This window comes from Arachis ipaensis, chromosome B8, assembly GCF_059453495.1.
Source record: "Arachis ipaensis isolate K30076 ecotype BB chromosome B8, ASM5945349v1, whole genome shotgun sequence".
NCBI lineage: Eukaryota > Viridiplantae > Streptophyta > Magnoliopsida > Fabales > Fabaceae > Arachis > Arachis ipaensis.
Genome location: NC_142443.1, coordinates 27,818,775 through 27,890,863, shown reverse-complemented (window position 1 = coordinate 27,890,863; position 72,089 = coordinate 27,818,775). Strand labels below are relative to the sequence as shown.

General features: G+C 37.2%; 2 non-coding genes across 2 annotated transcripts; both read left to right on the top strand.

The window, feature by feature from the left end:
• Positions 1-50,580: 50,580 nt before the first annotated feature.
• LOC148547525 (small nucleolar RNA R71) lies at positions 50,581-50,688 on the top strand. The gene has a single exon (XR_015898363.1). It is a non-coding gene; the product is annotated as a small nucleolar RNA R71 (small nucleolar RNA).
• An 8,273-nt stretch (positions 50,689-58,961) lies between these two features.
• Positions 58,962-59,070, top strand: LOC148547524 (small nucleolar RNA R71). The gene has a single exon (XR_015898761.1). It is a non-coding gene; the product is annotated as a small nucleolar RNA R71 (small nucleolar RNA).
• The last annotated feature ends 13,019 nt before the right edge of the window (positions 59,071-72,089 follow it).

Genomic DNA, 72,089 nt, shown 5'->3' with positions numbered 1-72,089 from the left:
CAGTTGTTCAAACTCGAACAATCCCCGGCAACGGCGCCAAAAACTTGGTGCACGAATTGTGAATCACACTTTTCACAACTCGTACCACTAACCAGCAAGTGCACTGGGTCGTCCAAGTAATACCTTACGTGAGTAATGGTCGATCCCACGGAGATTGTTGGTTTGAAGCAATCTATGGTTATCTTGTAAATCTTAGTCAGGAAATCAATTATAATTATCAGTATGAATTGCGAAGAATAAAAGAGCATGGATTAAATACTTGTTCTGCAGTAATGGAGAATATGTTGGAGTTTTGGAGATGCTTTGTCTTCTAAATCTCTGCTTTCTCCCTGTCTTCTTCTTCATGCACGCAAGGTTCCTCCTATGGCAAGCTGTGTGTTGGTGGATCACCGTTGTCAATTGCTACCATCTGTCCTCTCAGTGAAAAAGGTCCAGGTGCGCTGTCACTGCACGGCTAATCATCTGTCGGTTTCCACTCATGCTGGAATAGGATCCATTGATCCTTTTGCGTCTGTCACTACGCCCAGCCCTTGTGAGTTTGAAGCTCGTCACAGTCATTCAATCCCTGAATCCTACTCGGAATACCACAGACAAGGTTTAGACTTTCCGGATTCTCAAGAATGCTGCCAATGGATTCTAGCTTATACCACGAAGATTCTAATTAAGGAATCCAAGAGATATTCATTCAATCGAAGGTAGAACAGAGGTGGTTGTCAGGCACGCATTCATAGATTGAGGATGATGATGAGTGTCACGGATCATCACATCCATCATATTGAAATCCGAATAAACATCTTAGATAGAAACAAGCGTGTTTGAATAGAAAACAGAAATAGTTGCATTAATTCATCAAAATACAGCAGAGCTCCTCAACCCCAACAATGGAGTTCAGAGACTCATGCCATCAAAGAGTACAAAGTTCAGATCTAAAAATGTCATGAGGTGCAAAAATAGACCTCTAAAAGTTGTTTAAATACTAAACTAGTAACCTAGGTTTACAGAAAATGAATAAACTATGATAGATGGTGTAGAAATCCACTTCTGGGGCCCACTTGGTGTGTGCTGGGGCTGAGACCTAAGCTTCTCACGTGCCTAGGCTGTTTCTGGAGTTAAACGCCAGGTTGTAACCTGTTTCTAGCGTTCAACTCCCATTTGTAACCTGTTTCTGGCGTTTGACGCCAGACTGCAACATGGAACTGGCGTTGAACGCCAGTTTACGTCGTCTATCCTTGAGCAAAGTATAAACTATTATATATTGCTGGAAAGCCCTGGATGTCTACTTTCCAACGCAATTGAGAGCGCACCATTTGGAGTTCTGTAGCTCCATAAAATCCACTTTGAGTGCAGGGAGGTCAGAATCCAACAGCATCAGCAGTCCTTTTCCAGCCTGAATCAGATTTTTGCTCAGTTCCCTCAATTTCAGCCAGAAAATACCTGAAATTATAGAAAAACATACAAACTCATAGTAAAGTCCAGAATTATGATTTTTATTTAAAAACTAATAGAAATATAACAAAAACTAACTAAATTACACTGAAAACATACTAAAAACAATGCCATAAAGCGTATAAATTATCCGCTCATCAATCGCGCATGTCACGCATACGCGTCGTTGGTCGTCTTGGCGTGTCACGTGTACGCGTCATCTAGTAGAACTTCAATCCATGCGTACGCATCAGGCACGCACACACGTCGCTGCAAATTTCTCCATATCGCGCGCTCGCGTGAGCCATGCGTGCGCGTCGATACTCGCTGGTTATCTCCTTAGTTTCTTGTGTTCCTTCCATTTTTGCAAGCTTCCTTTCCATTATCTAAGCCGTTCCTGCCCTATAAAGCCTGAAACACTTATCACATGGATCACGGCATCGAATGGTATAAAGGAGAATTAAAATACACAAATTAAAGATTCTAGGAAGCAAGTTTTCAACCATAGACTAACACTAGGAAGGAATTGTAAAATCATGCAAATCATATGACTAAGTGGGTAAGGACTTGATAAAAACCACTCAATTGAGCACAAGATAAACCATAAAATGGTGGTTTATCAACCTCCCCATACTTAAACATTAGCATGTCCTCATGCTTAGCTCAAGGAGATAAAATAAATGAGTAGGGAAAAGTAAGACTCATGCAATGCAATGCAACCTATGTATGAATGCAACTACATGCTAAGATGATTCTGTCTACTTGGTTAAAAGTAAATAAGTTCTTCAAGACAGACATAAATCAAATTCCACTAATTCAAATCATATAGTAAAGACAAGTAAACTTGTGAGAAGATAGCTCATAAAAACAAGGAACATAGAATCAAGCATTGAACCCTCACTGATAGTATATGTGCACTCTAATCACTCAAGTGTATAGGGTAATCACTCTTCTCTTCTCTAGTCATGCTTTTTAAACTTTGTTCTTCGCCTAACCAATCAACAAGTATTTAATGTACCAATGCAAACATCATGAGGTCTTTCCAAGGTTGTAATGGGGCTAAGGTAAAGGTGAGGGTATATATATGGTTAAGTGAGCTATAAATTGAATCCTTGATTAACCTAAGCTTTCACCTATACACACACTCTATATACTTTTTAAATTCATGCCTAACTACCCAAAATTCCCATTTTTGTATTTTTCACATACTTATGTATCAACTTTTCTTTAGTTTTACCACATATGTATTGATCTTTTATTGAACTTAGCATTGGGATAATTTTATCCCCTTATTTATTTATTTAATTTATTTATTTATATTGTATGTGTATATATATATATATATTGTATTTATTTTTTTTCTATTGATTAAAAATATAAAAGTAAACATAACATATCAATGCACATGGATTTTTAATTTTTTCTGGTCTCACATGAGTAGGTACCCAAATTCCCAATATTTTATCAAAGTAAAAATATAATATATTTTCTTATTAACCCATGTTCCCACAGTTTTTCCACACTTGATTGACACATAATCTCTATCTTAAGGCTAGTGATTTGGTAAATTATAGAACAAATGGGATTTAAAAGACTCAAAGTGGCTAACAAGGATAATTTTAAAAGGGTAGGCTTATTTGAGATAAGTGAGCAAAAACAATTAATGGCCTCAATCATATGCATGCATATAACACATTAAACATTGGACATATAGGATGGAACAAAATAAAAATTATAATTATAGAGAAGAAAACACACAAGAATAAAATATTATGGTTAAATAATGTAACTATGTAATTAAGCTCAAGTCTCACAGGTTGTGTGTTCTAGCTTTAAAATCATGTTCCAAATTACAATCTTCAAACAAGTTTTAACACAAAAGTTTTGATCTAAATTAGTGAAATTTTTCAAAAATAGGGTCTTAAAAAGAAACTTATTATTTTTCAACCAATTAGAACATGCATGCAAATACCTAGTACTATGCAATTTATCCTATCCTAACGAAAGAAAAATAAATATCCTATTGGTGTTAAGAAAGAGAAATTACCTCCGGAAGTCAGGTACTGACCGACCTCCCCACACTTAAAGTTTGGCACCGTCCTCGGTGCCATCAGTCAGGAACAAAGGTGGGTTGGTAGCAGCATCTCCACAGTCGGGATTGTCATGGCTCCCTGTGCTAGTAGATGAAATGGAGTCCTGAGTGTCTGGTTCTTCTTCAGGTGGATGATTACCAACAATCAGCTCCTTGAGGTATGTAAATTGGCGCTTGTTACGGTGCTCTATTCGCTTTGCATGTCGGTCAAGCCGGTCTAACCTCTGAAGTATTTGAAGGAGCAGCTGATTTGTTGAAGGTGCTTGTGATGTGGAAGGAGAAGGAGTATATCCGGCCGGGTCTGCGGTCCGGATGATAGTGGCTACTGGAGGTCTGATGTACTTCCCATTGGGGACAATCTGATCATCCCGCGAAAGTATGGTCTTGGTGTCCCCAGCTCTGTAGGAGACTCCGGCTGCTGAGACTAGATTTGAAACCAAGGTGGAAAAGGGTAGGTTGCCCGCAATTTGTACGTATCCCATGGCATCCCGGAGGTGTCTTGGTAGGTTGAGAGGCTGACCTGTAAGGACACACCAGAGAAGAACAGCCATATCTGCAGTGAAGGAGGATTCGTGAGTGCTCAGAAAGATGTAGTGAGACATAATATGTGCCCACACTCGAGCCTCCAAGGTGAGTACTAAAGCCAATATTCCCTTAGGTCGGGATCGATAGTATCCATAGATCCATCTGCTGCCAGGTTGTGCTATAACTCTGAGAACGGCGTCCCAGTCAAATTGGTATGTCTGGCGCTTAAAAGAGGCTTCTTGGAACGCGTCCAATCCTTCTGGAGCAGGGGGAAGATTTAAAGCTCATTGAATAGCCTTTTCTATTATGGGGACTTGCTTCTGACGGACATAGACAGACTGCAGGGTTGGCATGTGAAAATTAGAGTAGAATTCAACTACCCATGAAAGATTAACCTGCCGTGGCTGTTTCCGTAAGAATCCCCATTGTCTGCTCTCAATGCGGGGCTCAACAAATTCAATAATGTGGGTCAGGAGGATGAGTAGGTGCTCATTGTTATAGTTCCGCTCAGCCAGGATGGGGAACATCTGCTCACAGTAGCGGTTAGTGAACCGCGTAGTGTCCTTTGCTGGAAAGGCTTTCTCTTTTTCATCGACCTTGATGATCCTCTTGACTCGCTTTGTTGAGGGCTTTACTGATATTGACGATGGTTCCGCCGCTAGTGCTCTTTTTGTTTCTTTCCTTGCCGGTGGTTTGGGAGTAGCTTTTTCTTTACCCTTCTTGGTGGCCATCCTGAAAAGGGAAAAGGAAAGTAACATGTAAAGTTAAGGGTTAAAGCAAAGAAGAGCACAGTACAAGTGATAATTAATGCCAAGGTAAAGAAGGATGACTTTTATCACATGGTCGCGACTACATGTGATCAGTTCATCCATGGAAATATAGCAAGTGCATATTACGGCAAGATGCAAGATGTTTATTGGCATGCCGGCAAAGGCATGAGTAGCATAGATCAAGCATTAATTGTCCAATTTGATTATCAAATATTTCAAACTAACAATCTATTTGTATTGACAATTATATTCAATCAATAAAATATTGAAAGGGATTTTGTGAAAAACAGGCATTAGAGTAGAAGGATAGAGTAATTATAAATGCATAATGCTATACGGGCTTTTTCACAAACACTTAGTATGCATGGTAGATATGTTATTGAAATTATTAAATTTGAACATGAAAACAACCCAAAAATAATTATTAATAATTGTCAAACAACTCCTTAATAATCCACAAGCAATTATGGAAGAAAATAATCACCCAATTAAATCTCTAACACCAATCAAAAGAATGTAAAAAGAAAAAGAAAGACAAAGAAAACATAGATAATGAAATTAAAAAGAAAAAGAAGAAAAATATAAATTAAAATAATAATGGAAAAGTAAAAAGGGAAGAAGAAAAGAACCTTGATGAAGAAGATGAAGAAGGAGGAAGAAAGTAGTAGAACGTAAGAAAGAATAAAGAAGAAAGAGGAAAGAAGAAAGAAGAAAGAATGATAAGAGAAAGATAAGTAGGATTGGGGAAGAAAAGATAAGAATTCTGGCGCTGACCTAGGTAAACTGTGCGTCGCAAACGATGCGTTCGCGTGGGGCACGCGGTCTCGTGGATCACGCTAATTTCAACCGAAGCGTGCGCGTCAGGGATGCGTACGCGTGACATGGGTTGTGCGTTTGGCGCGGAGGCAGCCTCGCGCATGCACAACTCTCTGTTTCAATATGCACATTGCCAAAATTTTGGGCGACGCGTGCGCGTCAGGGACGCGCACGCGTGAGTGGTCTGAATTGAAAAAAATTACGCGTACGCGTGAGGGATGCGTACGCGTGATGGGGTTTGTGCTTCTAGCACAACTCCAACCCCACACCATCATAACTCTCTGGCCATACACTCATTTACGCCGATTTGCAGGGCCACGCGTACGCGTGGGTGACGCGCACGCGTGGAAGGATGATTTTGTAAGTGACGCATATGCGTCAGGGACGCGTACGCGTGGGCGTGTTTGTGCCTAAAGCATGCCTCCAGCCATGCTCCCGCGTAACTTTCTGTTTCATTCTTCTTTGCTTCGCATGCACATATGACGCATACGCGTCAGCGATGCTTGCGCGTCGTGTGCCTTTTTTTTTATGCAGAATGCAAATGCAGACTATATGCAGATGAATAGGCAAAAATTATGAGAAGAGTTACTAAGAAAAAAATTAAGTAGAATAAAATAAAATAAAACTAAGACTGAAACGGAACGATCATACCATGGTGGGTTGTCTCCCATCTAGCACTTTGCTTTTACGTCCTTAAGTTGGACGGTCTTCAAGATCATTCTGCTTCTGTTGGTGGGTCCTCCAAGAAGAAGACCTCTAGCTCTTTGTGTTCCTCCATCTTCTCACCATGATAAAGCTTTAGGCGATGTCTATTGACCTTGATGCAATTAGAACTTGAAGGATGACGTAGGTGGAAGACTCCTTATGGCTCTGCTTTCTCCACCCTGTAGAGACCTTCCCATCTAGATCTCAGCTTGCCTGGCATGAGTCTCAGCTTGGGGTTGTAAAGGAGAACCAGATCTCCCGGTCTGAACTCTCTTCTTTTGATATGCTTGTCATGCATGACCTTCACTTTTTCTTTGTATAATCTGGAGTTATCATAAGCTTCAAGTCGAAGAGTCTCCAGTTCTGCCAGTTGCAGCTTCCTTTCAGCACCAGCTTGCTCGAATCCCATGTTGCACTCCCGCACATCCCAGAAAGCCTTGTGTTCCACCTCTACTGGAAGGTGGCAAGCCTTTCCGTAGACTAAGCAGAAGGGGCTCATCCCAATGGGTGTCTTGTACGCTGTCCGATATGCCCAAAGCGCATTTTGTAGCCTGGCACTCTAGTCCTTCCTATGAGGCTTGATGATCTTCTCCAGGATACGCTTTATCTCTCTGTTAGATACCTCTACTTGTCCATTAGTTTGGGGATGGTAAGCTGTTGCCACTTTGTGAACTATCCCATGTTTCTTCAGTAATCCTGCTAACCTCCTGTTACAGAAGTGAGTGCCTTGATCATTCACGATTTCTCGTGGTGATCCAAAGCGACATATAATATGGTTTCTAACAAAGAAAACAACAGTGTTAGCATCATCAGTACGGGTAGGAATTGCTTCCACCCATTTAGAAACATAATCCACAGCTAACAGTATATAAAGATAACCACTAGAGTTTGGAAATGGACCCATGAAGTCAATACCCCAAACATAAAAAATTTCATAGAAAAGCATAATCTGTTGGGGCATCTCATCCCTTTTGGATATATTCCCAAACCTTTGGCATGGGGGACATGATTTACAAAAGGTAGCAGCATCCTTAAAAATAGTAGGCCACCAGAATCCACAGTCTAAAATTTTTCTAGCTGTTCTTTGAGGGCCAAAATGTCCTCCACTCTTAGAAGAGTGGCAGGCCTCTAAAATGGACTGGAATTCTGATTGAGGCATACACCTTCTAATTACCTGGTCAGTACCGTACCTCCATAAATATGGGTCATCTCATATATAATATTTGGACTCGCTTTTCATCTTGTCTCTCTGATGCTTAGTAAAATTAGGAGGAAAAGTATGGCTAACTAGATAATTAGCTACAGGTGTGTACCAAGGAACTACTTCAGATACTGCATGCAAGCTATCAAATGGAAAAGCATCATCAATAGGAGTGGGGTCATCCTTAATGTGCTCAAGGCGACTCAAGTGGTCTGCCACTAAATTCTGGTTACCACTCCTGACCTTAATTTCTAAATCAAATTCTTGCAGTAATAGTATCCAACGTATCAACCTTGGTTTGGACTCTTTTTTAGCTAATAAATATTTTAGAGCTGCATGGTCTGAGTACACTACCACCTTAGTACCAAGTAAATAGGCTCGGAATTTATCCAGAGCAAAAACAGTAGCCAGAAGCTCTTTTTCAGTGGTGGTGTAATTAGACTGAGCAACGTATAAGGTCTTAGAAGCATAAGCAATTACGAAAGGATCCTTACCTTCGCGTTGAGCCAGCGCCACTCCTACTGCATGCTTAGAGGCATCACACATAATCTCAAAAGGCTGGCTCCAGTCTGGTCCTCTCATAATTGGAGCTTGAGTCAAGGCGATTTTCAGCTTATCAAATGCTTGCATGCAATCCTCACTGAACTCAAACTCAACATCTTTCTGCAGCAGTCTAGATAAAGGCAATGCTACCTTACTGAAGTCCTTAATAAATCTCCTGTAAAAACCTGCATGGCCAAGGAACGAACGGACTTCCCTCACGGAGGAGGGGTAAGGTAAACTAGAAATGACATCTACCTTTGTTGGATCTACAGAAATACCAGTATTAGAGACAACATGTCCTAGAACAATCCCTTGTTTTACCATAAAGTGACATTTTTCAAAATTCAATACAAGATTTGAACTAACACACCTGTCTAATACTCTAGCTAAACTATCCAAGCAAAGGTTAAACGAATAACCATATACGCTGAAATCATCCATAAAAACTTCCATACAGCTCTCAATAAGATCTGAAAAAATACTCATTATGCATCTTTGGAAAGTAGCCGGTGCATTACATAAGCCAAAAGGCATCCTCTTATATGCATACGTTCCAAAGGGACATGTAAAAGTAGTCTTTTCCTGATCTTCAGGAGCTATATGAATTTGAAAGTAGCCTGTATAACCATCTAAAAAGCAGTAATGGGATTTACCTGACAGGCGATCAAGCATCTGATCAATAAATGGCAAGGAATAGTGATCCTTGCGAGTAGCTTGGTTGAGAAGCCTGTAATCAATGCAAACTCTCCATAAATTCTGTACTCTAGTTGTCAGGAGCTCTCCATGCTCATTCTTTACTGTTGTGACTCCAGACTTCTTGGGCACCACTTGTACTGGACTGACCCATTCACTGTCTGAGATGGGATAGATGATATCTGCTTCAAGTAGCCTGGTCACTTCTTTCTTGACAACTTCTAAGATGGTGAGATTCAATCTTCTTTGGGGTTGACGGACAGGTTTTGCTCCCCCTTCTAAGAATATTCTGTGCTCACAAACTTGAGGGATAATGCCTATTATATCCGCCAAGCTCCACCCAATTGCCTTCTTGTGTCTTCTCAGCACACTGAGCAACTGCTCCTCTTATTGGGGAGTGAGTTCCCTTGCAATGATAACTGGGAGCTTCTGATTACCCTCAAGGTAAGCATACTTGAGGTGGGGTGGAAGGGGCTTTAATTCCACTATCTGCTCATGGCTGGGCTTTGGATCATCTGGAGCTAGTGATAATGGCAAAGTGTCCTCATTGTGTTCAGAGGGTGTCCCCACACTTGGACCTTGCTCCATGTGCCTCTCTTCTGCTTCTTCTTGGTGAACTTCAGCTATAGTTTCATCAATGATGTCGCACTAGAAGATAGAATGATCTTCCGGAGGGTGCTTCATAGCTTCATTTAAACTGAAACTCACTACTCTGCCATCTATCTCAAAGGAGTAAGTTCCTGAGAAGGCATCCAGCTTGAACTTTGAAGTCTTCAGGAATGGTCTTCCAAGCAGGATTGATGATGGTTTTCCTGAGTCATTAGGGGGCATTTCCAAAATATAGAAGTCAATGGGAAATGTGAGCTCCTTAATGCTCACCAGCACGTCTTCAGCGATTCCAACCACTGTAATAATGCTTTTATCTGCTAACACAAAACGAGCTGCCGACCTTTTTAAGGGAGGGAGCCTCAAAGCATCATATATAAACAATGGCATTATACTAACACATGCTCCTAAATCACACATGCAGTCAGAAAATATTACACCCCTAATGGTATAGTTAACCATGCATGGACCTAGATCATTACATTTTTCAGGTATACCTCCCATTAAAGCAGATATAGAACTGCCTAAAGGAATAGTTTCTAATTCATTAATTTTATCTTTATGTATGCATAAATCTTTCAGAAACTTTGCATATTTAGGCACTTGTTGAATAACATCAAAAAGGGAAACAGTTACCTCAACCTTTTTGAAAATTTCTACCATTTTGGGATCAAGTTCCATATGCTTTCTAGACTTCCGTGCAAGGTGTGGAAATGGAACAGGAATGGCGCCACTTATAGCTTCTGCATCCTTTGGTGCTTCATTCCTTGGCTGTGCTTCTTCTTCTACCATGTCTTGTACTTCCTCTTCCTCTTCAGCATCTTTCACTTCAACTATGTCTTCAACTGGGGCGTGTTCTTGTGGGCTTGGCTCCTCCTGATTCCTCTCTTGCAGTGTGGTTCCAGACCTCAAAGTGATGGCATTGATGCCACCCTTGGGGTTGGGTAAGGGCTGAGAAGGAATTTCATTGGAGCTTGAAGGTTGATTATTGGAACTATTCATTGATCCAATCTGTAAGGCAAGAGCTTGTACAGCTGAGGTCAGGCTGTTTAAGGTGGAACTAAGTGTGTTCTCCATGGCCTTTTGTCTTTTCTCAATAGACAGAAGTATTTCATCATGATAAGAAGAAGAAGGGTAAGTGATCTGAGGGGCCTGCTGTTGGTTGTTCTGAGGTGCTTGGGACCGTCTTAAGTGAGGTGCTTTGTATGGCTGGTTCTGGTTCTGCTGTCTGTTGTTGTTATTCCACCTCTAATTTTTATTGTTGTCTCTTCCTTCTCTGTTGTAATTGTCCCTCCAACCTTGGTTAGAATTATCCCTCCATCCCTGGTTGGAATAGTCTCTCCATCCCTGGTTGGAGTTGTCTTGCCAACCTTGGTTGTAATTGCCGCCTTGTTGATTGTACCCTTGATTTGGGCGGTCATAGAAATTATGAGTGGCTGCTACGGTGTTGTCCTCTTGTTGGAGCTGCGGACACTCATCAGTGTAATGACTATAATCATCACGTATTCCGCATACTCTCTGAGGGACTAACTGTTGACTTTGTTGTGGTGGGGGAGGCTGAGGTTGTTGTTGATTTAGCTGTATTTACTTCAGTAGGTTGGTCATCTCACATATACTCTATGTAAGAGCAGAAGTCTCAATGCTAGAGAAAACCTCTGCAACAGCCTTTGAGTGGCTGTTCCTGTGCCTGTGATTCTGAGTGGACTCAGCTAGGTCGCTGATCAGTTGCCACGCTTCATCTGCGGTCTTGTACTTTTTCAGAGAACCATTACTAGCACCATCTAATATAGTCTTATCCCGAGGGTTCATGCCTTGAGTGAAGTAGCTGATCAACACTAATTTATCAATCATGTGATGGGGGCATGCGTCCAGAAGATTCTTGAAGCACTCCCAGTACTCATAAAGAGTCTCTGATTCACCTTGAATAATGCAAGAGATCTTCTTTCTCAGTCTATCTGTAACTTCAGCTGGAAAGTATTTTTCCAGGAATTCTCTCCTGAGCGTATCCCAGTTAGTGACGGTCGCTTCAAGTTGAGTGTAGTACCACTCCCTCACCTTTCCCTCAAGAGAAAACGGGAAGGCAGTTAGCAAAATAGAAGTTTCATCTACACCATGACGCCTTACAGTAGAATAGGCTGTTTGAAAATCCCTTCGGTTCTTGATAGGCTCCTGAGCAGGTAAGCCATGAAACTTGGGCATCAATTTGATTAGTGCGGCCTTCAGTTCAAAATCTGTAGCCAGATTTGGGTAACGCACTTGATACAGTTGCAGAGTAAAGTTTGAGGCTCCTACCTCCTGGAGAGTGATCCTCCTGGGTGCCGCCATGTTACCTGCACGTAAATCAACTGAATTAGTAGAAAAGGAGCTTGTTTCTTCCTCAGATGGCGCTTCAGATTCGTCCTCAGATGAGACTGGTGAATTGATAATAATCACTTCACCACCCTCAGAGGCTAACCTGCGCCGAGCTCGCCTAATATATGAAAGAGCTCTTTCAATTTCAGGATCAAATGTGACTAAGCTCGGATCAGACAATGAACGCGTCATTCAATTTAAGAAACATACAGCTCATGGTAATAAAATAAAATAAAATATGCAAAAATTAAAAAAATGTACACTAATTAATAATTTAGCACACAATTGCAACTCTCCGGCAATGGCTCCAAAAATTGATGGGTGCAAAAATTTGACCAATTAAGAATTCAATATAGAAATATCGTTGTGAGTATAGTTTTTAACCAGCTAAAATCCTCTCATCAATTTAGAAAGGTTATCACAAAAATTAGAATAAAAATACTGGGAGTATGTATCCTAGATCATCTCCCAACGAGTTGACAAAAATGGTGCTATCTTATTAATCAGGGGTTTTCTGAGAAAATTGAGAGTTGAATGATAGAGAATAAATAATTACAAATTAAAAAGGAATTATATATCTTAATTAAAAAACCTTGACTGGGGGAATGATTAATTGGAAGTTCTATCCTTGTTGGAATTTTCTCAAGTGTAGTATAAAGAGGTTGTTATTTTCACTTAGTTAACCCTTACTAAATAAAGAAAAGTCAAGTGATTGAGCTAACTCTTATTCGCAAATCCTTGTCCTCTCCCTTGGGAAGGTCTAGCGTTAGTAAATACAGAATTAGCCAACAACTTCCAATTTAACTAACCACTTGAACATTCCAACTCAAGTGTCTCCTCTTAATCAACCCCCATGTCAAGTTGGGAGTCTACTCCATCAACATGGATACCATCTTCGTTGTTGAGAGTAGGGAATAGAAAAGAGACATGATAGACAATAACTACAAATTAATTAAAAATAAAAATAACCCTTTGCATTAATAAATTCTAAAAACAATCCAATTGTAACTCTAAACAAGAATTAAGAATATGGAATAATAAAGGAGTAAGAAAACAAACTAGAATAGTAACTTCAACGGAGGTGATGACTCTTCAATATCCAAAGCGAAAGCATAAAACTATAAAACTATGAATGTAAAGAAAACCTAGAGGAAGAGTAGTTTTTCTCTCTAGATTCAGATTTAAAAACTAAAACTATGCTAATGAGAATGTGTATTGAGTCTTTGCACGTTCCCTGGCTCTAGTTTGTGTTTCTAGGCCGGAAACTGGGTCAAAACTCGGCCCAAAATCACTCCCAGTGTTTTTTGTTATTTCTGCAGATCGCGCATGTCACGCGTACGCGTCAGTCACGCGTACGCGTCGCTGGTCATCTTGGCATGTCACGCGTACGCGTCAAGCACGCGTACGCGTCATCTAACAGAACTTCAATCCATGCGTACGCGTCAGGCACGCGCACGCGTCGCTGCAAATTTCTCCATATCGTGCGCTCGCGTGAGCCATGCGTGTGCGTTGATGCTCGCTGGTTATCTCCTTAGTTTCTTGTGTTCCTTCCATTTTTGCAAGCTTTCTCTCCATTCTCTAAGCCATTCCTGCCCTATAAAGCCTGAAACACTTAACACATGGATCACGGCATCGAATGGTATAAAGGAGAATTAAAATACACAAATTAAAGATTCTAGGAAGCAAGTTTTCAACCATAGACTAACACTAGGAAAGAATTGTAAAATAATGCAAATCATATGAATAAGTGGGTAAGGACTTGATAAAAACCACTCAAATGAGCACAAGATAAACCATAAAATGGTGGTTTATCAGTAGGTCTAGGAATACTAGAGTTTGTTTGTAATCCGGTTAGGTTGATTTCAGAATTGGTTGTTCTAATTTGTCGACTAGGAAGAGAGGAATGAGACCTTATAGAGAAAGATCTCCTTGCTTTGGCAAAGTCAGACCTATAAGTAGATGCTGCTTCAGACCTCGAAGAAAATGAATTTCATCTGTCAAAGAAGATTTCAACTTTTCCAGTTTTCTCTTGTTTAATTTCTTGTAATTCGGGGGTCTGTATGGGTAGAGTAGGTGTGGCTTTGTCTATTGCCTAAGATTCAGGAAGATAAATTTCATCTCATTTGATAAGGCGAGATAGAGTGACGTTTGCCTTTGTCATATCTGTGACAAACAAAGTTGTTTCACAGTCAGTTGTTTTTAGAAGGACTCGAGAATTACAAGTATTCATGACCTTGTATTGAATCTTATATATTAAAGCTGCATGAATGGATCCTTCATTCATGTCCAAGCCATGAAGTCGGATATTGAGAAAAAAGTGAGCCTAAGATATTTTTATCCAACAAACTCACTGTTGGAAAAACAATTGAAATAGATTGGGTCGTGCCCTAGATTGGATTCAACTATTCCTATGAGGGAATAATGGAAGTTATTATGCCTAATATCTCTCAGACATATGAGAATGGATGCATTTAAACCTTCTCTAATAAGTAGTTTAACTGCTACTTGAATACATCCTATATGAAGATATTTATATTTTCGGATATGTTCTTGGATAGATTATTTGTTTAGAAGGTGCGTAGAATTCCTCACCAGACTCGTGCCCTAGAGGAATATTGTTTTCAGCAGTTTTGATAATGTAATCAGATTTTCCATCACGTTTGGTTTCTTCAGGAACATATAGTTCATCCTGGAAAATGTTTGGTATTTCCCAGTTGTCTATAGCTTGATTAATATCTTCGAAGCAAACTTCTTCTTCAAAGATATTATGTTTGGGAGAGAGTTCCTCAATTTGAGACACTTTCTCAGAAAGGATGTTGGATCTTGTGTGGGAGTTTGAGAGATTGTTATAAATTTGTTCTTTGAAGCGTCCTGTGAGGGAGCGAATGAAAGACATTTTCTTTCTCGCAATCCAATTATAAGGGTTGGTAGCAAAATAAGCCTTCCACTTTTTTTGCCTTTTTATACAAAGATGTCTAAAGGGTGCTCTTATAAAAAAATTACTGATATCATTGCCCTCCTTTGGTTCGATAAAAATATGCCTATTAACATTAAACTATCACTCATCCACTGAAACTGGATTTTAACTCTTTTTTTTTTGAAAACAGACTTTTCGAATCTATAGCCACCAGGGACTCTTAGTGTTTTTTTTTATTATTTACAACAACATAATCTAGTTCGCCTTACTACCCTATCAACGGGTCTTACTGCTACTGCCTTGTAAATGATGAGAAGAAATAGCATGTACTTCTATATATGAAAATTAGCTTTATCATATGTACACAAAACAGGAAAACAGAGATAAATTCAGTTATATACAAGAGAAAAAAAATTCATAAATTATACCAGTTTTATGTGGATTAGAGTTAGTCTAATTTTAATAGGAACATTCCTACTTTTCCATCAGGCTTTGATACCAGATGTGCCGGAAATGGATCTAGGAGGGATAAGGAGAAAGAATGAAGATATGTTTAATAATTATGTGATATTATAAATGTAGATGCTAAGGTAGAAATTAAATATAAAGTTAGATGCGGCGGTAGTCTGCACGTATATACAAGTTAGGTTAGATGAAGTTAGATGTGGCGGTAGTACACACACATATACAGATGCAGATGCTTGAAAGATATATAGAAAAATATGAAAATAGAAGATTGTTTATTGAAAAAAGTTTGAAGAACAAAGAAAGAAAAGCTTACAGAGAATTTCAGAGCCTTTCTCTCTAATTTCTCTCTCTAGTTGTATATATCTTAAAAACTCTGCTTTAGAATGTTGCTGAAGCATGCTTTTATAGATCTAGAGATTTACTATTTCTATAGTATAGGTAATGTTGACCTATACTATAGCTACAGTTTCGGTTAGATTTACTATTTATACAGTACAGGTAATATTAACCTATACTATAGCCACAGTTTCGGTTGTTCCGGTTGATAAGTTACAGATTATCTTATTACAATTTTTATTTTTATTTTTACAAAGAATGACAATGATGCCTAATCTTCTTCCAGGTTGATTCTGAAGCAGTTATCTTCATTTTGATTATAGTCACTTGATGATGTTGTGGAAGAACTAAAATTCCCTTCTTGATCTTTTTGTGCTTGGAGCAGTTGAAGGATTTGTGATAAACCCCAATTTTAGGGTTTATCTTGTGTTGAATTTAGTGAATTTTATCAACTTATCTCATATTTATTCAATGAAATAGCATGGTTTTGTGAATTTCTCCTAAATTGTGCTTAAGAGTAAAAACATGCTTTTTAGACTCTTAAATGGCTAAATTTAATTTTCTTTAATCCCATTCGATGCCTTGATGTGTTTGATGAAGTGATTTCAAGTTTAGAAGGCAAAGATTGGATTGAAGGAATTAAGAAAAAGCATGTAAAAGTGGAGAATTCATGAAGAAATGAAGTTTGAAAATCTGCCCAGTTCCACGTACGCGTGACAAGAGATTTCGTCAAGCGATGTGTACGCGTGACCTACGCGTACGCATGACACTTGTCACGTGACCAACTTAAAGAAAATGTGGCTAGCGATTTCTAAGCTCATCCAAGCCCCAACTTATTTCTGAAGTATTTGAGGCCAAATTCAAGAAGGAACAAGGGGGGAGCAATTAGTGTAGCTTAGGAACCATGCTTTATGTCATTTTCTAGAGAGAAAAGCTCTCTTTTTTCTCTAGAATTAGGGTAGAATTAGGTTAATCTCTCTTAGATTTAGGTTTTATTTCTTGTATGTCTTGATTTAGTTTTCATTACAATTTCTTGTTACTACATCCTTGCTTTCTTAGTTTTACTTGGTATTTCTTGTATTTGGTTACTTTGATGTTATTGAACTCTTGTTGATTTTCATTTTCTTTAATGCAATTGATGCCTTTTTATGTTTCTTATTGTTTAATTGAGTTGTTATTATTGTTATCTTGTATTTGGTAGCTTTAGATTTTATATTTCTTGTAATTTTACCATGCTTTTTCTTTTAGGCACATCAAGTGTTTGATAAAATGCTTGGCTTAGTTTTAGAGTAGATTTTTTAGCATTCTTGGTTTGGAAAGAGAAGCTTGGTAATCTTGAGTCATTAATACCCAACATATGTTGGTGATCTAGAGTTGTTAGTTAATCTTGTTTCCATTGATGCTACTTATGGATAAGGATTAACTAGGCCTACTTGATCTTCTCCTGATGTTGGAGATAACGTAATAGGCTTAACTCTTGGTAATTATTGTGTTATAATTAATGACTAGGATAGAAGACCTTAATTCTCAATCCTTGCCATGAATGCCTCTTTAGTAATTGTTATGTTTAGTTGTTCAATTTACTTTATTGTCATTTAAATTTCTTGTCATTTAATTTCTTGCCTTTTTATCAACCCATCCTCGTGAATCTCATAACTAATAATTAAGCATTCGATTGCAATTTCTAGGAAGAATGACCCAGGAGAAATATCCTCAATTATTTTTATTGGGTTGAACTTGTGACAACCAAAACTAAACTTTGATGGAAAATCCATTGTTAGTCTAGACTATGCTTGTAACAAAGAGATTCTTTTTATTGATAAATTCTAGACTGACATAAATTCTATCATCAAGTTTTTGGCGATGTTGTCGGGGAATTGCAATGTGTGTTTGTTATTGATTATTGTTCATATGTAAATATTGTGAATAGTTTGCTTTTTATTTGCTTGCTAGTTTTGGTTTAGGAGTTTGTTTTCTTTATCTCTTATTAGCTTTTGTTTTTGTTTTCCCTTTTCACTATGAATTCTTATCCCTTTGGCTATGAGTTTGGTTACAATTATGTTATAGGGAATGAAAGCTTCAACGAGGGATCACATTATTATGGAAATGGAAATCAAGTTAGGGAGGAGCCACATGCTTATATTCAACCTTCATTGCAATAACTCCCTCCGGTCTATTATGGTTACAATCCACCCCATAATGTACACAATTATGAACTAACTCCTCAACATTGTTGTCAACCTTACCCACAAGCCCTATACCACCAAACACCTCCATGTGATCCTAACATATACCCACCATACCAACAACCATATGAGCCATATGAACCACACTTAGAGTCATCACCATTCCAACACCAATACTCCCAAGAACCACAAATTTCACATACACCACCTCAACACCCTCACCACGAGGAACCAGACTATGAAACCTCTCTCCAAAACAATGAACCTTCTCTTCCACCACTGCCTTCATTGGATGAAGTTTTCCAACCTTTAATGCAAGAACAAAGAGAGCTTCTTTCCATTTTCCAAAGACGAAAAGAAGATCTCCAAAAGATGGCTACAATAGCCAAAGCGGTAAAGCACTTAATCTTATTGCGCTCATGCAATTAAGACACTCCCATTGATAAATGTGGAGAACTATCTGAGGAGTGTAATGAGAAAGAGAACTTGGAGTTTCAAGGTGAAGAAGAGGAGTTGAAGCAAGAATCACAACAAGAGGAGGAAGTTAAGATAATTGAACCAGAAGAAGTGGTTGAATGCAAAGAGGAATCTAAAGTTGTAGAGCCTTTTTTCGTGGAGTTTGAAAGTGATTTTGAGGAGGATAGTGCATAACCTCCAAATCATATTGTGAATGAAGAATTGGAAGAAATGGGACAAGCAACAAGTCCTCCTATTGAAGATGATTCCACATCAACATATGATCCCTTTGAGCTTGATGAATCCTCCCCCATTAAATTTGAATTTGAATTTGATGTTGAGGTAGACTTTACTCAACCTCCAATTTATGACTTGAGTAATGGGGAAGAGCTAGAAGAAGTTGGCAAGGAAGAATTTGAATTTGAGGAAGCTTGGAAAGAGGTGGAGATTGAAGAAGCTTATCAAGTGGTTGAAATCCCTCAAAAAGGACAGACGTGAGTGGAAATTGCCTTATCAATACTGTTGGAAGCATCTCCTCCTAAGTTACCATCATCCTTTACATTTGAGTGGGTAAAATGCTTGTGTTTAAACTTTATTATTCCACTTGAGTATGGTTCGCTTTAGACGGATGGTCAACTTAGGGCTCTTTGGGTCTAGGAAGATGTTTGTGTGCTCGAGTGAGAATTCAGATTACTTGTCACCCAATTGGAATTGTAATGATCAACTTGAAGATCGGTGTGAAAATAAGGTATGGGATCCCGGATTAAAAGATGAGGATCAATTTTGGGAGCTCTTCACTTGTGCGGAACTTCATTATAGTTTGGTGCACTTGATTGGAAATTCTAGCAATCAATGGAAGTCCAAGCATTGGTGAAAATTCAAGGATGAATTCAAGCACAAGCCTCCTTGATTAGAGCTCTCCAAAATGTCTAACTTAAGGACAGTAAACAAAAGTGTTAGGTGGGAAACACCCCACCATGGTAACATCTTTTCACTTTTCTCTTTTGTATATATTGGTAAATAAGTTTAAATTCCATGTTTTTTTAGTTTTGTTAAGTTTGTTTAGTAGTTAGCATGTGTTAAATAAGGATTGGTGATGTTTTGGTAACTTTTAAGGTGTTTAGATTGCTATTTTAGATGCTCTTCTTTTATGTTAAAAAAACTCATGCGTATGCGTGCGCTACGCGTACGCGTGACCCCCAAAATTTGACCATGCATTAATGGTGCGTGGACTGTGCCACCGCATGGCCTGGACAGAGAGTTGTGCCAGGACCATGCAGGTATTGTGTAATGAGCACGAGCACCAATCACGCGCATGCGTGACCCCCTGTCTCATATACTTGTCTTTTCCTCTCTTCTCTCTAGCTCTTTTCTTCTTTTCTCTTCTCCTCTCTTCTTCCCCCCTCCAACCACCATTCACCACTATCATTCCCCATCTACCATCATCTCCTTTAGTTAATTAGTTAGTTAGTTTAATTTTCTATTTTAGTGGATGCGTGCTAGATTATTGATTTGATTTTATGATTGTGTTGAGATATTGCTGCTAATTACTGACATGTTGCTATTGTAGCATCATTGTTATTGATATTCATTGTTGGATTGTAATTGAGGTTGTAATTTGTTGCTTGGTATTAAGTTTTGCTTGTTTGATAATAGTGTATACCAAGTACTTTATAAAAATACCTTCAAGAATATTTTTGGATTTCTAAATTACATGTTTTGACCACTGTGTGATTTGACATCATTATCTATCATTAGACAATTACTTTTGTTTGATGCGTTTGTTGTTGGGTGATACTTGCTTATTGTGGTTTTCATTCATATCATCAATTTGATGCATTTAGATTGTGAAATTGTGAATTTGGATCGTAAACTTACCTAGTGACATCCTTTTGTGCTTTTCAAGCTATGTGGACCATGCTTGCTATGTGATCGATTTTACCTTATATCTCTCTTTTTCTAAGTTGCATAGCACCTATGTTTCCTATTTTATGTCAATTAGGTATTGTGAATTTCAAAGTGTGTCATTGATTGATTTGTGATTTCTATAGTTTCTTTTATTCATTAAGTTTCATTGTACATCAACCAATTTCCATTCATTATCCATTACACAATTACTTGATTCTTGCTTGAGTACTTTCATGCTTCTTTATTACTTGTTTGTTTGTCTTAACCTACAAGTTTTCTTTGAAGTATTTCAAGCACACTAGAATGAGTGAAGTGTATACTTCTTTTTGTGTAATTGTGACATAGTTTTCAATGCTAGTGTGTGTGTTCTAAATCGCATGCAACTTCGAACTAACACATTATTTTTCTTAATGTCACAAACTGATTCACTGACTTCATTTTAGTGATCATCACCTTATTCCAACAATCTATGCTTCCTTACTTTTTCATTTACTCGTCTTACTATGTTGTTTTCTATCTTGCAGGATGATTCACTATAAGTAAAAAGGGAAGCAGGAGAAAGAACATGCAGCAGCCGGTTGATCCACTAGCTGAAGGTGGCAATCCCGTTTAGTCGCCGTATCCCCTTGCTCATCTCTGAATGCACCGAGGACGGTGCAAACTTTTAAGTGTGGGGAGGTCGTCCGACCGATCGGCCAATCTTGGGTGAAAATTTCTAATCCCAACACTTTAACATTTCATTTATTTTTCTTCTATTACCATGTCTTTTAGAATTTTTAGTTGTATTTTCTTGGTTTGCATATATATAATAAGCTTAGTCAAAATAATGAAATTTTCCAAGAAATTTATCTATAGGGCACCCCAATTGATTTGAGTAAAAAAATTCATTGAACTTGCTTGAATTATATATTATGGAACATGTTTTTGAGCTAAGAACACATAAGCTTGTGAGTTCTTGAGCCTAATTGTGTGGTTGTATCATATAACCACTATTTTTCTTCTTGTGTATTATTCTCTCTCTATGGTTGTAATCTTTGATTTGTTTGATTCTTTATGTCCATTATTTGGTGTATGAATGCATTTATATGATTGAGGCATTTATTTTATTTGAGCTCACTTACCCAAATGGCTTTACCCTTTTATCTACCATTGTTAACTAATTTTGAGCCTATTTTAATCCTCTTTTGTTCTTAATTTTAGCACATCACTACCCCTAAGTAAAAAATAATAAATTTTCCTTGTTTGGATCTTTGATTAGCATAGACTAGTGAGAGTGTGTATTATTCGAGTGTGAAAAAGTTTGGGAACATTGATTAAAACAAAAGTGCATTTTTTGTAATTTGTTGAAGATCTTGGAAGTTGGGTACATACTGATGCATTGAATGTTGAACCATATGCATTAAATTTTTGTATATATTATGTTATTAAAAAAAAGAAAAAAGAAAAAGAAAAAAAGAGAAAAATAAAGCAATAAAAAGGGGACAAATAGTCCAAAGAAAAGTAATAATAACAATGCATATGTGTTATGATTAAAAAGAGAATGCATGAGTGTGTAAAAAAAGTAAATAATGGGTAGTTAGATTTGTATTTGAATTGTATAGGTTGTTATATTGTTAGGTGAGAGTTTAAGCTAATCAAAAATTCAAATTTTAGTCCACTTGATCTTATACATCCTTACCTTTACCTTAACTCCATTACAACCTTTGAAAAGTTCTCATGATATTTGTATGCATGCATTGAATAATTGTTGATTGTTAGATGAAAAACAAATCTTAGAAAGCATGATTAGAGGAGAATTAATTGAATCAACCCTATACACTTGAGCGATTAGAGTGTATACACATCCGGTGAGGGTTCGATTGCTCGATTCTATGTCTTCACATGCGATTATCTCTTATCTTGCAAGTTTGTAAACTCTTTTCAATAACTCAATTCAATTGTGGATTTGATTTGATTGTGATTGTTTTAGCCCTTATGTTTATACATACTTTCTTGGGAATTGATTTATTTTGACCAAGTAGTTGCATGCATGCAGATAGGTTGCATTTAGATAGTTTACATTGAATAAATGTTGATACCCCTTTCTTGTCTTTCTTGAGTTTAGCCTGAGGATATGCTATTGTTTAAGTGTGGAGAGGTTGATAAACCCCAATTTTAAGGTTTATCTTATGTTGAATTTAGTGAATTTTATCAATTTATCTCACATTTATAAAATGAAATAGCATGGTTTTGTGAATTTTTCCTAAATTGTGCTTAAGAGAAAAACATGCTTTTTTAGGCTCTTAAATTACTAAATTTAATTTTTTTTAATTCCATTTGATGCCTTGATGTGTTTGATGAAGTGATTTCAGGTTTAGAAGGCAAAGATTGGATTGAAGGATTGAAGAAAAAGCATGAAAAAGTAGAGAATTCATGAAGAAATGAAGTTTGGAAATCTGCCCAGTTCTGCGTACGCGTGACCAGAGATTTTGTCAAGCAACGCATATGCGTGACCCACGCGTACGCGTGACACTTGTCATGTGACCAACTTAAAGAAAATGTGGCTGGCAATTTTTGAGCTCATCCAAGCCCAAATCTAACTCATTTCTGAAGTATTTGAGGCCAAATTCAAGAAGGAACAAGGGGGGAGTAATTAGTGTAGCTTAGGAACCATGCTTTAGGTCATTTTCTAGAGAGGAAGCTCCCTCTTCTCTCTAGAATTAGGGTAGAATTAGGTTAGTCTCTGTTAAATTTAGGTTTTATTTCTTGTCTTGATTTAGTTTTCATTGCAATTTCTTGTTACTACATCCTTGCTTTCGTAGTTTTACTTGGTATTTCTTGTATTTGGTTACTTTTATGTTATTGAACTCTTGTTAATTTTCATTTTCTTTAATGCAATTGATGCCTTTTTGTTTTTTATTGTTTAATTGAGTTGTTATTATTGTTATATTGCATTTGGTAGTTTAGATTTTATATTTCTTGCAATTTTACCATGCTTTTCCTTTTATGCACACCAAGTGTTTGATAAAATACTTGGCTTAGTTTTAGAGTAGATTTTTTAGCATTCTTGGCTTGGAAAGAGAAGTTTGGTAATTTTGAGTCATTAATACCCAACATATGTTGGTGATTTAGAGTTGTTAGTTAATCTTGTTTCCATTGATGCTACTTATGGATTGGGATTAACTAGGCCTACTTGATCTTCTCCTGATGTTGGAGATAACATAATAGGCTTAACTATTGGTAATTATTGTGTTATAATTAATGACTAGGATAGAAGACCTTGATTCTCAATCCTTGCTATGAATGCCTCTTTAGTAATTGTTATCTTTAGTTGTTCAATTTACTTTATTATCATTTAAATTCCTTGTCATTTAAATTTTTTAAGAATGTTTGGGTTTTTACCAAAGTGGGTTGGGGTAAGAACTTTTAAAATTTGGATTGTTGAATGGGTTATGTTATGTTTGTGGGATCTTTGGGGTCTTTGTAGTGTTTGACAGAGACTGAATCTGAGTCCACAAGTATGAATTCGTAGAATTGTCTGGTTTTGTTTAGGCTTGTTGCTTTGAAGTGAATCTTAGTGAAAAAAAATCTAAGGGATGACTTTGTATGGTGATTTTTTCAAGAATTCTGGTTCCATTAAAATGAAGGATGAAAATTTGTCTTTTAAAATATTTGTGGTTTAGGATTTTGATTGGTTTTGAGTACTTGTGAATTATGTTTGAGTAAGGGTTTGGAGTAATTTGGTTTGGGCAATTGTTTTGCCTTTGGTTCATGGCAGATGGTTGCCTGAGCTACGACTTGAGTTATTAGGTTTGAAAGGTCTATTTTTTCATCGAAGCTGTCACAAATGTCAATCCAAGATTTTTTAGGTAATTTTGTGAGGCCAGCATCTTGTAAGGCCAGTAAAGTCTGGATTGGAAAAGCATAGTCTGCCTTTGTCTGTTTGGCTATTTGGTTGCTATGTTGTTGGGTAGGGGACTCAATTATTTATTTGAGCTGGATAGATGACCCAGTTGGCTGTTGGGTTGGTGTAGGTTGTTTGGTAGATGACCCAATTGGGATACTTGACCCCGAATGCTTAATTGGCCCTGGTAGGGCTAGGTGAACACCTTTGCCTCTTGCAGAGGCTATGGTTGTCTTTTTAGGCATTTAAAGTTTGTCCCTGCAAGTATTCACGTGTAAGATAATCAGGGAGAGAGTTTGAAATTTCTTGAATGTATTCAATTTCAAAATAAAAAAATTCTAAGATTGCATGCCATTGGGCAAAAATATGTTTTGATGCAATATTTTTAACATTCTTTTGTAAAACATCTTTTGCGGATTTACAATCCACTCTAACTAAAAAAATTTTATTTAATAAATTGGATTGAAATTTGGTGATGCATAATACTATGGCTAAATTTTTTTTTATTGTAGAATAATTTTATTGAGAATTATTCCAATGTTTGGATGTAAATGCAGTGATGCATTCTTTGTTATTTAGTTTTTGTTTTAATATGCCTCCATATCCTAAGTCAGAGGTGTCAGTTTTCATGATTTTAAAAGCTTGTGGAACTAGAAGGTACAGACAAAGAAGTTCTTTGACACAAAGTTTGAGTTGTTTAATAATTTTGGTATGGCTGTCTGTCTAAGGAGGGGTTTTTTTCCCTAATCAGTCATGGAGAGGTTTGATAAGAGTACTGAGATTTGGAATGAAATCAGCTACATAGTTTAGGCAGCCTAGAAACCTTTGAAGTTGTGATTTTTCTATGATTTGGTCTGGAAATCGATATACAAATTGTATTGCCCTTTCTATGGGAGTGATTGTTCCTTGGTAGATCATATGGCCAACAAAACGAACCTTAGTTTGGAATAAAGTAATTTTTGGTTTGGATACTACTAGACCATTATGTTTAATGGTATTTGTAAAGGTTTTTACATGCTTAAAATGATCATACAGAGATTGTGAAAATATAAGAACATCATCTATATAGACGATAACAAAATTAGAGAACGGATTGAATATATCATTCATAATTTTTTGAAATTATGAAGGGAAAATTTTTGGGCAAAAAGGCATTACATTCCATTCGTATTGTTCGAATGGGATTGTGAATGCTGTTTTGTACCTATGCGCCTTGTTAATATGGATTTTCCAATATCCAGATTTCATATCGAATTTTGAAAAGATGTTTGCAGAGTTTAATCTATTAAGTAAATCTTTTTTGTTTGGAATAGGATATCTTATCCATTAGAGAACTTTGTTTAAAGGCTTATAGTTAATTACTAACCTCGGAGTACCTCTTTCAAGTTCAGCGACCAAGGACTCTTACTTGGTCTAATAAGTTTTTTGTTTAGGAGATATGTGATCTCCTTTTGGTAAGACTGAAGGAGTTTCTCATTCATTTGAATGGGTCTAGCTTTTGTAGGGATTTGACTTTCGTTGAAATCTTTTTCGTAAGGAAGTTCCACAATATGTTGTTCTCTATTCCATAAAGCATGTGGCAAGTCAAAACATATGGTTATTTCAATTTAGTTGAGTAAAGCTTTAATCTTTTGTTGGGTACTTGATTGCTGTAATTAGGCTTCTAAAGTCTTAAAAGATGCTTTCTCTTTTAAGAAATTGATCTGGTTGGTTTTGCATTATAAGAGATTGAGGTTCTGTGGATTGGATTTGTAATTATTAAAAAGTTATCAGGGCACCTCCTAAATATGTGGTGATACCATCATAGGACATCATTAAAGGAAATAGTGTTCTAATGAAAGGTGTTCCTAGGATGATTTAATTTTTTAAATCTTTGACAAGGAGGAACGGGATTTTAACCAGAAGAAAACCATTTTCGATAACACCTTTAGATAATTTATAATTAATTTTTAATCATTTAACATTAGCTATGCTAAGACGTGATGAGAGGATTTTTGACGGTTTAGAAATTCACTAATAAAATCTCGTTGTAAAGTATAGTTTCTAAACCAAGCACTAATCCTTTCATACAAAAAGTTGTTTGTCACTAAAACAAACCCCTAAAATTAATAACCGAGGTATTCAAACCTCGGGTCGTTCTCCCTAGGAATTACAATAAAGTGTCTTGTTATTGGTTATGAGTTATTTTGGGGTTTTGGATAAGAAGCATGAAAAGTAAATGGCAATGAAAATAAACTAACAACTATAAAAGGCTCTTGGTTTGGTATGAAAATTAGAAGTCCTATCCTAGTTATCCTTCTCAATTGTGATGAGAATTGTTCATTGCTACCACTTAGTTAACCCTTACTAATTAAAGGAAAGTCAAGTGGATGAATTGACTTGAGCCACAAGTCCTAGCCAACTCCCAAGGAAAGACTAGCTTTATTGCACTCCAAACCAATTAGCAATCTCTCCAATTATCAATCAACAAAGGGATTAGATAACTCAAGTGTCACTAATTACTCTACCTAGGCCAAGAGGAACAAAATCTACACTATATCTAGAAGAGGCATTTCAACAAACACATAGAATGCAATAGAAGTAAACATTATTAATTGCAAGAATTAAAGGAATCTACAACTACAAAGGCAAGAGATCAACAATAGAAAAGCAAAGAAGAACAATTATTATGAATTACCTCTTATTGAATTGGAAGAATGTAGAAGGAACAATACTAGATCTACAACAAAATATAAGAACAACATAAAGGAAATTATAACAAAAGAATAGAAGAAGATGAATGTAGCAACAAAGAATTTAGAGATAGAAGTGGAAGAAAGCAAAGATTAAAACCTAGATCTAAGAACTAAACCTAATCCTAATCCTAATTCTAGAGAGAAGAGAGAGCTTCTCTCTCTAGAAACTAACTCTAAACTAATCCTAATGAGTGTGTATGATCGGAATCCCCCTTTGCTCTTCAATCCTTGGCTTTAAATAGCAGTTTAGGCGCCAAAGTTGGTTGAGATTGGGCCCCACAACCCTTCAGAATTTGTTGGCCACGTTTTCATTAAAAATCATAAACCAGCACCGACGCGTACGCGCACAGCACGCGTACGCGTCCATGGGGTGATTCCCAGGTGCGCGCAAGCGCCAGGTGCGCTCGCGCGTCCATGGGCGAGTTCAACTTCTTTGACTTTTCATGATTTCTCCACTTTGCATGCTTTCCTCTTCACTCCTTTGATCCATTCCTAGCCTTTTCAATCTAAAATCACTAACAAATATATCAAGGCATCTAGTGGAATCAAAGGGAGATTAAAACCATCAAATTAAGGGTCTAAAAGCATGTTTTCACATCTAAGCACAAATAAGGAGACAATCACAAAACCATGCTATTTCATTGAATAAATGTGGGTAAAAGGTTATAAAATCTCTTAAAATCAATACAGGATAAACCGTCAAACCGGGGTTTATCAAGACGTTCGGATGTTTTTTCGAAATACTTTATTAAGATCAAACCTTCTAAAATACAGTTTGAATAAACTCCTGTATTGAACAGTGCTATTATTTCAAGAAGAAAATTATGGATGACAATCTGAATATTGATATATAATTTCTAGATAGTTAATTGACTTACTAACCGTAGAATTTCAGCTATCTCATCATTTTGGTCATCTTTTGAGATTTGGACTATTTGATCATTGGTTGAAAATTAAATGTTTTGATCACCCTGAGGTTCTTCCTTAGTATTATCAAATTCATCTTTCAAAATGTGAGATAAACAATTCTGGTGGTGTTGCTGTTGTTTAATCTGATGGATTTCTTTTTTGAGTGTATTAATCTCATTTTGGAGATCTTGAACAGTTACTAGCTTAGTAATCTGTTTTTCAAGTTTTTAAAAAATTAGTTTGATATCATACTTATTCTTAATGATCAAATCTTTAGATTTGTTTTTCTTTTCTAAAGTTTGTTTGAGTTTAAAAAGAAAACTTTTTCTTTCCTCCGGGTTTGAAATAGCATTAATAGCATCAAAGAGGAGATTTTGTTCTTGTGTAAGGATGTTAATATCATGGTATTCTTCAAATGATAAAGTATCATCATCCTATTGGATATTGTTTAATTAGGTCCTCAGAGAACTCATGATCCGACTCTTCGTCAAAACTTTCTATCAGAAGGTTATTAATTTGTTCTTCAATTTGAGGATCAAGATTTAGATTATTGATCTTTTGTTTGAGCCTACAGTATTTACTGATATGGCTTAGTTTTTTGCAATTAAAACAGATTATTTGGATTTTGTGAGGTTCCTTTTCTTTGTCCTTTCTTTGTCTAGGAGGAGGCCTATAATGTTTTCATTGCTTCCATCGGTTTGGGTTTGGGTTGGACCATTATTTTTTATGGTGAGTTTGTGTAGTCTTTCGGTTGTTACAAGATGGTAAACTAAACTGTTCACAGAAAGATCCTAAGTCTTTCTTGTTCTGGGCCTTTTCGTGGGCTAGTTGCCTTTGAATTTTGTCATCTTGACAAAATTTAAAGCCACTTTTTAGACATAGGAGATTAATTGTCCGTAGTTTAAGGAGTCATACGGAATGATCCCATCCGGAGTTAAGCTCCTAATTTTATCCCTTACTTTAAGAGTCATATGGAATGATCCCATCTGGAGTTAAGCTCCTAATTTTATCCCTTACTTTATCTCCTAGGGATTTTGGGAGATTAGCTAAGATTTTTTCTCCAAAAAGGTTGTTGACTATCCTCCCTTGTATATACTCTTGTTAAGAAGGTATCTTTATACCATCTAAAGTCTGATAAGGATTTACATTTAAGATTGGATAGAAGTTCCACAGACCAGTCCTTCCATAAGGATGGATCACCAATGAAATGATTTGCTATGGTGAAAATTAAAGTGCTAACAGCATCTAGAATGGTTTTCCCATTGTTATCAAGAATAGATTCACCATCATCATTAATTTTAATAGCTGAAAGGATTGAGTTCTTTTGATAATCAGTAAGATAACTATCCCACCATCCTTAAGTTTCCCTGAAAATCCTGACACTATGACGTTTGCTATTACTTCTTTAGAACTTTCGTGGGCTGTTTGATAGGTTTTACAAACTATTGTCGTATGTTGTAACATATGCATGATATTGTATTCGGGCTTTCCATCTATGTTTCATTCATAGACGTTATTCGTATTGAAGCTATTGAAACCTAGCTCTTGATCTTCAAGAGCCAAGTCAGGAGCTGTGGTGTGGAGATAATGTTATGATAAAGATTTAGTGAGGACTTTCTATTTTGTAATGGAATTGGTTATGATCGGGTTAGCTCTAGGTGATTCTAGGCTTTCCTCAGAGTCATGTGACTCCTCATTAACGACGTTAAGGATGCTTTTGTTGATTGTCTTGTGACTCTGTTAGATGATTCTTTTGTTTGAGGGATTTCTGGTATGGTCATTTGGCTGATGAGGTGGTTGATTTTTCTAAGAACTTCGAAATCGCCTAAATTTTGTTTTAGTTTGGAGGTTCGGAGGCCCTGTTTAGCTTTTTGGCTAATCTTAAAAGGTTTGAATAAGGTTTTTCTAAAGGTTTGGATGTAGAAGTTTCGTAAGGATTGATAACTTTAGAACTTAATTTCTGTCGTAAAGTTTGTAAGTGTTTGTAAATATTTGTTTGTATAATTGGCTTGTTCCATAATGTTTTTTATGTCTTTAGGCCCAACAGCTTCGTCGAGGTTTTTTGTTGTTAAGTGACACTATATATATATAACATACGACATCCCAAGGCTTAGTGGTGCACGAAATTAGAACTCGCACAACTTAACCGGCAAGTACACTGGGTCATCCAAGTAATATCTCAGCTGAGTAAGGGTCGATCCCACGAGAATTGTCGGATTGATCAAGCAATGGTTGTCCTGTTGGACTTAGTCAGGCAAACAGTAAAGAGAGTTGTTATTGTAAACGCATAAACAATAGCAAGAGAAATAAAGAAAAGTAACAAACAGTTTGGTGTGAAATCAATATAAGAAAAAATTTAAGGTCTCGGAGATATTTATCTTTCTGGATTAAAACTTCTTACTAACTATTTTAACAATGAATAATTCATTCTATGGCAAACTGTAAGTGATTAAACCCTAATCCTTTAGCGATTTAATCTCCTCTAATCCTCATCAAATGCCACTCCTGTGGTCACTCAATTCAGATCGGAGGATAAAGTTCAGAAAACTAGTTTATACTACAAAGGCCCTAATCACCCCAATTCTGGCTGAATAGATGTTGCTTATCCCCATCAGGTTGTGTGATTAGCCATCTAGGAGGAGTGTTTTCAAGCTGTAGTTCAAGCGAGATAACTCTCTCGAGAATCACAAGAACTCATGTAGAAAAGGGTCATACTCTCGTTCCACCCAATTCATAAGATTAAGAACGAAAAAACACCTTAGAATTGAATCAAACACATATTAAAATAGAAGAAGAATAATCTTCATCCATAGAAATAAACAGAGTTCCTAGCCTTAACCAGGAAATTTAGTTGCTCATAACTTACAGAGAAAACAGGGTTCTAAAAAGTGGAGAAGGAAGAAGATCCTAAACCTAAGTGATCTTTTCCTTTAAATACTAACCTAATAATAAATGCTAGACCTAAAAGATATTATTTGTAAATAAAAATTACAAAGGGAACATAAAATAAAACTAATAAGTGCTAAATCCAATTGAAGGCCCAATTGAGTGTGATTCGGGCTACTGTTGGCGTTTTACTTCAGAATTTGGATGTGAGACGCCAGAGAAGGGGAGTAACGTTGTTGGCCCTGCTCCCTTGCTGGTGTGAAATGCCAAGTGGGCGTTCAGCGCCCAGGGGGGTGCTGGCATGATTTCCTTCTTTTGCTGCAGGCTCTTCCAAACTGCTCCGAATTTCACCTAGAATCATAAAATCACAAGAAAAACTCAAAGTAGCATCTAACAGTGATTTTTGCACTAAAATCAAGTGAAAATAAATAAAATCTAACTAAAAATAATATAAAAATAACTAGAAAAAAGTTATAAGATGCTCACACATCACAACACCAAACTTAAACTGCTGCTTGTCCTCAAGCAACCCAAAACAATATAGAACCAAGGAAGAGAAAGCACACAAGATTAGAGTTGTCATTCAAGCTCAGGTCTAATTACTGAATGGAGCTAATGACACTCTATTTCTGAATAGTTTTGACATCTCACTATCCTTTGAAACTTAGAAATATTAGTATCCTCCAGAACTAGAACTCGGATGGTATTATTGATTCTTGTCTTTAAGCTCTAGTTGATTCTTGAACACAACTTTTCTTTGGTGCTTTGCACCTTTGAGCCTAGCCGTGATTCTAAGCATTTTGTTTTCAAGCTTACCTTGATATATAAACACTACAAGCACTTAACTGGGGGAACCTTTTGGCTTCGAATTTTTCTTTTTCTTTTTTTTTCCAGACAGTGATGCTTAGAGCCTTAGGCATACTCTGTAACAGCAATGGGTCACAACCTTAAGTGTTTGTCTCAAGGGTTACTTGACACTATCACACCACAAGCATATGGTTAGGGAAAACCACTCTTTTGAGCTTTAGATTAATTTTGACCCTCCTAACTATTGATGCTGAAAGTCTTGGACTTTTTTCTTTTGATTTGTCTTTTCAACTCTTTTTTATGTTTATTTTGCTTCAAGATCAATCTTTTTCTTATTTTAGAGAATCTATAATACCTCTCTAAATTCTTGTTTCTCAAGAACCAATATTCTCAACCCCAATATCAAATATGCACTGTTAATTCATACATTCAGAAATAGAGATAAGGTCACCACATTAAAGCAACTAGAATAACTCATAATATAACTCAAGATCTCATGCATTTTACTACTTCTTTTCCAATATATTTTTCTTTTTAAGCTTGATGCGTAATACATAAGACATCTTGAAAAATTTTCAAAAATGAACTACTAAACTAGAAAGCAAAGAAATTCTAAGGGTGATCATGCAAACTCAGACAAGAAAACAGAAAATAGAATAAGATACTCAAAACAGACATAAGATAAAGGAAAGGGAGAATGAAACTCAACCACCTCAATGATGGTGGCTGCTGCTCCCTCCAAAGAATCCTCTGGAGCATTTAAGCTCCTCAATGTCACGCCCCCTACCTCCTCTGCTCTTCCATCATCCTCCTTTGTTCCTCCATCATCTGATGGAGGATAGCAGACTGATCCTGATGCTCCAGCATCAGTTGATCAACTGATGACGTTAGCTCCCCTAAAGATGTGGTCAACTGATCCCAGTAATCACGGGAAAGGAAGTACATTCCCTGAGGCATCTCCGGGATATCCTGTGGAGGCGGTGCAACTGGTTCCTACTGCGGTCCCTGTACAGGCTCCCTAGCATGCTCCATACCCTTCTTTGTGATAGGCCTCTCCTCGTCGATTGGGGTATCTCCCTCAATGTGAGCTCCAGCTGCTGCACATAAGCGATAGATGAGACGAGGCAATGCCAGCCTCGTAGTGGTAGAGGACTTGTCAGCTACTCTGTAAAACTCCTAAGGGGTCTCCTCATGCACCTCCACCTCATTGCCAAGCATAATACAGTGAATCATCACTGCTCGCTTGATTGTAACCTCAGAGTGGTTACTCATAGGGATGATAGAACATTGGATGAACTCTAACTATCCTCTAGCTACTGGCCTAAGGTCAAGCCTACCCAGCTGGTAAGGCCGACCTTGAGTATCCCTCCTCCACTGAGCTCCAGGTATGCAGATGTCAGCAAAGACTTGATCCAACTGCTGGTTAGTGTTGACCTTACTAGTGTATGAATGAGGATCCTCTCATGGCTCTAGCAACTGTAGCACCACCCTCATACTCTCTGGGCTGAAATCCATGATGTGTCCTCTGACCATGGTGTGCCAATTCTTCGGCTCTGGGTTCACGCTTCTATCATGCTTGCTCGTCACCCAAGCATTGGTGTAGAACTCTCGCACCATCAACACTTTAACCTTGGTTACGGGTTTGGCCAAAACTTCCCAACCCCATCTCATAATCTGAAATTGGATCTCCAGGTACTCACCATCCTTCAAGCGGAAGGGGACCTCGGGAATCACCTTCTTCTTCCTCACCACATCATAAAAATGATCTTGATGGGTATTGGAAAAGAATCGTGTGAAATCCCATGGATCAGAAGTGGGGGCTTTCTCCTTTCTTTTTCTTGAGGACTCTCCGATTTTGGGTGCCCTGGAGGTAAGAATGACGAAGAAAAAAGCAGAGCGCCCAACACCAAAATTAAAAACTTTACTCGTCGCCGAGCAAAAGAGAAATATAAAATAAGAAAAAAAAAGAAAATAGAAGAAAGAGATAGAGGTGAGGGGATATAGGATTCAGCCTTTGGGGTGAAGGAAAGGGTAAAATGAAGAATGGAAATGTGTATGGTGAAGAGTAAGAGGGGATGAGTAGTGTGAGGTGTGGTGAAAGTGGATGAAGTAAGCGGCATTTATAGGTGGAGGATGAGGTGGTTTCAGTCATGGGGTGAAAAAGGGGGAAAATTGAATTTGAATATGGGTTGTTGGGAAGAGAGATGAATGGGATTGATGAGAGGGGATTGGGTGGAATGAGAGGTGGGTTGAGAGAATCAAGAGAAGTGATGGGTGATGGGATGGATGAATGTGGATGAAAAAGTGGGCGAGAGAGAAGAGAGAATGGATAAGATTGAATGGTGAAGTGGTTGGTGGTTGGGGTTTATCCATTGGCTAAAGAAGATTCTTTGAAATTCAAAATCTGCCCATTCCCCCCGGGTGCTGAACGCGGGGCTGGCGTTTAGTGCCACCAGGGGGATCCTCTCTCTTTTTTTTTAGAATTCCTGGCGTTAAACGCCAAGAATGGGCGTTAAACGTCCTAGGGAGACCAAAAATTGGTCTTGAAATGCTCTCTCCTGGACGTTAAACGTCCAACCTCTTGCTCCTTTCCTGGGCGCTGAACATCAGGCTGGCGTGTGGCGCCACTAGGGGGTCTCCTTTAGGGTGTGTTGTTTTTTTGCCTACGTCCTCTTGTTCCTGTTCTAAGTGCTATACATGATCACAAACATCACAAAAACTAGAAAAACTATGGAATTCAATATAAAATAAATTAATATAAAATCAAACTAAAATAACTTAAGTGAAACTGAAATAAAGCAAAACTAAACTATAGGATACTGATTGTTGGGTTGCCTCCCAACAAGCACTTCTTTACCGTCATTAGCTTGACAGACAGCTCCTCTATGGAGGTTCATAGGGGCTCAGATCTTCATCCCTCATTATAAACTTCCTTTCTGTGCTCTCATGGATCAGCTCAACATGCTCCAGGGATAGGATCTGGTTTATAGTGTATGGTATGACTGAACTTCTTGTGAAGACTACTCTCATGCCAGGTGAGAAATCTTCAGTAGGAATTTTCTTGTTCCTCCAGCCTTTGGGTACTTTCTTCTTAGGGCCTTCTCCATCTGTAGTGGTTGGTAAATGCCCAACACCAAACTTAGGTTTGATGTCAGGGGGCACTGTATGGCTTTTCACTAAATGAGAAGGCTTGAGCACTGAGCTCTGCATGCTAGTACCACCTTTGTCTGAGAGAGGTTGAGGTTTAAAAATTTTGAACAGCAAATGGTCCTCATGCATCCTCAGGCATAATTCTCCTCTCTCTACATCAATCAAGGCTCTCCCAGTGGCTAGGAATGGTCTTCCTAGGATAATGGAGTCATCCTTCTCCTTTCCTGTATCAAGTATCAAGAAGTTTGTAGGGAGATAAAGGTCTTTAACCTTTACTAGAACGTTCTCCACCACTCCATATGCCCGGTTCAAGGACTTGTTTGCCATCTCCAATGAGATCCTTATGGGTTGTGTCCCTTAGATCCCCAGCTTCTTCATCACAGAGAGAGGCATCAAATTTATGCTTGATCTAAAGTCGCATAGCGCCTTCTCAAATGTGATGGTCCTTATAGTACAGGGAATCAGGAAATGTCTGGGATTTGGCAATTTCTGGGGTAGCTTCTTTTGCACTAGTGCACTGCACTCTTGGTCAGCACCACAGTTTCATCTCCTCTGAGGTCCTTCCTCTCAGAGGATACACTTTTCAGACAGGCCATAGAGGGAGGTTTCTACTCCAGCATCTCAACAAAAAGAATATTGATTTGTAACTTCTTAAAGACTGCCAAGAATAGAGCAAGTTGCTCATCCTTGGTCTCCTCTTGCACGTTCTGAAGGTGTTGTACTTCAGGCTCCTTCATCACTACTAGGGCATGTACTAGTGCACTGCCAGTCTCCTCTTGAGCCTTTTTTTCCTTCAAATCCTCAGCAACAGACTTCTCTTTAGGCACAGCCTCTTTGCCCGTGGTGAGAGCCTTGCACTCTTCTCTTGGATTTACTTCTGTGTTGCTTGGAAGAGTGTTGGGAGGTCTCTCAAGTATCTTGCTACTTAACTGACCCACTTGTATTTCCAAGTTCCGAATTGAAGACCGAGTCTCTTGCATAAAGCTGTGAGTGGTCTTGGAAATGTTAGAGACTATTGTGGCTAAGTCAGAGAGGCTGTGTTTTAAAGTCTCCTTCTACTGCTGAGAGGGTTAGAACTGCCTGTTGTTGAACCTATTTTAGTTGGTTCCACCCTGATTAAAGCTCTGTTGGGGTTTCTGTTACTGCTCCCTCCACCCAAAGTTAGGGTGGTTCCTCAATCCCTGATTGAAAGTGTTTGCATAGGAATTATTATTGGGATTTCTAGAGGAATTGCCCATGTAATTTACTTCCTCCATGGTGAGCTGAGCAATGTCACAACCATCCCCTTGAGTGTAGTTCCCAGTCATGCCATAGGATGCATCTTGAGTAGGGGTGGCAAAACAGGTCGAGCCCATCGGGCCGATCCGCTAAACCCGCTAAAAAAGGCGGGTCGGACTAGGATTTAGAGCCCGCCAAATTACAAAAACCCGCCAAACCCGCACCGCCAAATTGGCGGGTTTTGGCGGGGCGGGGCGGGCCGGTCCGCCGGGTCGAAGATTTTTATTTTTCTTTTTTTTATTAAATAAAAGAGTGATTACTATTATAAAATTAATAATTCTATAATTTTTAAACATTTTTTTCATTTTTTGTTTTTATTCTTCTTTTAGTTATTAACTTTATTTATTTTATTTTACAATTTCGTATATATGCTCAAATTATGTGACTTATTTTTTAAAATAAAGATGATTCTATTGACAAATATTATTTTGAACAATTTTATTGAAGTTAAAAATAAAAAAATAGTAAAAAAATTATATTATAATTTGACTATTTTTTATTTGTATTTGATTTTTTAATTATTATTTTTTGGTTAATTTTAATAAATTTCATTTTTCAAAAAAAAAGAAGCGGGCTAGCCCGCCAACCCGCCAATCCGCCATAAAGTGGGGCGGGCTAGCATTTTGAACCCATTTTAGTTGGCGGGGCGGGCCGGTCCACCCCGTTTATAGGGCGGGCTTAGGCGGGGCGGGGCGGGTTGGGGCGGGCCGGCCCGCTTTGCCACCCCTAATCTTGAGTGTTGACAGTTGAAACCTGCATCCCGGTCAAGTGCTAAAAGATCATACTTATCTGTAGGGACATGAGCTTGGTTTGAGCCAAAATAGCATCCAGTGTGTCTACCTCCATGAATCCTCTCTTCTAAGTAGTCCCAGTGTTTACAAGGTTCCTTTCAGAGGTGTACAGGTACTGGTTGTAAGAACCAGAATTTTTACGTATATCTGTTTTAATAAAATAATAATTTTTAACTACTCGGAGTTGGTTTGAAAATATGGAAACATTATTTTGAAAATAAAAAGGTTAAATTTAAATTCAATGAATTTTTCTGAGTGGGAAAATGTATCTTTTACGGAAAATTTTTGTAAAAATGTGTACTGGCACTTAAGCCGGCAGCACCGACTCTAGTATGTTCGGTACCACGTATTTTGGAAAATGAGATTTTAAAAATTAAATTTTATTGTTTTGAAAGGACAAAAATAATTTATAATCGAAAACCGGGTGCTAATCTTAAAAGTTTTGGCCCAAAGTGGGGCAAACGGGCTAAAAATGCTAACGAATTACCGGGCCCAAGGTGCAACATATACGTACTCTATTAATGAGCTTTAAGCTCATTTTGATGGGAAGAGAGAGAGAGAGCTCGGATAGATGAGAGTGAGGGGTGAAACCCCATTGTCACTATTCATCGTCACCTTCCAGGAGCCATAACTTGAGCTACGAAGCTCCGATTGGTGAGCTGTTTGTAGCCACGTGAAGCTCTTGTCGAGCTCTTTGTTTCTAGCTAGGCATTGTTGGTAAGAAATCAAAACTCAAGCTCCAGTTTCCTGCCCTAGCTTTTGTGCATTTTTTTTTCTAGTTCTTGAGTATTTTTTTCGTTTTATTTGTTTAGGGATGATCTAGCGTTAGAATATTATTGGGTTTTGTCCCTAATATCATTGGTTAAGGTTAGTCTCTTCAAACTCTTATGGTTTGATGTTTTGGTTATCCATAGTGTTGATTCTTGGTATGTTATATGTGTATAGCTTGATAGTTGGTGAGTTTTGAAAGTGGTGTTAGTGCTTGAGACTTGTTGATCTTGTTGGAATCAAGCTTTTGGTGTTTTGTGCATATTGGGAATCGGCCAAAGTATAATTTTGATTTCCTTTATGTAATATGTAATGTTTCTGGACACTTAGGCTAGTGGACCTTAGAATAGGATTGAATTGGTTGTTGAAAATTATGGATTGTTGATGAATGATGAATGATGATTTTGATGAATGTGATGATTTTAATGATATTATGATGTTATTGTTAATGAACGATGTTGAGAATTGATATTGGTGTTGAATGATGTAACTTATGAGGATTGAAGATGTCATAGGATGGACGAGATTTATGAATGGTTGAATTGTGCAAATTGGTTAATATTGAGATTTGATTTGGAAGTTGTGATTGTGTTGGATTTGTGGTGGAAAAAGTTGGAAGAGAATGAGTGTAATAGGTGTTGAAATTGATGAAAATGCTATGAAATGGTGAATTGATGTAGGAGGTAGTGTTTTATGATGTTTGGGTATGTTTTAAGTTGTTTTGGTTTTGGAAGTTTTGGAAAACTAGAGAATTGTCACTTTTGGTAAAAACCAATTTTTGGTGAACTTTGACGGATCATAACTTGAGCCTCAATTTTCAAAATTGGTTGAAATTTTTCTTATATTAAAGTTCATTCAAATATCTTTAAATTGATATAAAGTTTTATGAAAATAGATTTTTGTAGAGGAAGTTATGAACGTTTAAAGTTTGGTGTTTAAAATTGATTTCTGCAACTTTACAGAATTTTACAATTCTGGGATGGCATGCGTACGCAACCCCCATACGCGAGATGGGAAAAATTTTAAGTATGCGCATACATGTGCATGCGTACGCATAGACTCTATTTTGCTGAAAAATGATTTTTCTTCGTTTTCAAAAGTTCTCTGACTTTCTAAACTTCCTTCAAATGCTGTTTAAGAGTACTATCTAATAGTTAGGTTCTAATACTATTAAAGATGAGTTAGAGACTTAAATAGATGAAATTCTACATGAGTTTAGAGCCGGTGACTTAGGCTTTAGAAGGTTTGTGGATGAGATTAGTAAATGTTGTATGGTGAGGTATTTCTTTGATGGAACTTTGAGATTTGGAATGATCATGTTGTATTTGAGAACCTTGAGGATTGATGATGTTTGATGATAAGTTTGAAACTTGAGAACCTGGAAAAGGATGATGAATCTATTGAATAATGAGAGTGTGCAGGGCCTATATCCCTGGCGTGGCAGTTTTTCTGCTACAAGAGTTTTCCTGGCACTATATCCTTGAAATGATTTATGGTGAGACAGTTGTTGTTGTTTCCTTGTTTGCTGCATGAGTGTGCAGGGCCTATATCTCCGGTGTAGCAGATTTCTCTGCTGCATGAGTGTGCAGAGCTTATATCTCTTGGCGTGGCAGGAAGGCTACATCCGGGATGATGTGTCGGGTTGGCATTTATAGACCGACAAGTGATATCACGAGCCAATAGAATAGACATTAATCATATGAATCTCTACTTGTTTGTTTGCTTTGCTTAAATTTTGTTATGCCTAAATGAATCACATATTTACTTACTAATTGTTCTACTTGTTGTATGTGTGTTTTACTTGTGCTTTACATGTCTGCATTACTTGTGTTTTCTTCTAGGATTGAGGAGGCTCGGTAGGCGGCGGTAATGGGATCGCATGGAGGTTAGGTTGGTGAAGGTTGTGGGATACAGTGGTATGATTTGATATTAGTTAGAAATCCTCTAAGTTTAGATAACACTGTTTATGGTGTTTGGTTTAAGTTATTTATTTTTGTCAAGCTTGAATATTTATTGATGTGAAGTTCTAGGATTGCCTTTGGCATCCCGAAACTTTACATCTTATATATTGGGCACTATTACCATACTGAGAACCTTCGGTTCTCATGCCAGATGTTGTTGTTGTTTTTTAGATGCAAGTCACAATCCACCACGGTGAGTTTGCGGATGTGGTGATAGAGCGGAGTATGATCTCCCTTAAGTTTTATTTCACTTTACTTTTGTTGTAGTACTCTCACCTTTGGTATATTTAATGCTGTTGCCTTAGAGGCTTTACTTCTGAAAAACTTTGAGAGATAGGTTATTGCTGTTTTAAACTTCAAAACTCTGTTGTATTTAGTTTGATTAGCCAGGCTAAACTCCGCAGTCTGTGATTAGTCCTCTTTTTGGTATTTCACACTTATATATATCTTGTTTACTTAAATTATTACCTTGTGTATCTTGGAGCTATCTACAAGGATATATATATATATATATATATATATTATGTCTTGTTTTATTTGTATTATCGTGTGTGAACGCTTCGCGTTTCGTAATTTTGCTTTATGCAATTTGACCTTTTATTCCTTCATTGGGCTTCTAGTATTACTATTTCTTTATATATATATATATATATATATATATATATATATATATATATATATATATATATATATATATATATATATATATATATATATATATATATTATATGAGCTTTAGAACTGTCATAACACTTTGTTAACCTTCGCTTGACGGCGCGGAGTAAGGCTTAGGGTAACGGGATGTTACATTTAGTGGTATTAGAGTGGTTCATCCTCATGAGCCTGAGGGATGGACCGATTGTGCTTCGTTGCACACTCTGGGTCATTTTTCTTTCATGCTATTTAGGTTATCTGCTTGGTATGCATAGCATGCTTGTTTGTGAGTGCCTTTGGGGATAATTGAAGCACTGAGCTTGAGATATTGAGACCGATCACCTTGATATCGATTGTTTGGTGTGGAAAGAAAACTTGAATGGCAACTCGCTGACGAGGTCAATCACGTTAGTGGAGAGGTAGTGAGGATGGCTAACCTAACCTATACGTTACAATCTCAACATGTTCTGGAAAACCAGATCGTGGAGTTTGCAGCATATCAGTTGATGGGTGAGGCTCAACACTGGTGGCAAGGGAAGTGCCGACTGACGTAACTACAGAATGAGCGTGTATCATCAGAAGGACTGACTAATGCTTTTGCGGTTTTTAATTATAATTTTCAATTTCGAACCGGTATGGCCTTGAATCTTGTTGAAAAAGTTTTAAAGCTTAGAATGATTTTGAAATTTGGTTTGAAACTTTTGGTTTAAATGATTTGGTTTTGAAACTAGGTCAGGACTCTTGAATTAAATCATATGGTTTGAAAGAAAAGTGAGTTTTATGATTTTATTAATTTGTGGATTTGGTTTGAAACTTAACTTATCAAAAGGGATTCAAATTAAAAGGTTATGATTTAAGGATTTTAATGAATTTAAGAAAAAAAATCATGATTTAAAGTAATTGATTTAAGAATAAATGATTTTTGAGTCTTTTGAAAAAGTTTTGACATTGAAAAGGTTTAGATTGAACTTGTTTTGAAGGTTTTGAAAAATATTACAAAAGCAGTTTTTGGTTTAAAGAAAAATTTTTGTTCAATGTAGTGGAGTAATTCGAGTTATTAATGACGAATAATCAGAGTGACGCAGCGGAAGGCGAGAGGGAACATCGGCACGGTAGGACTATGGTGGAAGAGAGGCTTTGACGACTCGTTTGGGTTGACAATGTTGGTAGTAAAATGCTTCGTGGAGAGTACATCACGCGATTCGAATTTTGGGGACAAAATTCCTAACTAGGAGGAGAGGATGTAAGAACCGAAATTTTCACATATAACTATTTTAATAAAATAATAATTTTTAACTACCCAGAGTTGGTTCGAAAATATGGAAATATTATTTTGAAAATAAAAAGGTAAAATTTGAATTCAATGAATTTTTCTTAGTGGGAAAATGTATCTTTTACGGAAATTTTTTGTAAAAATGCGTACTGGCACTTAAGACAGTAGTACTGGTTCTAGTATGTTCGGTACCACATATTTTGGAAAATGAGATTTTAAAAATTGAATTTTGTTATTTTGAAAGGACAAAAATAATTTATAATCGAAAACCGGATGCTAATCTTAAAGGTTTTGGCCTAAAGTGGGCCAAGCGGGCTAAAAATGGTAACAGGTTAGATCGGACCTAAACCGGGTCCAAGGTCCAACCTATATATACTCTAATAATGAGCTTTAAACTCATTTTGATGGGGGGGAGAGAGAGAGAGAGAGAGAGAGAGAGAGAGAGAGAGAGAGAGAGAGAGAGAGAGAGAGAGAGAGAGAGAGAGCTCTCAGATAGATGAGAGTGAGGGGTGAATGAAACCCCATTGTCACTATTCATCATCACCTTCCGGGAGACATAACTTAAGCTACGGAGCTATGATTGGCGAGCCGTTTACGGCCACGCGAAGCTCTTGTCAAGCTCTTCGTTTCTAGCTAGGCATTTTTTGTAAGAAATAAAAACTCAAGCTATAGTTTCCTACCCTAGCTTTTGTGCATTTTTTGTGGCGTTCAACGCCACAACTTGCTCCTTCTTGGGCGTTGAACGCCCAACCTCTACTCCCTGGCTGACGTTTAACGCCAGAACTTCTTCTTCAGATTTGGCCTCAGCTCCTATACTGAGGGCCTTGCACTCTTCTCTCAGGTTTACTTCAGTATTACTTGGAAGAGTATTAGAAGGGATCTCGGGGATCCTCTTACTCAGCTGACCAATCTTTACCTCTAGATTCTTAATGGAGGATCTTGTTTCAGTAATGAAATTGTGAGTGGTCTTAGAGAGATCAGAGACTATAGTAGCTAAGTCAGAGAGGCTCTTCTTAGACGTCTCCATCTATTGCTGAAAAGGTGGGAATGGTCTATTATTGAACCTATTCTGATTCTTTCCACCTTCATTGTTGTTGAAGCCTTGTTGAGACTTCTGTTGATCCCTCCATGAAAATTTGGGATGATTCCTGCATGATAAGTTGTAGGTGTTTCCATAAGGCTCATTATTAGGATTTTTTGAGGAATTTCCCAAATAGTTAACCTCATCCATCATGAGTTGATTTGGATCATAGGCATCTCCTTCATAGGAGGCCTCTTGAGTGCTGCCAGCTACAGCTTGTAATTCAGTCAGATGCTGAGAGATCATGTTGATTTGTTGGGTCAGGATCTTGTTCTGAGCCAATATGGCATTCAGAGTCTCAACCTTCAAGACTCCTTTCTTCTGAGCTACTCCATTGTTTACAGGGTTCCTCTTAGAAGTGTATATGAATTGGTTGTTTACAACTATGTCAATGAGTTTCTGCGCCTCTTCAAGCGTTTTCTTTAAGTGGAGTGATCCACCAACAGAGTGGTCTAATGCCATCTTGGACAATTCAGAGAGGCCATCATAGAAGATATCTAGCATGGTCCAGTCTGAAATCATGTTAGGAGGGCACCTTCTGATCAGTTGCGTGTACCTCTCCTATGCTTCATAGAGGGATTCACCCTCTTTTTGTCTGAAGGTTTGAACTTCCACCCTAAGCTTGCTCAGCTTCTGAGGTGGAAAGAACTTGGTCAAAAATGCATTGACCATCTTCTCCCAAGAGTCTAGGCTTTTCTTAGGCTGAGAATCCAACCATAATCTAGCTCTGTCCTTTATATCAATGGGGAAATGCATAAGCTTGTAAATTTCTGGATCGACTCCATTAGTCTTGACAGTATCACAAATCTATAAGAAATTGATGCCTAAGCATCTTTGGCTAGTTTCACAAGCCATTTTCTATAGTTTTTACTTAGTTTCATGCATTATCTTCATCAATAAGCAATCATTTGGATGAGTTATCTATGCATGTCTTGATTCATCAAACATTAGTGAATTATAATCATTTTCATGAGATTTATGCAAAAACTACTTGATGCAATGAATGATGCATTATCTTGTGATTATAGCAAAGCTTTGATGCACTTGTTTGATTGATGATAGGCAAGGAGAAGCAGAGAAGAAACAGAGGAAAGCAAGGAGGCTGTGGCATTAGTGGCCAAGTTAGCACACTAACACCATGGTTAACGCTACACCAAGGAGGGTGCTGGTGTTAATGGCAAAGTTAGCCCACTAATGCCAGCGATAACACTAGCTCAGTGAAGAAGGTGCTGGCATTAGTGGCCAAAGTTAGCCCACTAACGCCAGTGCTAACGTTGCCAAGGAAGAAGAAGAAGCCGGCATTAGTGGCAAAGTTAGCTCACTAACGCCAGTACCAATGTGACTCAAGAAGAAGGCAACATTAAGTGGGCCAAAGTTAGCTCACCAACGCCATTACACAAGGAAGAAGGTACCAATGTTAGTGTGCTAATGCCACCAACGTTAGCACACTAACGTCTTCGATCATTGCACAAAGATGGGGCTGGAAGAATTGGCTAGCGTGCGCATGCACGAAGCAATGTGCATACGCACAAGTGGCAAAACTCACCAGGATGCGCACACACGAGTTAACATGCGTACGCACAACAGACGCTGGCATTAGTGGCAACGTTAGCAGTCTTAGCACACTAACACCAGTATTAACGCCAGCTTGGAAGAGAATTGTGGTGTTAGCAATGCTGTTAACACCAGTACCAACGCCGGTTCTAGGGGCACTCATGCAAGTATGAAAGCGTTAGTGAGTTAACGCCAGCGTTAACGTCAGAAAGGGCCTGAGTAACTCCTAACTTGCTTCAACTAAGGCCAAGGGCCCACATCCAAGTACTTGAAGACTCATTTGAAGATCAGAAGAGTAGTATATATAGGAGGAGTTTTGAACTTAGAAAGGGGATCCAGGGGATCTGAAAATTGGGATCTGAATTGGGAAACTCTGACTATTTTTCTTTCTTCTTTGTACTTAGTTTTACTTTTCATGTACTTTATTTTGCTTGCTGAGTTTTCCAGAGCGATGATAAACTAAACCTCATATCATTAGGGGGAGGAGATCTATTGTAATTCAAATGAATTAATGCAATTCTTCTTCTTCTTCTCAATCCGCTTGTTGTAGCTAAGGAAAATCTTTTTTGCTTCATAGAACCATTCACTACTGAAAGGGGGTTTGGATCTACTTAAATCTCTATGTGAGCCTTGCAAAAGGGATCATAGGATTCAATTTGAAGCTTCTCCCTCATAACTCATTTGATCAATACATTCTTAGTTGGTACGTGACATATAACCTCTTTGAATTGAGATCCTAAGGGTTGTGTGGCTTATGGATTAGAAATTTGAACTTAACCTCTTCTCATGAACAATTAGATCAAGAAATTGGCAATTGATTGTGTTAAGAGAAATTGGATTGCCAAGAAATTGGAACTCAATTATTTACAATCCACCATAGATCTACTTCATATGATTGAGAATGAAGTTGAGAACCATTGATTCATGAAGGATCATAATATCTCCAGCTAATGAATCTCACCCATTGTTGTTCTTCACTTCAATTGCTTTGAATTTCTTGTTATCTTTGATTCCTAGCACCCAGAACCCATTTAGATTTTATGCAATTTATCTTTCATTGTTGTTTACAGTCTTGCTTTTAATTTCTTGTCATTTAAGTTTTAGCTTTTTAATTTCTTGTCATTTAAGTTTCCGCCATTTACCTTTCACAATTTACTTTCAGCTCTTTATTCTTCAGCAATTTACTTTCTGCACATTTACTTTCTTTGTGAATCACAATATTGTTCACTCAATTACACAAAACCATCAAATATTTGCTTGACTAGATAAATCACCTAACTAAAGTTACTTAATCCATCAATCTCTGTGGGATCAATGGTGCGCGAAATTGTGATCACATTAATGTAGTACTCTTTGTTATTGTATGGAATCATTATTATGGCTCTTTACTATGTGTGGACACAACTCCGTTCAACTAACCAGCAAGTGTACTGGGTCGTCCAAGTAATAAACCTTACGTGAGTAAGGGTCGATCCCACAGAGATTGTTGGCTTGAAGCAAGCTATGGTCACCTTGCAAATCTCAGTCAGGCGGATTTAAACATGATACTTTATTAGATTAAGATAAACAATAAAAGGGATAGAGATACTTATGTAGATTCATTGGCAGGAATTTCAGATAAGCGAATGGAGATGCTTTTCGTTCCTCTGAACCTCTGCTTTCCTGCTATCTTCATCCAATCAGTCTTACTCCTTTCCATGGCTGGCTGTATGCAAGGGCATCACCGTTGTCAGTGGCTACATCCCCTCCTCTCAGTGAATCATATGCTCACGCACCCTGTCACGGCACGGCTATTCATCTGTCGGTTCTCGATCATGCTGGAATAGGATTCACCCTCCTTTTGCGTCTGTCACTAACGCCCAACAATCGCGAGTTTGAAGCTCGTCACAGTCATTCAATCATTGAATCCTACTCAGAATACCACAGACAAGGTTTAGACCTTCCGGATTCTCTTGAATGCCGCCATCATTCTAGCGTACACCACAAAGATTCTGGTTAGGAGATCTAAGAGATATTCATTCTAGCTTAATTCATGTAGAACGGAAGTGTTTGTCAGGCACGCGTTCATAAGGGAGAAGGATGATGAGCGTCACACATAATCATCACCTTCATCACGTTCTTGGGTGCGAATGGATATCTTAGAAGCGAAATAAGAAGAATTGAATAGAAAACAGTAGTACTTTGCATTAATCTTTGAGGAACAGCAGAGCTCCACACCTTAATCTATGGAGTGTAGAAACTATACCGTTAAAAATACATAAGTGAAGGTCCAGGCATGGCCGAGAGGCCAGCCCCTCTGATCTAAGAACCAGGCGTCCAAAGATGCCTAATACAATAGTAAAAGGTCCTATTTATAATAAACTAGTCACTAGGGTTTACATGAGTAAGTAATTGATGCATAAATCCACTTCCGGGGCCCACTTGGTGTGTGCTTGGGCTTGGGCTTGAGTGTTACACGTGCAGAGGCCATTTGTGGAGTTGAACGCCAGCTTTTGTGCCATTTCTGGCGTTCAACTCTGGTTTTGGATCCTTTTCTGGCGCTGGACGCCAGATTTGGGCAGAAGGCTGGCGTTGAACGCCAGTTTACGTCGTCTATTCTTGGCCAAAATATGGACTATTATATATTGCTGGAAAGCCCTGGATGTCTACTTTCTAACGCAATTGGAAGCGCGCCATTTCGAGTTCTGTAGCTCCAGAAAATCCACTTTGAGTGCAGGGAAGTCAGAATCCAACAGCATCAGCAGTCCTTTTTCAACCTCTGAATCTGATTTTTGCTCAAGTCCCTCAATTTCAGCCAGAAAATACCTGAAATTACAGAAAAACACACAAACTCATAGTAAAGTCCAGAAATGTGAATTTAACATAAAAACTAATTAAAACATCCTTAAAAGTAACTAGATCCTACTAAAAACAATGCCAAAAAGCGTATAAATTATCCGCTCATCACAACACCAAACTTAAATTGTTGCTTGTCCTCAAGCAACTGAAAATCAAATAGGATAAAAAGAAGAGAATATACTATAAATTCCAAACTATCAATGAAACAGAGCTTCAATCATATGAGCGGGACTTATAGCTTTTTGCCTCTTGAATAGTTTTGGCATCTCACTTTATCCATTGAGGTTCAGAATGATTGGCATCTATAGGAACTCAGAGTTCAGATAGTGTTATTGATTCTCCTAGTTCAGTATGATGATTCTTGAACACAGCTATTTCATGAGTCTTGGCCGTGGCCCTAAGCACTTTGTTTTCCAGTATTACCACCGGATACATAAATGCCACAAACACATAATTGGGTGAACCTTTTCAGATTGTGACTCAGCTTTGCTAAAGTCCCCAATTAGAGGTGTCCAGGGTTCTTAAGCACACTCTTTTTTTTTTTTTTTTTGCTTTGGACCTTGACTTTAACCGCTCAGTCTCAAGTTTTCACTTGACACCTACACGCCACAAGCACATGGTTAGGGACAGCGTGGTTTAGCCGCTTAGACCAGGATTTTATTCCTTTAGGCCCTCCTATCCACTGATGCTCAAAGCCTTGGGATCCTTTTTAATTGCCCTTGCCTTTTGGTTTTAAGGGTTATTGGCTTTTTGCTCTTGCCTCTTGGTTTTAAGAGCTTTGGCTTTTTCTGCTTGCTTTTTCTTTTTCTTTCTATTTTTTTTTCGCCTATTTTTTTTTTTCTGCAAGCTTTGTTCTTTGCTGTTTTTTCTTGCTTCAAGAATCATTTTTATGATTTTTCAGATTATCAAATAACATGTCTCCTAGTCATCATTCTTTCAAGAGCCAACATATTTAACATTCTTAAACAACAACTTCAAAAGACATATGCACTGTTCAAGCATACATTCAGAAAACAAGAAGCATTGTCACCACATCAATATAATTAAACTAAGTTCAAGGATAAATTCAAAACTCATGTACTTCTTGTTCTTTTGATTTAAAACATTTTTTTAAGAGAGGTGATGGATTCATAGGACATTTATAACTTTAAGACATAGTTACTACTACTAATGATCATGTAATGAAGACACAAACATAGATAAGCACATAACATAGAAAATGAAAAACAGAGAAAGTAAGAACAAGGAATGAGTCCACCTTAGTGATGTCCTTGAGCTCTTCTATGTCTCTTCCTTGTCTTTGCTGCTCCTCCTTCATTGCTTTTAGATCTTCTCTGATTTCATGAAGGATGATGGAGTGCTCTTGATGTTCCACCCTTAGTTGCTTCCAATAATTGTGTGGAAGAAAATGTATCCCCTGAGGTATCTCAGGGATCTCTTGATTTGCAGTCAAATGTTCTACCACTGAGCTATAGACCCTTGATGGAAGCTTTTGTCTTCCCTTTCCTCTTTCTAGAGGCTTCTCTGGCCTTAGGTGCCATCAATGGTTATGGAAAAAACAAAAAAGCTATGCTTTTTACCACACCAAACTTAGAATGTTGCTCGCCCTCGAGCAAAAGAAGAAAGAATAGAAGAATAAGAAGAAGATATGGAGGAGATGGAGGGAGATGTGTATTCGGCCATATGGGTGGGATTGGGTGGGAAAGAGATGTTGAATTTTTGAAGGTAAGTGGGTGTATGGGTGTGAGTGGTAAATGGAAGACAGAAGGGATGAGTGTTTATTGGGAATAGAGGATGATTGAGAAGAGAGAAGAGAGTGAGTGAAGGTAGGTGGGGATCCTGTGGGGTCCACAGATCCTGAGGTGATCCTGTGAGGTCCACAGATCTTGAGGTGTCAAGGCATTTACATCCCTGCACCAATTTAGGCATGTAAAATGCCCTTGCACACAACTCTGGGCGTTCAGCGCCAGGTTGGTGCCCATTTTGGGCGTTCAACGCCCATTTGCTGCCATTTCTGGCGTTGAACACCAGAACCATGCTTGTTCTGGGCGTTCAGCGCCAGGATGCTCCCATTCTGGGCGTTCAGCGCCAGAACTATGCTCTGTTCTGGCGTTTGAATGCCAGACAGATGCTCCTCCAGGGTGTGATTTTTTTTCTGCTGTTTTTGATTCCGTTTTTCAATTTTTTGTTTATTTTGTGACTCCACATGATCATGAACCTAAGAAAACATGAAAAACAATAAAAATATGAATTAGATAAACATTGGGTTGCCTCCCAACAAGCGCTTCTTTAATGTCAATAGCTTGACAGTGGGCTCTCATGGAGCCTCACAGATGTGCAGAGCTTTGTTGAAACTCTCCAACACCAAACTTAGAGTTTGGATATGGGAGTTCAACACCAAACTTAGAGTTTGGTTGTGGCTTCCCAACACCAAACTTAGAGTTTGACTGTGGGGGCTCTGGTTGACTCTGCTTTGAGAGAAGCTTTTCAAGCTTCCTCTCCATGGTTGCAGAGGGAGATCCTTGAGTTTTGAATACAAGGGAGTTCTCATTCCATTGAAGGACTATTTCACCTCTGTCAACATCAATCACAGCTCTTGCTGTGGCCAGGAAAGGTCTTCCTAGGATGATAGATTCATCCTCTTCCTTTCCAGTATCCAGGACTATGAAATCAGTAGGTATGTAAAGGCCCTCAACCTTTACTAATACATCTTCTACTTGTCCATAAGCCTGTCTTCTTGAGCTGTCTGCCATCTCTAGTGAGATTTTAGCAGCTTGCACCCCATAGATTCCCAGTTTCTCTATTACAGAGAGGGGCATGAGGTTTATCCCTGAACCAAGGTCACACAGAGCTTTAAAGATCATGGTGCCTATGGTACAAGGTAATATGAACTTTCCAGGATCCTGTCTCTTCTGAGGCAATGTCAGTTGATCCAGATCACTTAGTTCATTGATGAACAAGGGAGGTTCAACTTCCCAAGTATCAATGCCAAATAATTTGGCATTCAGCTTCATGATTGCACCAAGAAACTTGGCAGTTTGCTCTTCAGTAACATCCTCATTCTCTTCTGAAGAGGAATACTCATCAGAGCTCATGAAGGGTATAAGGAGGTTCAATGGAATCTCTATGGTCTCTAGATGAGCCTCAGAGTCCTTTGGTTCCCCAGAGAGAAGCTCCTTATTGATCACTGGACGTCCCAGGAGGTCTTCCTCCTTGGGATTCACGTCCTCTCCTCTCCTCAGAGGTTCGACCATGGCGCTTATGTCAATGGCCTTGCACTCTCCTTTTGGGTTCTCTTCTGTATTGCTTGGGAGAGTACTAGGAGGGATTTCAGTGATCCTTTTACTCAGCTGGCCCACTTGTGCTTCCAGATTTCTAATGGAAGACCTTGTTTCATTCATGAAACTTACAGTGGCCTTAGATAGATCAGAGACTAGATTTGCTGAATTAGAAGCATTTTGTTCAGAGTTCTCTGTCTGTTGCTGAGTTGATGATGGAAAAGGCTTGCTATTGCTAAACCTGTTTCTTCCACCATTATTAAAGCCTTGTTGGGGCTTTTGATCCTTCCATGAGAAATTTGGATGATTTCTCCATGTTGAGTTATAGGTGTTTCCATAAGGTTCACCTAAGTAATTCACCTCTGCTATTGCAGGGTTCTCAGGATCATAGGCTTCTTCTTCAGAAGATGCCTCTTGAGTACTGTTGGATGCAGCTTGCATTCCATGCAGACTCTGAGAAATCATATTGACTTGCTGAGTCAATATTTTATTCTGAGCCAATATGGCATTCAGAGTATCAACTTCAAGAACTCCCTTCTTCATAGGCGTCCCATTATTCACAGGATTCCTTTCAGAAGTGTACATGAACTGGTTATTAGCAACCATGTCAATGAGTTCTTGAGCTTCTGCAGGCGTTTTCTTTAGGTGAATGGATCCACCTGCAGAAGTGTCCAGTGACATCTTTGATAGCTCAGATAAACCATCATAGAATATATCCAGGATGGTCCATTCTGAAAGCATGTCAGAAGGACACTTTTTGGTCAACTGTTTGTATCTTTCCCAAGCTTTATAGAGGGATTCACCTTCTTTCTGTCTGAAGGTTTGAACATCAGCTCTAAGCTTGCTCAGCTTTTGAGGAGGAAAGTACTTGGCTAAGAAAGCTGTGACCAGCTTATCCCAAGAGTTCAGGCTGTCTTTAGGTTGAGAATCCAACCATAATCTAGCTCTGTCTCTTACAGCAAAAGGGAAAAGCATGAGCCTGTAGACTTCAGGATCTACTCCATTAGTCTTAACAGTATCACATATCTGCAAGAATTCAGTCAAGAACTGAAAAGGATCTTCAGATGGAAGTCCATGAAACTTGCAGTTCTGCTGCATCAGAGAAACTAATTGAGGTTTCAGCTCAAAGTTGTTTGCTCCAATGGCAGGAATGGAGATGCTTCTTCCATGTAAATTGGAATTAGGTGCAGTAAAGTCACCAAGCATCTTCCTTACATTATTATTATTTTCGGCTGCCATCTCCTCTGCCTGTTTGAAAATTTCTGAAAGGTTTTCTCTGGATTGTTGTATTTTAGCTTTTCTTAATTTTCTTTTCAGAGTCCTTTCAGGTTCTGGATCTGCTTCCACAAGAATGTTCTTATCCTTGCTCCTGCTCATATGACAAGGAAGAATGGCCAGAAAAATGATAATAATAATAATAGAGATTCTCTTTACCACAGTAAAGAGGATCTTTATTGTTAGTAGAAGAAAAGAAGAAGAAATTCGAACACAGATAGAAGAGGGGGTTCGAATTTGGTGATGATGTGAGGAAGAGATGTTAGTTAATGAATGAATAAATAGAATAGGATGAGAGAGAAGGTGGGAATTTTCGAAAATTATTTTTGAAAAGGAGTTAGTGATTTTTGAAAATTGGTTTTTGAAAATTTGTTAGTATTTTTTTTCGAAATTTTTTTTGAAATAAAAATAAAAAATAAAAATAATTAGTTAATTAAAAAGAAATTTTTGAAAAAGAGGGAGATATTTTCGAAAATTAGAGAGAGAGAGTTAGTTAGGTAGTTTTGAAAAAGTTAAGAAACAAACAAAAAAGTTAGTTAGTTAGTTGAAACAAATTTTTGAAAAGATAAGAAGTTGGGAAGTTAGAAAAGATATTTTGGAAAGATATTTTTGAAAAAGATAAGATAAGAAGATATTTTTGAAAAGATGTGATTGAAATTAGTTTTGAAAAAGATTTGATTTTTAAAATCACAATTAATGACTTGATTCATAAGAAATCACAAGATATGATTCTAGAACTTAAAGTTTGAGTCTTTCTTAACAAGCAAGTAACAAACTTCAAATTTTTGAATCAAAACATTAATTGATTATGTTATTTTCGAAAATTTGATATAAAAATAAGAAAAAGATTTTTGAAAAATATTTTTGGAATTTTCGAAAATAACTAAGAATTTTGAAAAAGATTTGATTTTTGAAAAAGATTTTGAAAAAGATAAGATTTTCAAATTTGAAAATTTGATTTGACTCATAAGAAACAACTTGATTTTAAAAATTTTTGAAAAAGTCAACTCAATTTTCGAATTTGATGAGAGAAAAAGGGAAAGATATTTTTTTGATTTTTGAAATTTTTATGAAAAACATGAAAATTATGCAATGCATGAAATTTTTAGATCAAAACAATGAATGCATGCATGAATGATATGAATGTCAAGATGAACACCAAGAACACTATGAATGTCAAGATGAACATCAAGAACATAATTTTGAAAAATTTTTAATGCAAAGAAAACATGCAAGACACCAAACTTAGAATTCTTTAATGCTTACGCACTAAGAATTCAAGAATGCATATGATAAACATGAAAAGACACAAAACAAAAAATCATCAAGATCAAACAAGAAGACTTACCAAGAACAACTTGAAGATCATGAAGAACACTATGAATGCATGATATTTTCGAAAAATGCTAGATGCATATGCAAGTGACACCAAACTTATGATATGACTCAAGACTCAAACAAGAAACAGAAAATTATTTTTGATTTTTATGATTTTCTAAATTTTTTGGATTTTTATTTTATATTTTTCGAAAATTAAAAGGAAAAATAAGGATTCCAAAATTTTTAATATGAATTCCAGGAATCTTATGCTCTAAAGCTCCAATCAAAGGGTCAGGCATGGCTTAATAGCCAGCCAAGCTTTAGTATGTAACTCAGACATGACACGCCTGACATTCCTTACATTCAACAGCCAATTGGCTAAGAAAGATAAAGAAGCTCTTCTCTTGGGTATAAGGATTGAGACATGGCTTTACAGCCAGCCAGGCTTCAATCATGCTTCATGAAACACTAGAATTCATTCTTAAAAATTCTGAAGCCATAGAATAATTTATTTTTGAAAACATTTTTTTTTTCGAAAATTTATTTGAAGAAAAACGAAAACAGAGAAAAATTTTTTGAAAAAGTTTTTGAAAAATTTTTGAAAATAAAATAAAGAGAAAATTACCTAATCTGAGCAACAAGATGAACCGTCAGTTGTCCAAACTCAAACAATCCCCGGCAACGGCGCCAAAAACTTGGTGCGCGAAATTGTGATCACATTAATGTAGTACTCTTTGTTATTGTATGGAATCATTATTATGGCTCTTTACTATGTGTGGACACAACTCCATTCAACTAACCAGCAAGTGTACTGGGTCGTCCAAGTAATAAACCTTACGTGAGTAAAGGTCGATCCCACAGAGATTGTTGGCTTGAAGCAAGCTATGGTCACCTTGCAAATCTCAGTCAGGCGGATTTAAACATGATACTTTATTAGATTAAGATAAACAATAAAAGGGATAGAGATACTTATGTAGATTCATTGGCAGGAATTTCAGATAAGCGAATGGAGATGCTTTTCGTTCCTCTGAACCTCTGCTTTCCTGCTATCTTCATCCAATCAGTCTTACTCCTTTCCATGGCTGGCTGTATGCAAGGGCATCACCGTTGTCAGTGGCTACATCCCCTCCTCTCAGTGAATCATATGCTCACGCACCCTGTCACGGCACGGCTATTCATCTGTCGGTTCTCGATCATGCTGGAATAGGATTCACCCTCCTTTTGCGTCTGTCACTAACGCCCAACAATCGCGAGTTTGAAGCTCGTCACAGTCATTCAATCATTGAATCCTACTCAGAATACCACAGACAAGGTTTAGACCTTCCGGATTCTCTTGAATGCCGCCATCATTCTAGCGTACACCACGAAGATTCTGGTTAGGAGATCTAAGAGATATTCATTCTAGCTTAATTCATGTAGAACGGAAGTGTTTGTCAGGCACGCGTTCATAAGGGAGAAGGATGATGAGCGTCACACATAATCATCACCTTCATCACGTTCTTGGGTGCGAATGGATATCTTAGAAGCGAAATAAGAAGAATTGAATAGAAAACAGTAGTACTTTGCATTAATCTTTGAGGAACAGCAGAGCTCCACACCTTAATCTATGGAGTGTAGAAACTCTACCGTTAAAAATACATAAGTGAAGGTCCAGGCATGGCCGAGAGGCCAGCCCCTCTGATCTAAGAACCAGGCGTCCAAAGATGCCTAATACAATAGTAAAAGGTCCTATTTATAATAAACTAGTCACTAGGGTTTACATGAGTAAGTAATTGATGCATAAATCCACTTCCGGGGCCCACTTGGTGTGTGCTTGGGCTTGGGCTTGAGTGTTACACGTGCAGAGGCCATTTGTGGAGTTGAACGCCAGCTTTTGTGCCATTTCTGGCGTTCAACTCTGGTTTTGGATCCTTTTCTGGCGCTGGACGCCAGATTTGGGCAGAAGGCTGGCGTTGAACGCCGGTTTACGTCGTCTATTCTTGGCCAAAGTATGGACTATTATATATTGCTGGAAATCCCTGGATGTCTACTTTCCAACGCAATTGGAAGCGCGCCATTTCGAGTTTTGTAGCTCCAGAAAATCCACTTTGAGTGCAGGGAAGTCAGAATCCAACAGCATCAGCAGTCATTTTTCAACCTCTGAATCTGATTTTTGCTCAAGTCCCTCAATTTCAGCCAGAAAATACCTGAAATTACAGAAAAACACACAAACTCATAGTAAAGTCCAGAAATGTGAATTTAACATAAAAACTAATTAAAACATCCTTAAAAGTAACTAGATCCTACTAAAAACAATGCCAAAAAGCGTATAAATTATCCGCTCATCAATCAACCTCACTCAATAGTGAGTTATTACTTGGTGATTCAGTACACTTGCTGAAGGAATTTGTGTTGTGAAAATTTCTAGTCATCAGAAATCAAAGATGAATCTGTTGGGATCTTCTTGTGGAAGTCTATGAAACTAGCGGTTTTGTTTAACTAAAGTGATCAATTGAGGCTTCAGCTCAAAATTATTTGCACCAATGGCAGATATAGAGATGCTCCGTTCATAGAAGTCAGAAGTGGGTACAGTAAAGTCACCTAGGACCTTCCTTGCGTCTCTTCTGTCATTAGGGTTGGCTTCCATGTCTGTATTCTCTGCTTCTTGTTCGAAAAGCTCTGTAAGGTTTCCTCCAGAGTGTTGTTCTCTAGCTTGTTGTAGCTGTCTCCTTAGAGTCCTCTCAAGTTTAGGATCAGGATTAAAGAGAGGTTCTTTATCCCTATTCCTTCTCATAAACAAAAAGAAAGAATGCAAGAAGAGAAGAAGAAAGGATTCTCTATGTCAGAGTATAGAGATCCTTTGTTAGAGAGATAGGTCAAGAAGAAAAGAAAAGAAGATGTCCTTTAATAAGGATAGTTTTCAAAAATCAATAGAGAGAGAAGATGAGATATTTTCGAAAATAGAGACGGAAAGAGAGATGAAATTTTCGAAAAAAAAAAAGAAAGAGAAAGTAGTTAAGAGGTTTTGAAAAAAGAAGAAAGAGAAAGGAAGATAAAAGATAAAACAAGTAACTAACTAATTAACAAGATTTGAAAACAAAATAAAAGATTTGATTTTTGAAATTAAAAAAGAGAAAGTTTAAAGGAAGACTTTGAAATTTAAAAGTTGAAAGAAAGAGTCAAACAAAGAAAATAAGATTTGAAAAAGATTTGAAGTTTAAAAGTTTAAAATTAAAAAGAAGATAAGATAAGTAAGTTTTGAAATTTAAAAATAAAGATAAGATAAAGATTTAAAAAGATTAAGAAAGATAAGATTAAAATTTTGAGAATCAAACTTTAAAAGATTAAGATAAAGATTTAAAAAGATAAGAATTTGAAATTTTAAAATTTTGAAAAAGATAAGATAGAGAAGATTTAAAGTAAAAAGATATGATAGAGATTTGAATAAGATTTTATTTTGAAATTTGAAATTAAAATAAGATAAGATAATATATTTGAAATTTAAAGAAGGATAAACAAAAGATAAGATAAAGATTTGAAATTAAAATTTAAACTTCACTAACAAAAAGATACCAAACTTACAAATTTTTAAATCAAGATAAGAAAAGATAGCAAAGATTTTCGAAAAATTAAACAAAGATAAAAGAAATTTTTCTTGGATTTTTGAATTTTAAAGAAAAAGAAAAACAACTAAAAGACACCAAACTTAAAATTTAAAGATCAAATGACACTAATTTTCAAAAATTAAAGAAAAAACAACTAAAAGACACTAACTTAAAATTTTTTAAAATCAAACAAGAAAAATTACCAAGAACAATTCGAATATCAAGATGAACACTCAAGAACAATTTCGAGAATTTAAAGAAAAAGATGAAAATAGACGGGACACCAAACTTAAAAATTGACATAGGATTCAAACAAAAGATAAAGAAAAGAAAGGTTTTGAAAAAGAAAACAAAAAAAACAAGTAAAAGAGTAAAATTACAGTTTATTTGCTCTTTTAATTTGTAAAAAGTACCTAATCTAAGCAACAAGATAGTCCAGTAGTTTGTCAAACTCGAACAATCCCCGGCAACGGCGCCAAAAATTTGGTGCGCGAAATTGAACTTCGCACAACTGAACCGGCAAGTGCACCGGGTCGTCTAAGTAATACCTCAGGTGAGTGAGGGTCGAATCCCACGGAGATTGTTGGATTGAGCAAGCAATGGCTATCTCGTAAATCTTAGTCAGGCGATTAGAAAAAGATGGTTGTTTGTTTGAAAGCATAAACGAAATAGTAAAGAACAAAATACCAAATTGATGTGAAAACAGTGATAAAGATTCAGTTAAGGCTTCGGAGATGCGTATTCTTTCTGGATTGACTTTTCTTACTGTCTACTTCAATAACGAATGATTCATTCAATGGCAGCCATAATTGACTAACTCATGTAGCATCCTCATCAAGTTAGCCTCTTCTAAACCATAGTAGTCCACCATATCTGAGAAATTCATATCCTCTCATCAAGTTAACTCATGGCTTCCTACTATAGCCGAAGGTGAAGACCTAAGCAATCTACTCCCCTTTGTGATCCTACTCAAAACACCACGACAAGGTCGGATCTTCCGGATCAGGGAATGTTGCTTATCAGACTCTAGCCTTAACGCCACAGAGACCTCTGCAACCCACGGTCAATGGGATTTTATGTCACTTATCAAAAGTCACCGAGGCACTCTCTTGGAATCCGCAGTGCATTCTCTAGATGTGGTTCAATGCTATTCAGGTCAGGACTCACACAGAACCCATGTAGAATAAGGATGATTGTCACGGTTCATGCTCAATTCATGAGATGAAGAATGAAAATGCACAAAAGAATGGAATCAAACGTGTATTGAGAATCAGCAGAGCTCCTAACACTAACTTAGGAGGTTTAGTAGCTCATAGCTTACAGAAAGTAATAGTAAAATGTAAAAAGAGAAAGATCAGATCCTCTAACAGTGGTGATCTTTGTTCCATATATAATAACCTAATACTAAGAAATACAAAAGTATGATAGAGTAGACTAAAGGTGCGAAAATCCACTCTTGGACACACTTTGGTTGAGTACTTGGGCTGAGTTTGGCATCCAACTTGAGGAATGGGCGTTGAACTCCCATTGGGGGGTTATTGGCGCTGCCTTGTGCCTCTTGGTGGCATTGAACGCCAGGAATGGGGTGGAATATGGCGTTCAACACTGTCTTAGGTTCCTTTGGGGCGTTGAACGCTAGAAAGAGGGTAACTTCTTAGCGTTCAACGCCCAATATGGGCAGGCTCCTTCGAAGAAAAGTATAGATCATTATATATTTCTGGAAATCTATAAAAGTTAGCTTTCCAACGTCGTTAAGAGCGTGTCATTTGGACCTATGTAGCTCCAAAAATGCTCGTTTGAGTGCATGGAGGTCAGAATATGACAGCATCTGCTACGCTTTCCTTGCCTCTGAATTGGACTTTGCCAAAACTCCTCAATTTCAATCAAAAATTATTTGAAATCTTCAGAAAACACAACAACTCAAAGTAGAATCCAAAAATGTGAATTTAGCACTAAAACTTATGAAAATATAGTAAAACTTAAAAAACATAGCTAAAATAATATGAAAATGATGCCAAAAAGCGTGTAAAATGTCCGCTCATCAATCTCCTAAGTTTTGATAACCCTGTTTATGGTGTTTGGTTTAAGTTATTTATTTTTGTCAAGCTTGAATATCTGTTGATGTGAAGTTCTAGGATTGCCTATGGCGTCCCGAAACCTTACATCTTATATATTGGGCACTGTTACCATACTGAGAACCTCCGGTTCTCATGCCATATGTTGTTGTTGTTTTTCAAATGCAGGTCGTAACCCACCATGGTGAGTTTGTGAATGTGATGACAGAGCAGAGTATGAGCTCCCTTATGTTTTATTTCACTTTAATTTTGTTGTAGTACTCTCACCTTTAGTATATTTAACATTGTTGCCTTAGAGGCTTTACTTCTGAAAAACTTTGAGAGATAGGTTGTTACTGTTTTAAACTTCAAAACTCTGTTGTATTCAGTTTGATTAGCCGGCCTAAACTCCGCAGGTTGTGATTAATTCTTTTTTTTTGTATTTCACACTTATATATATATATATATATATTATGTCTTGTTTTATTCGTACTTATGTGTTTAGTTATCGTGTGTGAATGTTTTGCGTTTTGTAAATTCGCTTTATGCAATTTGAGCTTTTATTCCTTTATCGGGCTTCTAGTATTACTATTTATTTCTATATATATATATATATATATATATATATATATATATATATATATAGATAATATTATATGAGCTTTAGAACTGTTGTAACACTTTATTAACCTTCGCTTTACGATGCGAGGTAAGGCTTAGGATAACGGGGTGTTATACTGGTTGTTGGCAACCATCTCAATAAGATCATCTGCTTCTTCAGGCATCTTTTTCATGTGTAGAGAACGTCCTGCAAAGTGATCCAATGACATCCTAGCCATCTCAGAAAGGCCATCATAAAAGATTTGCAGCCTGGTCCAATCCAAAACCATGTCAGGAGGGCATCTCCTGGTCATCTGCTTGTATCTCTCCCATGATTCATAGAGAGACTCTCCATCTTTCTGTCTGAAAGTATGGACATCCATTCTAAGCTTACTCAGCTTCTGGGGTGGAAAGAACTTGGTCAGAAATCCAGTGACCACCTTGTCCCATGTGTCTATGCTCTCTTTGGGCTAAGAATCAAGCCACAGCTTCGTTCTGTCCCGTACAACAAAAGGGAAGAGCATGAGCTTGTAAACTTCAGGGTTAACTCCATTCGTCTTAATAGTATCACAAATCTGCAGAAAGTCAGATATGAATTTCTTGGGATCCTTCTGTGGGAGTCTATGATACTAACAGTTCTATTGCACCAGAGTGACCAGGTGAGGCTTAACCTCAAAATTACTGGCACCAATGGCATGTACAAATATACTACGCCCATAGAAGTTAGGTGTGGGTGCAGTGTATGAGTAACAAGCACCTCCCTTGCTTGCTTCCCTAAAAATCCTGACACTATGATGTTTGCTATTACTTCTTTAGAATTTTTGTGGGCTGTTTGATAGGTTGTACAAACCATTGTCATATGTTGTAACATATACATGATATTGTATTCGGTTTTTTCATCTATGTTCCATTCATAAACGTTATTGGTATTGAAGCTATTGAAACCTAGCTCTTGATCTTCAAGAGCCAAGTCAGTAGCTGTAGTGTGGAGATAATGTTATGATAAAGGTTTAGTGAGGACTTTCCATTTTGTAATGGAATTGGTTATGATAAGGTTAGCTCTAGGTGATTCTAGGCTTTCCTCAGAGTCATGTGACTCCTTATTAATTGCGTTAAGGATGTTTTCTCTTGATTGTCTTGTGATTCTGTTAGATGATTCTTTTGTTTGAGGGATTTCTGGTATGGTCATTTGGCTGATGAGGATTTTTCTAAGAACTTTGAAATCGCCTAAATTTTGTTTTAGTTTGGAGGTTCGGAAGCTTTGTTTAGCTTTTTGGCTAATCTTAAAAGGTTTGAATAGGGTTTTTCTAAAGGTTTGGATGTAGAAGTTTCGTAAGGATTGATAATTTTAGAACTTAATTTTTGTCCTAAAGTTTGTAAGTGTTTGTAACTATTTGTTTGTATAATTGGCTTGTTCCATAATGTTTTTTATGTCTTTATGCCCAACGGCTTCGTCGAGGTTTTTTGTTGTTAAGTGACACTATATATATATAACATTTGACACCCCAGGGCCTAGTGGTGCGCAAAATCAGAACTCGCACAACTTAACTAACAAGTGCACTGGGTCATCCAAGTAATACCTCAAATGAGTGAGGGTTGATCCCACGAAGATTGTCAGACTGAGCAAGCAATGGTTGTCCTATTGGACTTAGTTATGCAAATAGTAAAGAGATTTGTTGTTGTAAATGCATAAACAATAACAAGAGAAATAAAAAAAGTAACAAACAGTTTGGTATGAAATCAATATAAGAAAACAGTTAAGGTCTTGGAGATGTTAACCTTTCCGGATTAAAACTTCTTACTAACTATTTTAACAATGAATGATTCATTCTATGACAAACTATAAGTGATTAAACCTTAATCCCTTAGCGATTTAATCTACTATAATCCTCATCAAATGCCACTTCCGTGGTCACTCAATTCATATCGGGGAACTAGTTTATACCACAAAGGCCCTAATCACCCAATCCCGGCTGAATAGATGTTGCTTATCCCTATCAGGTTGTGAGATTAGCCATTTAGGAGGAGTATTTTCAAGCTGTAGTTCAAGCGAGATAACTCTCCCGAGAATCACAAGAACTCATGTAGAAAAGGGTCATACTCCCGTTCCACCCTATTCATAAGATTAAGAACGTAAACAACACCTTAGAATTGAATCAAACATATATTAAAATAGAAGAATAATAATATTAATCCATAGAAATAAATAGAGCTCCTAACCTTAACCAGGAGGTTTAGTTGCTTATAACTTACAAAGAAAACAGGATTCTGAAAAGTGCGGAAGGAAGAAGATCCTAAATCTAAGTGATCTTTTCCTTTAAATACTAACCTAATAATAAATGCTAGACCTAAAAGATATTATTTGTAAATCTTTATAATAATACAAATAGGGAGCTCTTATGCTGACATGGCGCTCATACATTGAGTTTACGAGTTTATTTGCTTATGTGTCGTCACTAAAAGTTTTAAAATTTTATTTATAAATTATAAATTATTATTTACTTAGGTTGTTACTTTTTAAATTTTAAATTATGCTTTTTTAGGTTGTTAAATATTTAATTTTTAATATTGTTGAACTAATTATTTGCTTAGGTGTCATTACTAAAATTTTTTAAAATTATAAATTATTATTTGCTTAGGTTGTTATTTTTGAAATTTTAAATTATTTACTTAGGTTGTTACTTTTTAATTTTAATTTATTTGCATATTATTCTTTTTAATTTTTAAAATTTTATTTATAAATTATAAATTATTATTTGCTTAGGTTGTTACTTTTTAAATCTTTATCTTTATAGTAATACAAATGGGAAGATTTTATACAAAAGGGAAGCTCTTATGCTGACGTAGTGCTCATACATTGAATTTGAAAATTTATTAGCTTAGGTGTCATCGCTAGAAATTTTTAGAATTTTATTCATAAATTATAAATTAAAAATTATTATTTGTTTAGGTTGTTACTTTTCAAATTTTAAATTAAACTTTCTTAGGTTGTTAAATATTTAATTTTTAATATTGTTGAACTAATTATTTGCTTAGATGTCATCACTAGAAATTTTTTAAAATTATAAATTATTATTTATTTAGGTTATTATTTTTTAATTTTTAAGTTATTTGCTTAGGTTGTTACTTTTTAGTTTTAATTTATTTGCATATTATTTTTTTTGAATTTTTAAAATTTTATTTATAAATTATAAATAATTATTTGCTTAGGTCGTTACTTTTTAAATCTTTATAGTAATACAAATGGGGAGCTCTTATACAAATGAGGAGCTCTTATACTGATGTGCCACTCATACGTTGAGTTTCAGAATTTATTTATTTCAGTGTCGTCACTAGAAATTTTTAGAATTTTATTTATAAATTATAAACTATAAATTATTTGCTTAGGTTGTTACTTTTTAAATTTTAAATTACGCTTTCTTAGGTTGTTAAATATTTAGCTTTTAATATTTTTGAACTAATTATTTGCTTAGGTGTCATCACTTTAAATTTTTAAAAATTATAAATTATTATTTGCTTAGGTTGTTATGCTTTAAATTTTAAGTTATTTACTTAAGTTGTTACTTTTTAATATTAATTTATTTGCATATTACTCTTTTGAATTTTTAAAATTTTATTTATAAATTATAAATTATTATTTGCTTGGGTTGTTACTTTTTAAATCTTTATCTTTATCTTTATAGTAATACAAATGGGAAGCTTTCATACATAAGGGAAGCTCTTATGCTGACGTAGCGCTCATTGTAAAATTCAGTTAATTAATGGCTAATTAACCCATAAATTAAAATATATTCTAGAAAGTGAGAAATGTGGTTTTTATGGTTTAATATGATAGGGGAAATTAAAACGAGAATTTTGACACCAATTTTAAAGAAATCGGCCCAAAATTAAGCCGAACGGACCAAACCGAGCAAACCGAACCCAAGTTGGGCCCAAGGGTCCAGCCAAGCTCTCATTTAATGAGAGAGCTCAGCTCTCTCTCTCTCTCCCTCAAGAACACACTCACGCTGGAAATTAGAAAGGGGAAAGGGGGAGGAAACATAAACCATTGTTCCAACTTCAATTGATCACAACTTTTGATCCGGAGCTCCGATTAACGCACCATTTGTGACCACACGACCATGGCGTCGAACTCTACGAAACCCACACAAACATTCTTGAGGTAAGCCACAGTTTCTTACTCGAATCCTCAGCCCTCATTTTCGAAAATTTAGTGAGTAAAGTGTTGAGATTTTTGAGTTTGGATGTTATAGGCTTAAATTAACTTGAAGGGAAGGCTTGTTCTTGCCTCCTTGGTCCTTGGGTAAAGTAAGAGACCTCAAACCCTAGTAAAATTCTGATTTTTTAAGGTTTTGGGTGTTGAGTTATTGTGTTTTGGTGTGATATTGTGGCTTAGGCATTATATATATGTGTATTAGAGCTTAATTAGTGATTTTGGAAATTTTGGGAAGAAGCTTTGTGCTTGGAAATCTGATTTTGGGAGCTTTGGGACATTGGAAGTTGAGGAAAAAGTGAATCTGAGAGTGTTCCGGGTGGAACGGAAATCGACCAAGGTATGGTTTCGGTTTTCTGTATCTAAAATGTAATGTGGTGTGAAAACGTAGGCTAGTGACCCTAGGATAGGGCTTTGGAATGTTGATGTGGTCATTGGGTAAGTTAGATTGAGTTAAATATACATGAATGATGGAATTTGGATTGAGTTAAATATGTATGAATGATGGTGGAAATGATTGTGAATGGTTGGATTGGTGGGTAAAGTATGTAATGTTGTATGTGATATGGATTAATATGTTGGATTGATGATAGAGTTGAGACTCTTGTTGATGAACATGATTTGATGTATGATATTGATATGTGAATGTGTGTGTGTGTGTGTGTGTGTGTGTGTGTGTGTGTGTGTATATATTGTGATGGATAAATTGAATATTTGTTTGGAAGTTGATATATGAAATGTTGATGTTGATGTGAGATTTGGCTAAATATGGTGGAATTGGTGGGTTGATGATTGAAAGAGGTTTGGAAATGATTGATGATTGGAATGGTTGAGTTTTGGGTTGATTTGGTATAGATTGGTAAGAGTATGTTTTGAAAATGGGGAGTTAAGTTTTGGTAAAAATGAAATTTTGATGAACTTCAATGGATCATATCTTGAGTTATTGTTTTTGGAATTTGATGATTTTTATATTAATTGAAAGATAATTTCATAAGCTTTAAAATGGTTTAAATTTGGTGAAAATCTGAATTTTGTGGAAGGAGATATGATTGTTGGAAGTTCAGGCCAAAAATCTGAATTCTGCAACTTCTGCAGAATTTGTGATTTTTGGGTTGTGTGCGCACGCACAGCCCTGTGCGCACGCACAGCCCTGTGCGTACGCACACGCGAGAATGGGGCTCCTGCTGGGAGCGCTAGCACGCTCTGTGCACGCGCTTGGCCAAGGAAATCTTGCAAGCTGTGCGTACGCATAGATCTATGTGCACGCACACGTTGGGAATGCCATGCTGTTGGTGGCGCTAGCACACCTTGTGCGCGTACACAACCCTAGAGATTTTGATTTCTGTGCATACGCACACATTTAAAAATGCTTCTGGGCGTGCGCATGCACACCTCTGAGCATACACACGCAACCCAGTTCTTTTCTAAAGCTATTTTTTTAAGTCCTTCACATTTCCAACAAGCTTGTAACCTTCCGAGATGTTATTTCACACTTATAAACCCCCAATTTCATTTTCTAAATCTTAAATTGATGTAACATGCCTAGTGAATGAGAGTAAGTTAAGGAAGAGGGTAACTTGTGGAGGAAGAAAGGGGATATTATGATGAGTATGATGAAAGATGATGATCTGAGTTGTTGAGGAGGATGGTGGAGTGCTGTATATAATATGAGCCGAATGGCTGGGTATGATATGAGACGAATGGCTGTGTGTGATGATGATTATGGCTGAGTATGAATTATGAATTGTAAGCCGGATGGCTGAGGTGAATATTAATATATATATATATATATATGGCTGTGATTAAATGCATATATGCTGAATTATTGCACTCCACCTATCTGAGATATGAGTTTTCCTGGGTGAAAGCAGTAGCTAGCCACCACATGCTCCAGGTGGAGACTCGATACTCTGCTGACCCTATATCGTAAGTGTGGCCGGACACTGTGAAAGTTCCGGATGAGCTCGCCCCCCGTAAATATACACCAGTGAGGGTGTTGGGTATATATGAATTTATGATTTATGTTGAGAATAACTCAAGTTGGGGATGCATGACAGAGGGAAAGTCCAATGGTTAGCTACCAGGACTTGTCGGATTGGCTTTATAACCGACAGATGAGACTCATCAGCCACTAGGACAAGCATACATCATATGCATTATATGTGAATTGTTTGGAATGCCTAATTGATTTCATCATTACTTGCTACTTGCCTAATTGCCTTATCTGCTCCCTACTTGTGCATTTCTTTGTTGATATACTTGTGTTTGCATTTCAATTACTGTTGGCGGTTGGGAGGTTTGCAGGATTTGGAAAGGGGATATCTAGTTAGCCTGGAGATCCTTAAGTTAGTCGCCTATTCACATTTCTTATGGTTTAGCATATTTATGTGTTTTGATTATAATCTAGAAGTTCTAGGATTGCCTTCGACTTTTCCAGGACATTACATATTAGATATTTGGGCACTATTACCATGCTGAGAACCTCCAGTTCTCACCTAGGCAGATTTTGTGGTTTTTAGATACAGGACGTGAGGCTCCTCGCTGAGGCATGATGAAGACTTCCTTTTGGCGGAGATCCTTTTATCTTGGGATTTTATTTTGATTATTATATACTTGTTTAGATACTTACATTCTCCATTGTATATGTATTTTGTATTAACTCCTCTTAGAGGTTATTTTGGAGAAACAGGTTTTGTATTTTGTCTTTTGGAGTCTTTTGGGATTACCTTATATATATGCTCGGGCCGGTTATCTTCGCAGGCCGAGTCCCGAGTCTTGATATATGTATTTTTGCACTCTTTTGTATATCTCCTAGCGTCAGCTTACTCTTTATCTGTTTCGTTTACATTATCGATCGGAGTGTTGCGCGTTTTGATTTAACAGTTTCGATTTACCCCCTTCTTCTTCAAAGGCTCTGAGTTACAAATCTTTTAACACTACTATATATACTAAATTTTATTTTTAGAGGTCTTAATACCTCGCCACCTCTGTTTTATGACTTAAGTATAAGACTCTGTGTGGTAGGGTGTTACACTCATACATTGAGTTTGAAAATTTATTTGCTTAGGTGTCATCGCTAGAAATTTTTAGAATTTTATTCATAAATTATAAATTAAAAATTATTATTTGCTTAGGTTTTACTTTTTAAATTTTAAACTAAACTTTCTTAGGTTGTTAAATATTTAATTTTTAATATTATTGAACTAATTATTTGCTTAGATGTCATCACTAGAAATTTTTTAAAATTATAAATTATTATTTATTTAGGTTGTTATTTTTTAAATTTTAAGTTATTTGCTTAGGTTGTTACTTTCTAGTTTTAATTTATTTGCATATTTTTTTTTTGAATTTTTAAAATTTTATTTATAAATTATAAATAATTATTTGGTTAGGTTGTTACTTTTTAAATCTTTATAGTAATACAAATAGGGAGCTCTTATACAAATGAGGAGCTCTTATACTGACGTACCGCTCATACGTTGAGTTTGATAATTTATTTATTTAAGTGTCGTCACTATAAATTTTTAGAATTTTATTTATAAATTATAAACTATAAATTATTTGTTTAGGTTGTTACTTTTTAAATTTTAAATTACGTTTTCTTAGGTTATTAAATATTTAGTTTTTAATATTGTTGAACTAATTATTTGCTTAGGTGTCATTACTAGAAATTTTTAAAAATTATAAATTATTATTTGCTTAGGTAGTTATGTTTTAAATTTTAAGTTATTTACTTAAGTTGTTACTTTTTAATATTAATTTATTTGCATATTACTTTTTTGAATTTTTAAAATTTTATTTATAAATTATAAATTATTATTTGCTTAGGTTATTGCTTTTTAAATTTAAGTTATTTGTTTAGTAGGTTGTTATTTTCTAAATTTTAAGTTATTTTGCTTATGTGGCTATTTTTTAAATTATTTTTTTTAGGTGGTTATTTTTTAAAGGTTAAATTACACAGTTAGTCCCTACACTTTCAGTGAAATTGCAAATTGGTCCCTACAGTTTAAAAGTTTGTAATTGGGTCCCTGAAGTAAATTGAAATTTGTAATTGGGTCCCTACCGTTCAAATTCCGTTTGAGTTAACGGAATATTCGACAGCATATTCGCCGTTGAGCATGTGAGTTGCACATGTAAAAGCTTGACTGAGAAAAAACTTGTTATTTCTTAGTTCCAAAGTTTTGTAATGACCAAAAACCCCACTGAGACCCTTCATTATCGTTACGCTTCATCTCCAAAAAAATTTGTCTCTGCTCATGCTTCCCTTCCATCATTGGAATTGATCGTCGAGTGTGGTTCGGACTGTGTGGAGTTGCTTTATGGTTGACATTGTTGGCAGCTGAAGAGTGAAGTGTGCAAGAGAGCAACACTAAATCAGGTAAGGGTTCATAACCCCCAGTCCCTTCACAGGTGTGAGTTATATGTTATGGTTTGATTTGGTTCTTTTTTTTTTTTCAGTGGATGTTAGAGTATCTAATGTAGTTAGGGTTTCTCTAATGAATCTATTTTTTTATTTTTTTTGGTAGTGATGGGAGATTCTGTGTTTACTCTCGATCTCTACCATGGTGGTCAGATGGTTAGCAGGAACGGAAGGAAAGAATACCTTGGTGGGATGGTAGTGGAAGGGTTGCAGTTTGAGTTAGATGAGTGGTCGTTACAAGAAATTGTTGCAGCGCTGAAAGAAGTTGGATACACAGGCAATGCTAAAATCTGGTGGAACGAACCTGGAGTTGCATTGAAGGATGGTCTTAGGGAGTTGAAGTCTGATGGAGATGCAATGAGAATGGGTAAGTATGTAGTGGAACAAGAGATTAAACACTGCCATGTGTATGCGGTTAGTGGATGTAGACAAGGAAATGGGGTTGAGATAACCTCAAATGATGAGAACTATATACCCTCTGATGGTGAGTACAGTGCTAATGATTTAGTTGAAGTAGAAGTGGTAAGTCAGTCAGAGTCTTCAAGTGAAGATAACAGATTTGATGACAGTGCTGACGATGGTGATCATGAGGATCATTTTGGCTTTAATGTTGAAGAAGAAAACCAACAAGGTCAGCATCCAAATGCCTTCGGAGGTAACAGTGGCTCATTAGGAACAGATGATAATAATGTTGATGTGGGAGTTGGTGTTGAAAATAACACAGGAGGGGTTACTGAAGATGGAGCAGAAATTGATGTTGGTGATATTTCTTCGGGTTATGATACAGAGTCATTGGACAGCTATGATGGAGATTCTGATGAGCCCGTAAGAAAAAAGAGGTATCCTAGATATAATGAAGCTGACATGAGTGTTGATTATGAGTTTCGGCTGGGGACTGAGTTTAAATCTATTGCTGAGTTTAAGGAGGCTATTAAGGAACATGCATTGTTGAATGGGAGGGACATTAGATATGTCAAGAACGATCAGGTTAGATGCAGAGTCAAATGCAAGGGTTTAGGCGGAGAGTGTCCATGGATGGCATTTGCAAGTAAAGTAGGAAAATCTGGATGTGTTAGGCTGAAGACATTGAAGAGTAAGCACACTTGTGGGAGGAACTACAGTGGCCGTCTTGCGTCCAGCAATTGGATTGCTAAAAAAATTACTAATAACATAAGTAGAGGAGAAGATATGAAGCTGGGGACTGTAATTCAAACTATTCAAGAAAAATACATGGCAAATATATCTGTGTAGAAAGCTTACTGGGCAAGAAGAAAGGCAAGGGAAGTGGTGCATGGGAAGGCAGTGCAGCAATATGGGAGGATCAGAGACTATTGTGCAGAGGTCTTAAGAGCAAACCCAGGATCGACATTGAAGCTGAAGTTGGATAGACCCTGTCCAACAATCCTACCAAGGTTTGTACGAATGTATATGTGTCTCGATGCTGTGAAGAAAGGATTCATGGCTGCTTGTAGGCCTATTATTGGACTTGATGGTTGCCATCTGAAGGGTGATCATGGACAACAATTGTTGGTTGCTGTGGGTAGAGATCCTAATGATAACTATTTTCCCCTAGCAGTTGCAGCAGTAGAGGCAGAGACTAAAGATTCATGGGCTTGGTTCTTGGACTTGCTACTTCAGGACATTGGAGAGTTGACAAATAAGAAATGGGTCTTTATGTCAGACCAGCAAAAGGCAAGATATTAATTGTAGTTTTTTATGAACTCAGTTTTATAATTTTCTGTGAATTTCAATCTGACTTTAGCTGACCATTGATCACTTGGCAGGGGCTGCTTCAAGTATTCCATGAATTGCTTCCGGGAGTGGAGCATCGGTTTTGCCTTCGACATCTCTATGCCAACTGTAAGAAGGCTTTTGGTGGGGGAACAGTTTTAAGGGACTTGATACTTTCTACTGCTAAAGCAACTTATGTGGAGGAGTGGAATAGAAAGATGGATCGTTTGAAAGAGGTAAATAAAGAGTGTTATGACAAGTTGGCAGCCCTGGATCCTAAGGTATGGACTAAATCTCACTTCACTCCATATGCCAAGAGTGATATGCTAATGAACAACATATCTGAGGCTTTTAATGGACGAATTCTGAAAGCTCGCGACAAGCCCATTTTAACCATGTTTGAGTGGATTAGATGTTATTGGATGGGGAGGTTTGCTGAGAAGAAGAAAAAGGGAGCTAAGTTCATGGGAAAAATACTGCCTAAGCCTAGAAAGAGGTTAGACATCATATGTAGAAGGTCCATGGAATGGCAACCTAGGTGGGCTGGGGATTTAAAGTATGAGGTTTCACATAAAAATAGGATGATTCAAGAGAGGTTTGTTGTAGATTTACTGGCTGGTTCATGTAGTTGTAGGTTCTGGGGGCTGGCTGGCATGCCTTGTATGCATGCTTGTTCTGCAATATTCATGAAAGGAGACAACCCTGAGGACTACTGCAGTAACTATTACACACCAGCAGCATATATGGCATGCTATGGGACAACACTCAATCCAATTAATGGTGAAAATATGTGGCCAAAGGTCGAACTTGAGACAATTAGACCTCCAATTTTCAGAATCAAGCCTGGAAGACCTAGGAGAGTAAGAATTAGAGAGCACGATGAGGATAGATCACAAACAAAACTAAGAAGGAGTGGAACATCAGTTACCTGCAGCAACTGTGGCCAATATGGACACAATAGGAGACATTGTCCCAATCCAGACATAACAGGTATCTGCCTTTATATTTTGGCTTCCTCATAGTTGGTAGTTTTGTACTCTATCACTAAGCATGTGTGTTCTTATCTTCAGGAAACAACCCTGGATCTGAAACTGTTGCTTCTCAGGGTAGTGCCCCTGCTCCTCATGGTAGTGCCCCTGCTCCTACTACTGCTGCAACTTCCACCACTAGATCTGCTAGTGTTAGCCAAAGAGGAAGGGGAAGGGGACGTGGCAGAGGAGGATCCAGGCCTGGAAAATCTAGATCTGCTACTCCTTCTGCTCCACCAGTGACTGCACCGGCTCCACCACTGCCTCCACCAGTGACTGCACTAGATCCACCACTGCCTCCATCAGTGACTGCACTAGATCCACCACTGCCTCCACCAGTGACTGCACCAGCTCCACTAGTGACTGCACTAGCTCCACCACTACCTCCACCAGACCCAAGAAATTCCACAGCTCCACCAGTGCCTCTTCCAGCAGATCCACCACAACCTGCACCAGCTCCAACAAGGTCCACAGCTCCACCACTGCCTAAGACAAAAATTTTTGGTGTGAGGCGCAGTGGAAGACTTAAGATAGGTGTGAGGAAGGCAAAATCTGGACCAACTGAAACAGTAGACCTCACAGCAGATTAGTTTTTTTAAGTAATTAGGATTTGGTGGTATTAGTTTTTTTGCTGTGGCTGTGAACTTTATTGTATCCTATGTCCATGTACTGTCAGTGGATTATGAACCACTTTTGTTTTGTTTTGTTGCTTTTGTTATATTGGGCATGTGGCTAGCTATTTTGGAGGGACCACATTGACTATTAATTAATATGAATATTAACTACTTTACTTTATATTATGTCTACTAGAGCTTTCTGCTATGGGACCAAATGAATGTAAATAATTTTTCAGATTCACTTGTCATTGATAAAAAATAGATAATTACATTCAGCACTAAACACTATTCAAATGCACTGCAGATACACTTTTTCTCCTATCTCATCAAACTTAGTTAAACCAATACACTGCAAATATTACAACCAACACACAACTCAATATCATCTTCTGCAATTGTTTCTGCTTCTTCATGTCACTCTCCACTCTGCCAATTTGTTGTTGGAGCAATGTAAAATCAGAACGCAATCTTCCTAGACTTGCTTCCATGCGTCCTATCTCTATATTTAATCTATCTATCTTTCTTTCTTGTGCCTTTAGTAGTGCAGCATTCATAGATTCATCCAACCTTACAAAATCTCCACCATGCTTTGAGCATCCCTCTGTTTGAGATCTGTGTTGGGTGCATTGAGATTGAGCCCTAGCCATGTCTTCTTCATCAATCCATTCAAAAAACTTGCATCTTCTAGTGGGACACGATATAAATCTTCTATTTGGGTTCATCACAGTACTGGAGGTTCGGAGTGTCAGCAGATCTCCACAAAAGCAGTAAGTCCTTCTCCCCTTTCCCATCACCTCTTCCTCTCTATCAATCCACTCAAAAAAATTACACTTTGGTAATTTACAACAAGCAACAAATCTCCTACCTGGGCTGTTCATAGACGACGACGAGAGCACCACCATCTCTTCCCCACAGAAGCATCGATGTCTTCTCTTGTTCATACTCCTAGATGTTGATCTTCCTTCGGACAACTGGGTTGAGTCCATCACAGCTCGAAGAAACCCTTCACCCCTAACAAAGGGATACAGATACTGGAGGAACGCTGTGAGAGATCGTCATCTTCTCTTTCACTCTGACTCTTAAGAACGTTATGAGAGATAAGGGCATTCTGGTAAAATAACAACATTTAACGTCTCTATTCACGCTAAACGTTAGTGGGGACCCAATTACAAATTTTAATTTACTTCAGGGACCCAATTACAAACTTTTAAACTGTAGGGACCAATTTGCAATTTCACTGAAACTGTAGGGACTAACTGTGTAATTTAACCTTTTTTAAATTTTAAGTTATTTGTTTAAGTTGTTACTTTTTAAATTTTAAGTTATTTGCAGATTATTCTTTTAAATTATAAATTATTATTATTTGTTTAAGTTTTTATTTTTTAATTTTAATTTATTTTTT